At 31.7% G+C, this 69,127-nt stretch overlaps 2 protein-coding genes across 3 annotated transcripts; one reads left to right on the forward strand and one right to left on the reverse strand.

The window, feature by feature from the left end:
- Nucleotides 1-2,873: 2,873 nt before the first annotated feature.
- LOC133187442 (dynein regulatory complex protein 11-like) lies at nt 2,874-28,390 on the reverse strand. Its single transcript, XM_061322817.1, has 16 exons — nt 28,291-28,390; nt 27,479-27,715; nt 27,029-27,148; nt 24,814-25,005; nt 24,503-24,574; nt 21,446-21,654; nt 20,849-20,957; nt 20,583-20,699; nt 19,841-20,065; nt 19,588-19,715; nt 19,065-19,255; nt 9,882-10,081; nt 6,531-6,614; nt 6,070-6,247; nt 4,203-4,441; nt 2,874-3,218 (listed from the first exon to the last, which is right to left on the reverse strand). The coding sequence occupies exons 1-16, from the start codon at nt 28,339-28,341 to the stop codon at nt 3,075-3,077; spliced, it is 2,496 nt and encodes an 831-aa protein (XP_061178801.1). The 5' UTR covers nt 28,342-28,390; the 3' UTR covers nt 2,874-3,074.
- Nucleotides 28,391-29,761: 1,371 nt separating this feature from the next.
- LOC133187444 (B-cell receptor-associated protein 31-like) lies at nt 29,762-40,908 on the forward strand. Of its 2 annotated transcripts, none has more exons than XM_061322821.1 (8): nt 29,762-29,936; nt 30,893-30,986; nt 31,400-31,500; nt 32,053-32,200; nt 32,653-32,797; nt 33,359-33,449; nt 38,481-38,581; nt 39,781-40,908. In XM_061322821.1, exons 2-8 carry the CDS (start codon nt 30,895-30,897, stop codon nt 39,817-39,819), a joined length of 717 nt encoding a protein of 238 aa, XP_061178805.1. In that variant the 5' UTR covers nt 29,762-29,936; nt 30,893-30,894; the 3' UTR covers nt 39,820-40,908. The 2 variants fall into 2 exon arrangements, with proteins under 2 accessions (XP_061178805.1, XP_061178804.1); XM_061322820.1 differs by having other exon boundaries at nt 29,762-29,877.
- Nucleotides 40,909-69,127: the final 28,219 nt, after the last annotated feature.

The raw sequence follows: 69,127 nt of genomic DNA on the forward strand, positions 1-69,127 counted from the left end.
AAATGGAAGATATGCTTATACACTTCTTGCTTTCTGATAATATATATATATCCATAAAATGGCTTTATATGTTATGTAAATCCTTAGATCATTATATAAGTTATGTTTCGGAAAATTTTATCCATATTACTGAGTATATGTATATGGCAATACAGATTTGCCTTAATGTAATGTTTTCATTATTTAGAATTGTGGTACGTAAATCATTTTGGATACCTTTGAGAGAACTTCTTTTCTATTACATTTTTACAGTATCATTTCTAAATTGTATTCTATTTCAAGGACTATCTAGAGTGTAAATTTAATTTAAGACCCTTTTTTTAAAAATAAAGAAATTAAGATTTCTGTGAAACAGTTACACAATGTCAGTAATTAATGCAAATTAAGAAGTCATATGAATTGAGATAAACCTGCAAGATATCATGTATCGATATTATCTTTGATATAACAGTGCAAAAGGACTAATATATATAGTTCATAAATTGATATTTTTAACAGTGATAATTACATGTAAGAAAATGAGCCTTACTTCTTTATGAAAAAAGAACAAGAAAATGAGAGTAAATGCCAATTCAATTAATGTTTTTGTCTGATCCAACTTTCAACATACACACGTGATATATAATGATGTTTATAAATAGATAAAAGACCGCAAACAGTAATATGGGGATAAGACATGAAGATAATAGATTGGCAGATTTGAATTATTAGGAAAACGTGAATATTTCTTTTAATAAATTCATTTTAGGATCCGGGGGGGGGGGGTGCCCCCAATAAATTTACCGATATATAGAATACTATAGAAAACATAGCTACTGCATGTTTGTGCACCCTCAATAATAACATAATAACGTCTGATAACCTTTTTTTTTGCTTTTTGGTAGTTGATAGTGTCCCCCCCCCCAACTGAAAATGTATGGTTGTCCCCCCCCCCCTCCCCACTGAAATTGCTTCCTACGGGCCTGCACTCAATGAAATATATGAATACAACGAATTGGAGAGAAAACTGGTATTATCCTTAAGCGATATCTGGAATCAAGAGCAACTTTCTGTAGAATCTGAAAAATAAAACAGTCATTTAGGCGTGATATATTAAACGTTGTCTACCTGTTACATGTATGTGTTCTGCACCTAAATATGTATGGCGTCGCAGGCCCGTAGGAAGCAATTTCAGTTTTTTTTGGGGGGAGGGGGGGGGGCACAACCAAACATTTAAAAATTCCTTGACAAGGGAAAAAAAGGTCATCGGACGTTATTATTGAGGGGGCACAAGGTTTTCTAGAGTATTCTGTATATATCGGCAAAATTATTTGGGGCGGGACGCGTCTATATATATTTTTTTATGAAAGATTTGTTTGTACACTTCTTGATTACAATATATATCCATAAAAGGGCTTGCATATGTATTATAATAATGTTTCCTCACAAAGAATGGTGTTGGTGAAACACACCGATTTTAGAAACGCTAAGATAATCATTCCTAGACAGTATTCCAATAGGCAGAATATAGTGTATATTTAATTTACAACTCTTAGTTATTTGAAATTAAAGAAATTACAAAGACACACTACAAAATGAAATGATGAATTTAGACATACCTGCAAGGCATCATGTATTATCTGAGATATAGTACAATCTAACGCAGTCTTGTTCAAAAGATGTTGATAATTGAGATTTTCTACAGTGTTTACAACAAAATTGTGCCTTCTATTTAGGGCTGCGCAATAATATCGATATTCCGGTATGTTGTGATTCGTTAACAAAAAGTATCGTATTGCGGTACGTTTTTCCAATACCGATATACCGGCAAAATGACTGGGCTTTAGATTTTTAAAGTAAAATATGAAATTTAATATGTCAAAAACGTTTTCAATCGTGCCAAACAGTACCAAAACGGTAAAGGTTTCTGTTGTATGGTTGCATTTCGTTGCCAAACTGAAGTAAAATCAACTAGAACTTTTTTTTTACAACGAATTTATAAAAGTTTTTTACACTCTGCTTATAAATGGAGGTTAATGAAAAAGGAAAAGAGCATTTTAACTGTTATTATAAATATTGCAATACATATTGCAATACAGTTCCAAATATCGCAATACGAAATTACATGTACCAACAGATACCCAGCCCTACTTCTATTTATTAACAAAAATCAAAGTAAATGCCAATTCAATTGATGTTTTTGTCTGATTGAACTTTGAATATGATATTTAATTATCTTGTTATTTGATAAAGAAATTCATCGTAATGTATGGTGATAAGTGGTATTATACAGACTGACAGTTGTGATATTATATAACATTTAAATCAGTCGTGATATTATATAGCATTTAAATCAGTTGTGATATCATATAGCATTTAAATCAGTTGTGATATTATATAGCATTTAAATCATTTGGAGGACGTGACTTTTTCTTTGTGAAAGTATTACACAAGTGAATGCATGAAAATAATTTTTGAATGACCTTCAGATATCTAATTAATTGAAATCCACTCAACCAATAAGTGTGTAAATCATTGGTAGTTTTATAAGTTGTAGACGTTATATTACCTCTTGTGGTTAGCATTTTAGTTAAAACCATATCTCTTTTTTCTCACAAGATGTTTCATTTCCCCTTATTGTGAATTTCTTCACCAGATTTACTGACATTTTAATTCACATTTCACTCCACTTCTACGCTAATGGCTTGTCTAATCTCAAAGAAAGATTCCAAATATTCCTGGGAGATACTCAGCAAGCCTTAAGTATGTTAAAATAAAAAAGTATTCTAACTTTAGTGCTGGTTTTGTTAAAACCAGTGATTATAATATCAATGAAAAAATCATAATTTACAATTATCTCAACATTTTGTACATATATTTCTCAAGAAAGATACTTTTAATTTTTTAAATTATTTATCATAAACAATACATTATACACATATATAAACAAAAATCTTCATTCCGTCATCCATTTTTTTTAACATTCCTCTATTACAAATATTTAATCTGGTTTTGTGTTTCACTCATTTCAAATGTCTTGACAAAAACATATATCACAGTCATCTGATAATAAACTTCCCATCAAGCTTTACAGTTTATTTCTTCTTTTTCTTCCCTCCCTTCTTCTTTCCTTTTTTGCCCTTGCCTCCTTTCCCGCCTTTACCTCCCCCACCATCATCTTCATCAGCCTGGGCCGCCTTGGCACGTTTCTTCCCAAGTGGTGTCTTGGCATACCACCCCTACAAAAAAAAGTTAATTAATTTGAAAACTTGGGAACTCTATGAAGAATTAAAACCCTAGGATTATTTCAACATAAGTAATGTGAAATACATTTAAGAAAGGAAATGGTTCAAAGGTTTGGATTCAGATATTTTAATTTTTCATCAGTTTGTCAAGCTTCTTCTAACCTCTTTTCATGCATATAAATATTTGCTTTAGTAATATTTTTCAAAAGACATCTAATTATAATTAAAAAGCACAAAAACTTTCAGAATACATTGCAGGGCAAAAATTTAATATAAATTGTATTTTAACCTGACTGCCGTAAAAAGGAATGATAGTCTTTTATCTTGGTGAGAGTTATCTCTCTTACCAGAGGGTCAATAAACTTAAGCTTGGAAATTCCTAAATATGCTCTAGTTCTGTAGCTAGTTGTCGTATAACATGTAGTTGCATGAACACAAGATGTTGGATTGATCTTGACTGAGCTACAGTTTTATATACCATGTGAGTACCAGCAACTGGATGTTATAGCATAAACTTAAGAAAATTTTCATTACATCCATTTCCCAATCAAATGAAGAATTATTTTCCACAGTAAAAAGAACTGCTAGGTGTTAAATGGATCATTAAATTGTTCAACAATATAGCAATCTCAGGGCATCATAATCAAAGTCTATGAAAGGGACTTTAATTTTTTCAAAATTGTAAATAAAATATTTTTTTAGCAAATATGTGTGAATTGCATACACATTTTTTTTCCATCTCTCTCTCTTCATTTTGGGTGGGGGTGGGGTGGGGGTTAATATTAGCATTTCAAATATTTTGAAGTTATAAAACTACATAAAATATGTTTGTTTTGACTGACTTTATTAATATGAACCTTTCTTATATTTTGTCATATTTTTTTTCTCATTATAAATTCACCAATATATAATCCTCCTATACTGTATTCCCCCTTTTTAAAGAAATCACTAATTCTCCATCCTGTTAGAATTACACACCTTAAATGCCTCTTCCTCCTCTTTGTAGATAGGGTCAATCCGAGCGAGAGGAGCTATAAATTCCACCGACTGTAAAGGTTTCTTGGACAATGTTTGGATCCTCCTCTCTGTTAGGACCTGGGTGATGGCCGTCAACATGTGACCTGGTGTGTAGCCATCAGTGACTTTGGACAGGGAGCTAACATCCAGTATGTTGGTGATGACTCCATTGTTCTTTAAGATCAGCCTCCTCCATAGCACTGTCAAAAGTTTATTTATTTATTAATAAGTATGGTAAGTATTTTAGAAAAGGCAATCATGTCAGTAAAGACATTTTACAAAATATTTATTCAAAGTTAATTCGATGTGTATGAAGTACAGGTATATACTGTAAGACAGAAATATTTTTGGGGTTTAATTTTTTTGTTCATTTTGTTGATAACACTTACCCAAGAAATTGAATCCCTAACCAAATTTTCACATGGTTTTATATCTAATATGGTTATTTTTGTAACAATGAAATTAAGTCCCCACAACATCCTTTTAGATCATAATCAATAAATAATATAATCTCCACAAAAATTTCTGCTTCTACGTCAGTATATGTGTCTTCAAATAGAAAACTAATAAAGTAACTGTTGAACTTCAGTATCTCGAACATGGATATCTCGAATACCATGGATATGTGGAAGTGATTTGGGAATCCTAACCATAGATTTCTTAAGTATTTTACCCTCGATATCTCGAACCCTCAGATATTTTGAAGTTTTTTTTCGGTCCCATCAAGTTCGAGATAACAAGGTTTAACTGTACATGAAGGGAAAGTTATATACTGTATTAATTCATATACTTAAATTACATTTCATTCATGATACTTGTCTACTGCTTTTCATTCATATTTTGAAAACAGCCTTTTCCATCTATTTTGGGAAGAATTTTACATTGATATAGATCTTGAAGACAATTGGTAAAATGTAAACTTATTGAAAAAATGGCCACATTTTTCGGGGAAATTGCCTCTATTATGTTGTAATTTGGGGTCATCAAAAACACTGTGAAAAATTTAATTTTGAGTAATTTTACAAGACCTGCTTGAAGAGAAGATAAAGTTCTCAAAGCAAACATTGTATTTCAGTATCTAACTAATAAATAAAATGCTGTCTTGCAAAAATAAAGTTAAGTAAAATACAAGTAATTCATGATTATCTGCTCAAGGGCTTTTCTGAACAAAGTTTCTCTGTTGTCTTTCTGTCTATTAATTGTCTGTTATTTGTTGAGTGCACACTTTTATAACTTCTCCAGAACCACTGGGATAATTTCAACCAAATATGGCATTAAGATCTTTGGGTAAAGTGGATTCAAAATTTGTTCAAATGAAGGGCCATGCCCCCTTTCAGGGGGAGGGGTGGGGGTTGTTAATTAATCAAAAATAGAATGGTCAGTTCTTAAACAACTTTTTAAATATATAATCACTGAATCAGAAAAGAATATTACTTGATCAAATCATTGCCACAGCAAATAGATCAGAGTTATATGAGTATATATATAGGTAAACATCTATCAAAATATTTACAAAAGGAACAGGCAACACAGTTAGTAAAATTAATAAGTAAGCATCCCTCTAAAGTGTAAAGTGTTGGCTAGAGAGATTTATTTGTTGGTATCCCCATGTACTGTACCTTAAATTTAAGTTCAGATCAGGACAGCAAAGGATAGGGTTGAGCCAGAAAATGGAGGGAGGTGCATGTCAAATTTATGCCTGTTCATTTCTTAAATGTTTATGTTTTTGGAGGGAAAGGGAGGGGTTGCAAGTATATTGAAAAGTATCTTTCTTTTATATATTTAGCTAAATCTTCACATATATGGTTTTGCTAATACATATTCTTACAGTGTCTAGAGGCATAATCTGGTCGTGGAATGAGAATAATTCTCTGGTATAAACTGCACAACGGCTTCATCTCCCCATCAAAAGGACACCGAGAGGTTCCCACCAACAACAGACGATCATCTGACTTCACTCCTTTCATGGCCTTTGGCAGCTCTTTCTTAAGCCTTTTTGGATCAGTCTGTAATAAGCAAGAATGAAAGGTGTTTACTTCACTTGTACATAGGTAAATCTTCACACAGAGATTAAATCAACTTTTATAACAACTGCATGAAGTTTACAGTAATTAAAAAAATGTCACAATCAATATTTTACAGCTACAGCTGCATGGATACTTTTGGGGAAGGAAGATGATATTATTAATACTTTTATGTTGCTTGTAGGTTTTAATCTCTTTTAATAGAAAAAAAAAATTTTTTTCGTGCTCAACCTTCCAACTAGTACAGTAACTCTTATAGACTTACTGGATCAGTTTTTGGGATCTTCTTTTTAAACATCCTTTCACAGTCTCCTATATAAATCACAGAGGGCTGCAACTCTCTACCAACCTGAAATCAAAGGATACACGGTGTGAAACAAACAATAATTAGATGTGTTGTTATCGCCATGAATACCCCCACAAGCAGCCAAAATTTCAAATGCAATATTTAGTTTTAAAGAACAATTTAAGGTTCGCTTAGTGCCTTTGTTGGCCCTGTGAATTTCAGAAAAACTGAAACTGCTTGGTTTTAGTTGACAATGCATTAAATATCATTTAGACCTTTGATGACTGCGTATCTATCAAAAATGACTTAGTTTTCTGACTAGTCAATGCATTATGACATCATGAAATGTGTCATTTTCCTCATATCCTGAAAAATTCTACAAAAACAGCCAATTTTTAAAGCTATTTTTCGATATTTAATATAGAGCGCAACCTCTTATCTAAAATATGCAACTTTTAAATGATAGAACTATTTCTGAGGATTACAAAACATGTTCTATTTTTTAGATCAGAGGGTGCACTCATATTATTTCTCTTCTGTGAAAGTACTCAAATATACCTGTTTTCCTTAAAATTCAAGACCAATGCAATTCTATGAACCCTGTTTTCCAATACCTTGGCTTTAAGGAGAAAATTTTTAATAGGAAATGAAAGCACTAAGTCTCTACTTTATCTTGATGTATACTGAAACGCAAAGAAATGCAACATTCTATTTTTTTGGAAAAGTATTATATATAGGATACAATTTTGTATCTAAAAAATAAGGACATCTTCAACTTTGTAAATATCGGTAATTTAACAGTTAAATGAATTTCATACCATTACCAGAAGTTAAGTTTGGGTCTGCTTAACAGAAATCAAGAATTGCATGTTTAACAAAATATTTGGCAATAATTAATATGGGGTTTTAAGGATTTGTATCTGTTCATCATAAGTAATGCAGCAATGTTTCGAAAAATAAATTCTCCTTTCTTTTCCATAAAAGATGCCAAGGCTTCCTAAAAATGACTTAAGTGCGCATTTCTTTTGCTCTAGCTGGAAAATCTCAAAATAAAGGTGAGTTGCAGATGCAAATATGCACCCCATCACGCCTCAATAGACTCTTACGTATCGCTAGCATAAATGACAGTCCTTGGACTGGAAGTCCAAGGGTTTCTACACTGCACTTGGATAGAGAAAATTCGACCTCATCATCTGAAAAACAGGCATTTAAAAATGGCAAAGAATATTTCTTTCGCTGAGATCTCGAGATTGATGAACCTATTGCATCGTAGAAATCAAGATGCAACTGTTGCACATGGAAGTCTTGCACGCTGTAATTGAATGGCCGGGGTGGGGGTGTTTTAACATTCATGTGTTACTTTCTAAAGTTAAAAGATAATAATTTAACATTTTTATCAAATCTCTGATGTTTTTAAATTGAGTTTAAACCCACTGTATTCATTTTTGAAAATCATTAGATAAAAAATTAAAATATTTGTATATTACTGCTTGTTGCATATAACTTTTGATTGGTTAAAGCTATGACTTTCATATTTCAGATGTGTATTTCTTGTGGCAAAACCTTTCTTTGGGTACCATCATATTTGACCTTTTGACCTTGGAGTTTGACCCAGTTTTGCAAAACGTAAACCAACTCTAACCTTGGTCATAACTTTTGAATGCTTGGTGCTAGGGCTTTTATACTTCACATGTGTAATCTTTGTGACAAGACCTTCCTTTGGATACCAACAACTTTGACCTTGACCTTGGAGTTTGACCTACTTTTGAAAAACTTTAACCTTGGCCATAACTTTTGAACAGTTGGTGCTAGGGCTTTCACACTTTACTTGTGTAATTCTTGTGACAAGACCTTCCTTTGGATACCAACTATTTTGACCCTTTGACCTTGACCTTGGAGCTTGACCTACTTTTGGAAAACTTTAATCTTGGCCATAACTTTTGAATAGTTGGTACTAGGGCTTTCATATTTCACATGTGTATTTCTTGTGACAAAACCTTCCTTTGGATACCAATAATTGTAGCCCATTGACCTAGGAGTTTGACCTACTTTTGAAAAACTTTAACCTTGGCCATAACTTTTGAATGGTTGATGCTAGGGCTTTCATATTTCACAGGTATATTCCAGGTGTATTTCTTGTAAGAAGTCCTTTTCTTGGGCACCATTAATTTTGACCATTTGACTTTGACCTTGATGTTTGACTTACTTTCGAAAAACTTCAATCTTTTCCATATCTATTTAATGGTTGCTGCTATGGCTTTCATATTTTCACAGATATATTCCTCGAGACAAGACCTTACTTTGGGTACCAACATATTTGATTTGCATTTGAGAAAGTTTCACCTTCACAGTTGCCATAAGGGGACATCAGTGTTTCACAGGCACATCTTGTTTCCTAAGTTCAAGATGGATAACTCTGTCAAAAATCATCGGACCACGACTAAATTCAAACTTGACCTGCGTATTCCTAAGACGTATCCAAATGTCACATTTGAGTTGAATGTGTGCAACTGTTGCAGAGATAATGAATGGAAACTGAATGATGACAGAATGATGGAACAGGGCAACACTATATGCTCCGGCCATTTTATTCGGGGGCATAAAAAGTTACTATAGTACAGCTGCATAAGGCTGTATCCTATATTTCTGTTGGGTGTTAAATACCCTTTGTGATTGTTATTTTAGAAAAAAATGCTTCAGCAATTCCATAAATAAAAACCAAGAGATCTTTGGGCTATAATGCTCTCCTGAGTGAACTTGCGACCCTCTGTTTTTCAGAAGAATCAAAACAACATGGGAATACTTCTGTTACATTATAACTAGTATAACTTTCCTGTTCTGGAGAGGATTTTTTTTCTTCTTGATATACGATCAGAAACCTCTGGTTAAGTTGAGCTAATGATTAATAACATGGAAAGAAAAATCATTTTTAGAGCTATATACCTATTTTCACACTAAACAAAAAACTCTTGAGATAAATTAATTTGCTAGATTGTTTACATTTTATTTTTCAATGTATTTTGAAATCAGTAGTTTTTTATTATGACAATTAAGAATCTTGATGAAATTTCATAGTTTTTGTGTTACAATTGTGTTACAATTACTGATCACTTATTGCTGACTTTTTGTCAAATTGTTTAACTGACAATAATGAACTCATGCAGATGATTAATGTGACCAACATGTTTTGATATACGTGTACAGCCTGTGTGCTATCTTTTGAAAATTAATGATTTTTGGACGTTGATCCATTAATAAATAAAAAAATCAATCTATGTACAACTGCACGTAAACAATATTTTCTCTCTCAATCAATAAATTTAAAAATACCTTGAATACAAGATGTATGAGCATTTTAAGACCGTCTTTTCCAGGGTATTTGCCAGCTATATTTGCTGCTGTCAAGTCAAACATGTTGGCTCCAACCTCATTACAGATAGCCTGGACTAGCATTTTCTTCCCTGTACCCCTTGGGCCAGCGAGGAGGACAGACTTTGTAAGTGGGGCCTGTTCATGAACTGCTTGGGACCCTGGAAAAGAGATGTTACATGTACAGCAAATATTTACCTGTTCAGTACATCCTTGCAGGTATGAGACATATAATAGTGAAAAATATTTAAAAATTAATACAATTTTTAAATGATCGAAACATCTAATCCTCAAAAATATTTAACAATGGATTAGTAAAGTCTTCTTAAACTTCCTACATGAGTGTCTGCTGAATAAGTGTTAACATGACAGTATACTGTTAAATTTGACTTATACATGTAGTTTTTCTTTATGATTGTCAATTTATTGAAATTTAATCATATTTTTACAAATAATATAACTATTTAAGTCCTTTAGGCCTATATCTTAATTTACATGCATTCTATATTCTTCATTCATGGTACTTTTAAAGACATTCAAGCTTAAATTGACTTGCTAAAATATTTAAAGTTCCTGTGTCAAGTTTAAAACTCTGTACACCTATTAATATCCTATGCAAAATTACATTCTGAAATTATTGATCACCCAGTCACTGTGACAATTAGTACATATTGTGTTCAAAACCTGACATTGAAAAATATATAGTTTAGAACTGCATGCGTTTATGTTAACAATATCTTTCAATGACATCATTATTTTTTACCAATTTTTCAAGGACACAACACAATTTTCTACATATTGTAATAAAATTTATAAAATACTTTCAATTTAGTAAATGTTTATTGTAAAAGACAAGACATGACATGTTCGTTGATTTAAAATCCAAAATGGAAATCCATATTTGTTCGAAACAACAAGCCGCGAATTGATAAACATAATATTACACACTGCGCAGGCGTTAAACAGACGTCGCCTTTCTTCCTCCACGTGCTTGTATAGTGATTCCGCAATTTTGATCAAAGTTTTTGAGGTAATTAAAGCACTAAATTAGGTGTAATTTCCAAATAAATATCTGCAGATTCCTCATTTAATGTCGGACTCCCCAGATGATGCATATTTAACAAATAATAAATATGCAACAACTGTATACATATGTATTATACAGGAATATGCATAGGACAATGACATGGACAATAAGAAAATGTATCATATCAATTTCTAAGTTCCCTATGATATGTTGCTCCTTTGATACTGTTAGCGACCTGTTCCGATTTTATAAATTCATTGTGCCAACTGTGTTTTAGTTAATTGGTTATTAAGGCATCTGCACTCTGATATATAGTGGCCAGAGTAAAAGCTCTGAGCCTAGTGCAAAATTTCAATGCAACTTTTATAAGACACAACTAATAAAAATAGAATAAATGAAATTTGAAGGAACACATTTTAAGTGTGACCAAATATTGTTGATTCCTATAGAGGTATTTCCTGTGCAGCATGCCAGACACATATATAAGAATCAATTCCCCTGTTTTCTGTGTGGGAGGGGTCACAGTTTTATCTGTTCTCTCCAGAAGAAGTAACACGTACTTAATCCATGTCTGTCTGTGAGGAGTGACACTTATATACATGTATTCAAATGATGATTTTATGTTTATTCTGTTAGATGTCACACTATTATAATGTTTGTCTGCATGAGGATCATGCAGTCAAATTTTTACAAAAAGACACATGCAAATGAGACATTTTCTAGACACACTAAAAGTGAAAGAAGTCAAAGATAAAATGGATGTTTTTGATGTTACTGATTCAGTATTTTCATATAATATTTCTGATCAAATATTTTGCAGAAAATGGCTGACAATGGCCTGAATTATGTAGGGTTGCCAAAGCCCAAAATAGATTCCACCAATGAAACCACGAATGGTGCCAGTGAAATAGGAAAAATGCTGTTTTTTGAAATAGCAGTTCTAATTATATGCATGCTGTTAGTCATCAAAGTTTTTAAAAGGTCAGACTTGAAAAACTTAAGTAAGGTTTAGTGTTTAATTTTAATCCTTTTTTAATGCATTTGCAAATACCAGTATACAGTGGCGCCGCATTTATCTGGACGCCATTTATCCGGACGCTTCACCATCTGGACGATATTTTTTGGGAACCGATTTTTTCCACGTTATTTTGTCTCATTAATCCAGAAATTCGCGTTCCGTATCCGGAAGATCTATTTCTACTACAAAACATAATAGTTCATTGAAAAATGACTTGTTTATCCTGACGGTAATTTTTCAAGAAACAACTTTTTCACACTTTTCTTGCAGTAGTGTTAATTGTTGTACAAACATTGACCATGCTGTAAAATCTTTCTTTTTAATGTACCTCTGTCTATAAACGTACATTACTTTAGAAAAGAAATATAAAACTGGCGTTACGTATAGAAGTTGATTGCGTTTTTCAAGGTATTATTTAATGATCGAAATTCAAACTTACGTCTGTAGAATAAAATATTGATAATCATGAAGATGATTTTGTTTTTAATACTTTCATTGATTGCGTGTGTTTGGGTTAGCTTGGAGCATTCAGGTAATTTTATAGTAACCCTGTGTAATGAATATACGGGGACTGTATGGGGTTAGTTTATATCTAAACATTTTCAATGATGATGCTGAAGTCACATGCCAAAGAGAAGGCGATTAAATTCACTGTGTTTAAAAAGGAGGTCTCAGCAGAAAATTGCCTATCCATTTTTTATTGTATAAATTACATTTTAATATATTTTTTCTTTAATTAAATATTTCTTTTAAAACTAAAATAAAAACAATAAACCAAATATTAATGTTTTTTCTTTGCCGTCACATTTAATACAAGGATGTGCATATATACATGCTTGGAGAGTGTTTTTTGAGGAGTGATTCAATTATCTGGACGATTCATTTATCCAGACGATTTCATTTGGGACAGAGGTGTCCGGATAAACATGGCGCCACTGTACACATGTCAAAATATCTAAGTATTAATATATATTAGTACTTGAAAGATACATGAATTACCCAAAATGGGTTGAAAATTTTTTATTGGCAGACAAATTTAAGGAGTCAAGATTAACTAGAATATAAAAATCAACAGGGATTGACATTAACGGTTGTCCGATTGCCCGGGACAAGTAAATTCTCAGTTCGGGCAAGTGAAATTGTCAACATACTTGTCCGATTGGGCAAGTGAATTTTTCTGATACAAATGTACATATTTATTTAGTTTACATTAATTTATAAATAAAACAATAAATTGAACACTTGATTTACGCCACACACTTGACTGACAATGTTTTGCATTTGAAATTCCTTGGTAGCATTCTGGATTATACCGTTCATTTAAAAATCGAGTTTGTTGTTTTCTTTCGTAGGAAATACACTCTACGTCTAACAAAATTTTGTTAACTTCTTATTAGGAAATTAGATTATTCAAGCACAGAATATAAGTACAGTGTAACATGTTGTATCCTGATCAAGGTAAGATGTATGTTTCGTAGCAACTATCTTCCTTAAGCATTGCTTCACAGTTATCGCTGAAAATCACGAATTACAAAATGATCCTACCGCAAATAATTTTCAAAAATATGATATTTAAAAAGGAAATGGAGGGTTATTGCTGCATGGCAGTGTGTGTTAACAGGTTACATTTACAAGTACATTTACAAGTGGTATACATTTATGTACAAATGCAGGATCAAAATTTTTTCAGGTACCAGGTAGCTCAACTTGCCAAATTGACAGTAGTGTATTTCGTCACATTTTTTCTTTTCATAATGTTTGCAGTAATTAATAATTTTCGTCTTAAGTTCCATCCTAATTTTGGGCAACCAACTTTTGCATTCGGACAAGTCAAAGTTTGAGATCACTTGCCCAAAGGGCAAGTGAATCTGAAAGTTAATGTCTATCCCTGATCAAATTAAAAGAATGTGAATACTGATAAAATTAAATTTTTATTTAGTACTTGAATATATCTTTAAAACTGATATTTGACATCTTTTTTCTCTTCTAGGTGCTGATACTAAAGACAAGGGGGAGCTGCAAGCTTTCATTGATGTATGAATTGAATAAATAATTAAATGAAAATTAGATCTCTTTGTGAAGATTCAAACAATAAAATGCTTTCTTTAGTTGAACAATAAAATTCTTCCTTTATACTTGTTAGTATGGGAATTAAAGTTGCCACTATTGCCTGTACATGTTATGTAATTTTTTTTCAACACTGGCCTTTGTAACATTGAGCTTTGTAACTTTGTCATTTGACTTAAAATGAAACATTACATATAAATCTGGCATTTTGATTGCCCAAGGATGGGGCTATAGCTTTACCCATACATTGAAGAAAAAAATTTAAAAAGCAGTGAATTTGTCAGAGCCTGCTCAAGTGTTAAGTACTTCCTTATTGACCTTTTGGTTGACCCTGCAAAAGGAAACAACTTTTGCAAAGTGTGGATTGGACTATTGATACACAATCTTAGTTTTTATAAGAAATAAAGGAGATAAATTCAGTAGAATATGTAAATATGACACTATATGGTTCATGTGATCCAAATTTAGAAAAAGGCTTTGTTCCTTGAAGTACATAACACATAATATTGCAAATAACAAGGGCATTTGGAATAAATATGAATTTTACGTTGAACTTTGGTATCTCAAACACTAATATCTGAAGTACCATGGGTATGTCAAAGTGATTTGGATGTCTTAACCACTTATCTTTCAGAGTATTACCCTCAATATCTTGAATTCTTTGGCTATCTCACTTTTTTGGGTCCCATAAGTTAGAGATAACAAGTTTGACTGTATTCCCACTTAATAATTGTGCTCTGAATTGTCCACTTAAAATTATTGTCCTCAAATGTAAAGTAATTTTGAAAAAATATTAATGCAGCACAGGGTAAAAAATGAGGTTAATCATCACTATGGAAATAAAAAATATGTAATTACTGTGAGGGAGAAGAAAAGAAAGCTGACGAACAAAACTTCTTGGTATACATTATGCAAATAATGTATGTATATTAAATGTAAGTATGCCTAGGTATGAATCTGTACATTTAGGTTTAAAGGAGCTTCCTTTGTTTTCTTCATTAAATGTTATTACTGTTTTACTTTCTTAATTTACAGCATGTTCAAGTTTGGTACATATATATATTATTGGTTATATATTCTAAAATAAAGATCTAAATATCAATGTTAAGGATAGTGGACATATTCATATCAAGGAGTATAAATTTATAAACACTTAGGTTTATTGCAACAAGCTTCAGTTTTAAAAAAATGCTTACCGGTATATTACATGTATTGGTATATATAAGCTTTCTCCTGAATATATCACATATTTTCCTATTTTACACTAAAAATTAAAAATGTTTTTACTTCGGTTAATTTGTTTAACCACAATTAAGTAGTCCATCATTTTGAATACCTGTATGAATTGATTTTTGTTTAATTTGATTATATACAGTACAGCTCACGAGTTTCTTCCACCCCACCGTGGAAAACACACGGTGGAAAATACCCCGTGTTACACCGTGTACACGGAGTTCCACCGTGTGCGTATATTGCGATTACACCAAAAATGCACCGTGTCACACCGTGGACATTACCATTTCATCGGGTGACCCTCAGTGTTCCACCGTGCAAGAAAATTACGGAAGAAAATGGTTTGTTTATAAAAATAAATTTTAGAATTGAAATCATAGGTATGTTGGTTTAATTGCTAGAAAGAAATAGTATTAAAATGAAAAATTATTTAATTCAAACAGCTCACTATCATACATGTGAGGTCGTGACATAACACCGGCGTTCAGTGTAGACTTTGGTTCACCGTTGACGGTATACATGTATATATCAATTGAATAAATTTATTTTGATTTCTGTTGAATTCATATTTCATATTCATTTGAAAACAAAAACAACTACATGTTGATTGTGCAAATTAATACATTTCTGACGTATGCTATAAATGCGCAGGTACAAATCCAAGTACATTGTCTTTGAACTTAATAATTATTCAATGCAAAACATAGATACGGATCGATAATTTTAGTTGTTATTTTCTCTGCGAAATAATATGGTAGTAAAGGTATTGACAGTAAAGGCATTTACAAATAATACCTATGATATCAGATAACTAATTTAGCATCATCTGATTACTACATCTTAAATAATAATAGTGAAAAAAAAATGTCGAGTCAGTATATTATGATATTCATATGGTATATGAATTAAGTCTTATTTTGCAGAAATAAAATAAAAAAAGTAGACCACTTATCAATGAAGATACTAAGTTGCTACATGTGAGGAAGAAAAAGTATAAGTACATGCAAAAAAAAAAAGCAAAACACGTAGCATTCACTACAAAATCTTATAATACGCAGTTTGGTAGTCGTACAATCGACAAATTCACATGAAAATCAAGCAGTTGTATGCATCCATTGATTCAACTTGACATTAAGAGACATAAATGTAAAAAAAAAATCAATGTTTGAACGTTTATTTCTGTCGAATATGTAAAGTGTCAGTATTTCTATCTGGATATTCTTTTTTATTACTACTTAATCTTCTACGATTAGTACGAAAAGTAAAAAAAAAAATCGCTTGAACTGCCAATGCAGCATTCTAAAAATTCTTTTACAAATTATATACTATTCACTTTTTTCGTAATAATTAAAAATTATTTTGAATTCCATATTTTATAATGTTAAAATACGAGAGAGAGAGAGAGAGAGAGAGAGAGAGAGAGAGAGAGAGAGAGAGAGAGAGATATTTTACTTTCAGGTTCATCCTTCTGTTCTTTTTTTTTTCTCATATACATATAATGTATCTCTCTCTTTTTTTTTAAGAAATCATAGTTCACCTCCAGTTTTTATTAATCGAAACGAAATAGAATTGGTGCAATTTAGGTACAAGTTCAACGCATCACACACGGAATCCAAGTGCTCTACCTGTCAATCAAATACCGGATATCGATGAATTGCAGAAACTTCTCGTGTATGTATGGAGTCGCTCCTTGGCTAATATATTTCACACCTGTTCAGAAGAAAAATATATTGGGACATTCAGTTGCTGTGGCCCTTGGGACATTATTCACTCTAGGCGAGTGTATACTATACACCTCGACTGGCTTCGAAACTTACACGTGTCGGGAAGTTAATTGGAACTTGAAAAATAAACAACTATTTATTTAATTGTTTAGAGAATTTTTAGTACAGCAACTTATTCAAAAAAAAAAAAAAAACAAGTTACAGTTACAAACGAATATTATTCGAATATTATTCAACTGGTTATATACTGTAACATAACTTACCGGTGAAATGAAGAAAAAAAATCATAACTCTCCATGTCGTAAAATTGTCTCTCTTTCGTTGATTTTATTTATCATTAAAATGTTATTTTTGAAAAGGATTAGAATAAATCCTTAAAAAGGACAGGTAATACAATAAATAGACATATGTAAATATTGTTCTTTTTTTAACATGTCCGTGTAGAAATTACCCATAAAACTCATTATGGAAAGGGGGGGCTGTTATTACATGTAGGGAGAGCACATATACAGTATGCTTGCTTTTATTAAATGGTTTGAAAAATCTCCGCTAGGTACTAGTAAAACATAAAATCTTCAATCTAGTTTTTCATATCTCCTATGCATATGCTTAGTCAGGCAGTGAACCTATTAACAATTAAAGCAGACTTTTTTTTTCCATACACGTTATACGGAAGAAAACTGTTTGGCTTTTTAGTTTTTACATCATTGTTTAACATAGAACATATTGCAGAAATATCATTTTTATTGAATAGTATCATTGGAATTTTTTTTCCATTATCGACGTCATTGACAATTGTTGAGCATAATTATTAATAACGTTTTACATCTTATCGTTTACATATTGTGATTATTCTTGGCGACAAGTTTTGTTGAAAATGTTGTGCCCATAATGCTTCGATCTGTACACAAAATGCAAGTTAAATATTAAGGTTTATACTTTACATATAATTCTGAACAATTACAGACACAGATGAAAAAGTGGGGCATCTTCAATACCTGGATATCAACATTTCATATTTTCTGATGGGCTGGGCAGAGATTTACTCATTACACAGAGACTACATCGGGTCTCATCTCAATATGGGTTCCATTACGGGACGGAAATTTAAGTCAATCTTTTTTTTCATCCGATTCAAATTAAATTAAATAATATATTTTCTGTGTCGTATTTTGATGTAGTAATTATTTACATATACACCAGTTTCTACAGTAATTTATAATTTTAAAAAAGTACGTCGGATAAGATAATCAATTGACACTTCCACATGGATTTCCTGAGCACAGTACAAATGCAGAATATTCCTTTCTTATTTTTTTTTTAAATTTAGATTTAGCTTTTGTTTTACAAACAAAATAATTTTTAAGAAGATATCTTCCAAATAACACAAGATTGCTGACTACATTGTAAAATTCCGTCCTTGTTAAATTCATTGACACGTCAGTACAATATCGAAAGTAGCAAAATGCACGCTGCGGATGATATGCATTTCAATGCTTTTTATTTTAAAATCTTCAATGAATTATTTTAAAGTCATTTCATACCACTTAACGTTGATTAACCAGCACGTAGTTCCACGGAGCAAACGCACCGTGTCCCACCGTGTACACACCGTGTCGCACCGTGTGCCAGCTTAGCGTTTAAAACGAAACATCAAAGACACCGACATTTTTCAAAGTCCACGCAAAAGCGTGGACCAAGGGTCCACCGTGGCCGGTGTTTTCCGGAAGATACTCGTGAGCTGTACTGTAAACAAATATGCTAAAGAAAAGAACAAATCTATACTTATACAAACAAACTATAATATTATAATTATTTAAATTGATAAGCATGCATCCTCCCAAGTAGTGCAGATTGAAATTTTGTTTGAGACAATGGCATCCAGAATAGAAAATTGTCCTCTATTTTATGATTAAAGGTGTAATTTCATATATTTGTATGACTTTTATGGTTTATTGCAACAACTACAGACATATGTAGGATCTCTACAAAAAGTCCTACATAAATAATTATACTGGTAAAAATATCAATTTTTTGTCTTGCACAAAAGAAGTAAATTAATACTTATAACTTACCCAGTGGTAATATCCCAAATTCAGTCACCAATCTTCTGACATCACTGAGGGAGGGCATGGGTTCAATATTAGCCTGTCTGAGTGTGGTACCAAGATAACTGTACTCGCCCTCAAACTCGGACAGACGAATCTGAGGACACCTCACTATGATCCCCTCCTTGACTAGCTCCTCATAGAGGGACTCTATTGTCCTAGAATAAGCATTGCAGTGTGTTAGCTTCAGTATATAATCACTATATGTTAAATTATTTTGTTCAGTCTGAATACTTGTCATTAATTAATGCCTAACAATCAGAGAATTATCCAATTTCTATCTCAGAAAACATCAAAAGAATTTGACTGTTAACTTAACAGAAAAGAAATTAAATATAAATGACTTCAAGGACATATAGTGTTTTGGATATCTCTCAAAAAAGATTTTTAAAAAATGAATGTGCCCGCATGTATATTAAACTTAACATGCATGTATTGCTTAGGCAAAATCATACTTTGAGTTTAGCTGAAGAATATAAAGTTTTCTCACCTGTCTGGAGTCAAATCCTTTTCCTTCTTCTTCTTTTTTCCTTTCTTTCCACTCTTCTTTCCCTTCTTCTTCTTCTTTTTCCCAGATTTCTTTCCTTTTCCTTTCTTTCCCTTATCTCTATCAACAGCCTAAAATCCAAACACAATTAACAAAATTAAGGAACATTATACATGTACCTTCCCTAGTATATAAATACTATAAGGACGATTGATTTGGAGTTTTCCGGGTATTTGTTAGAGGGATAATAACTTACAGCTTTCAGATTTTTCAGCTCCGCCCTCATCAGTTCATCCACCTGTATACGGATTTCTTCTTCCACTTCTTTCCGTTTTTCTTCTTTGATGAGTTCAGCATCATGTTTCTGGGAAAAGTTGTCCTTTTCATCCCGAGTCATCCACACAGATTTAAATTTTTCTGTTCCCTCATTGATAGATGGAACAAAGCTAGACTCTGCCATTTTCCAGCCCTCTTCCTCTTCCTGAAACAAGAATCTAATTTTTATTCAATGTTCACATGGTTATTGGGATGTACTGACCTGATTAAATAATTAATATAAACAAAATGAAAATTAGGCTGAAAAAATTTGAAGCTGAGGTTAGTGTATGTCAATATTTTGATGAATTTAAATTTATTTTTGCCATTTTGTGTCAAAATGACACTGAATGAATAGTTAAGGATAGCCAAAAAAAAAAAAAAAAAAACCATCAGTTTATTTCCAAATATTGGGTCAAAATCAGATTCTACTTATAAATTAGAGCTAATTCAAAAGTGGTACCATCCTAATATACTACATGTTTAAAGCAAACAACAAATTCAGTGTTTCCTTTCAAATACCTATATAATTGCCTTTAAATATAGTCTGAACAAGGATTCAATCATTGAAAGTAACAGTACTAGGTATATACAACACAAGGTTGGCCTTGTATACATCGTAGATCTAAGTTTTAGTAATTTTTAACCAACAGATCTGATCTCTTATCCTAACGTTAAAATACCTCATCATCTCCTCCTTTTTTCTTTCCTTTTTTATCCTTCTTTCCTTTTTTGTCCTTTTTCTTGTCCTTTTTGTCCTTCTTTCCTTTTTTGTCTTTCTTTCCTTTCTTGTCTCCATCCTGCAATAACAGGGATGTACTATCAATGTTTCTAAGGAGGTTAATCAGGCGGAGTTAAGATTTTGACATTGAAATATAAATACATGTACATGAAGATACATGTATATTGAGATCCCTATTCTCCAGAACATGTTGTAGATTTGACTGACCTTGTCATTCAGTTCAGCCTCCAGCTCCTCTGGACTTTTTTCCTTGAAGATCAGAGCTGATCCCCCATCATCCTCATCTGGGTATTCTGGAAACTTTCCTTGTGCATCTCTGTAATAAGAATGTTACACATTATTCCTATGTTTGATTTTATACACATCTTCATTTATTCATTTATATACACATGACGATTTAATTTTTGACTGTCTCTTAATCATCATATATATACATACACTGATGTAATTTTATTTCATGATTTGAAACTCAAATGGGACCCTAGTGTTTAAAATGAAACAGGATTCCACTCAGATTTGAAACCATACATGTATTTGCTATTTTATTGTTGATTTTTCTAACTGCACTCAATTAACCATTGCCTGAATGGTTCAAGGTATAGCTTGAGCTTTCAATATGGGACCCTTTATTTCCTTGATTTGCTCCTTGTTGACTTACCTGCACATGATGAACCCTAGTCTGAATTCATCTTCATCCTGATTATCTACCACTTGATAAACCATATTGGTTCATGGTCTAGCTAGCTTAAGTTTTTAAATGATGTTTAATGCTAAGTTTCTTTGATCTTCTCCTTGATGACCTACCTGCACTCAATGAACCACTGTCTGATTTGGTCCATCATGGTCTCTTTAATGTCAGGACCCTCTGTTTCCTTGATTTTCTCCTTGATGGTACCCAGGGCTTGCTGGTATTCATTTTCATGATTAGACTGAGTGATCCGTCGTGTAGCTTCAGTTTTCAGAGCCAAGGCCTGGGGAGTGTTCTTGATACTTGTGGGTAAAGGCGGGGGTGCCTAAAAATAACCAAATATTACATTAAAAATGCAGGAGGTACTATTCAGAGTCTCTGTCAAATTTTATTCAAACTTTAAGTTGTGAAAGTGTCATTAAAAATTTGGCATGATATATCCTATATGTGCATTTGTTGACTTGTTTTAGAAAAACCAATACAAATACTAACCATGCTAACTAGAAGATAAGGTTCAATTAATGAATGAAACTGACACAGTCAATTTATATTGAAGGTTGATGGGTGAATTAAAAAAAAATGACCACCAAACTGAATTTTTTTGGCAAAATTCAACTACTTATAACATATTTTTCACGTTATATCATCATATTGCAAATGCATTCTAGTTTATAATCCTGAAGTGGCAATAGAATAGACAATTGGATTAAAAAGTTTCAGAATTTTCATTAGTAAAATTTCTTTTGAAAAAAGAAAATATCATTAAACCTTGAAAGACTTTTTAAAATACATAATCACAAGAAATTATAGTTTTTTATGCTTCAAAATGGTAAAAGGGGTATAAATGATTAAATCTAGACCTTGAATGAGTATCTTCTCTTGTACATGTGACAAAAAATTGGCTTTTTGATTGTTACTTTACATAATTTTTTTCAATTCTGGTTTGAAAAGTTTTAATGTGAGAAAAATATGAAGCAATAAAATTCCCCAAAATTCACTTTTTTGTCCGTTTAAGTCAATTCTTCAAATCTAAGCCAAAAAAGAATTGTTATTTACGACTTCTCTTACAAAAAATACTAGATTTTGAAGTGACCCTATGTTACATTATTGTGTTGCACTCCTGACATCTGATATGTATTTTATTTAACATTGTTTTAAAAATTATAACACACAATAACCCATTCTTACTTTGTAAATTAATTTGTCATGCTGGTATTTTTCATTGTTTACAGCAGGTTTTTTATATTTTGAAGACCTTAAAACATGATTATTTGCAAAGTGTAATATATATAAATTGTATTTAAAATATATGTGAAATGATGAAAACTATTCCCTGAATTGACCGTAAAATTTCTGTAATTTGTTGATAGACATAGCATTTTGAACATCAAATAGTATCAAGCATCTTTTTTTCAACTTATTTTTTTATTATAGATAGTTAAAAAGCATCGGTAATTATGAAGCAGTTTTGTTGCACTCCTGACTGCAGTAAAGTTTAAAATTAAAACCATAGAACACAAAAATTCATAAAGATCGAGTTGGCATCATCAAGTGGTAATGAAATTGTGCAATACTTATAGTCCAATACTTCATAATTAAAACAGATGAAAGTATTTAAAATTCGCATTTTATCTGGAATAATTATTATACCCTATTTTATGCCAAAAAACTAGCTTAAATGTATATTTAGAAGATAAAATATATTTTAAAGCGTATTTTCCTTCAGAAGACAAACACAGTAACCCACCAGAAAAATTCTACTCATCATTTTTTCTTTATTTTTATTCTTATTGGATGATTTATAATTCTAACATATTTGTTGCACTCCTGACCAAAAGCATTGGGGCCTTTAAAGTAGAATTGTGAAGTGAAAATTACATAAGAACTTGTTCTGTTGTTTCAGTGAAGTTGAGGAGGAATTACTTGAATTTTACGACAATGTTTTAGTGTGTTTATTTTCGTTCATTAAAAAAATTCACAAAAAAGATAAGAACATATCTGAATTGATAAAATTGAAAAAGGAAGGATTTTAATAATAAAACTGTCAATAATTTAGTATTAAATTATACAAAAAGATCATTATTAATTAATGAATACTTCTAAGCATGAATAGAAGTGTTTTCGTCACACAACTTGAATCTTTAAAAAAAATGTGTTGCACTTCTGACCATAGAAATATGGATCTGAGACACAGACAGATCCTGTAATTGATAAATCTATTTGGTAAAAATGTTCTTTGTGTCTTTATTTTCTAAAATAAAAATCAGAAAATCATATAATGATAATAGTTTTTTCATGCTTGGGAGCAAAACATCAAATGTTGCACTCCTGAAATTTTTGGGTATGCACATATACTTGACTCTCATTAATGCTGCTTGTGATTTATATAACATTTTTAAGTTTTAAAATGTATATCAGTTATTGTTTTACACTTCGAAAATTCTTTTTTGTCTTAACTTTCTCTCAGAATTTTACAATTGATGTTTTTTTGGCAACACTACATTTTTTCTGTTGCACTCTTTTGTATTTTGTTTGATAAATGTATTAATGGTATAACATTTTTTTTAAACATCTGCCATGACCATAACTTGATTAAACAAAAGTTATGACAGTCCACATTTAAAGCTCAATACTTTGAATATTATCAGGAAAGTCTTTATTTTCAGCATGAAGCATTATTTTTTATTTCACAGATCTCCAAAAAATATTGAAATTTCAAAATGTCACAAAAAGGTGTTGCACTCCTGACAATTTTAGCATCATTTTTGGGCATAACTTTTTTGTTAATTGAGATATCAACGAGATATTTGGCAGGTATTTAGACACTATCTAAAGACATATGCTGAGACATAGGAATCTATTTTCATTGCCTGTATTTTTAGTGTGGGTTGATAAATATGCGTTTGGTCATTTTTTTTTAATTCACCCTGATCCATCTTATCAGGTCAATATCTTATTAAACTAAAAAGGTCTTTATTACATGTATTTTTTAAGAAATGGTTAGTGTTTCAAAAATTATTACGTTAACAGACTCAGTTCAACTACTATCAAATTCAGTGGAATTAATCCACTACATATTGCATATATAATTTGTGCTCATAGAAAACATCTTATGTCCAAGCATGCAGCTTCAAAATGTTTGTACTTTTAACAAAAAAAGGAGATCAAATTACCATGCCAATGAATATCATTTCTTCATCCCTTTCTTTTTTTGTTCTTCTTCTTTGTGCAAAACCTTTCCACACCTTCAAACAAAAACAGTTTTACATATTTTAATATATTGGCTTTAGGAAATTATCCTATAATTATAAGGATTTATAATTATGACAAATATTTTCCCCTATGTTCAGAAATTCAGCCCAATCTTCATAAAGCTAAACATGTGTATTTATGTAAATTTCTTTTTCATTTTTAAAGAATAGTTTAAATCCAAGCAAAAAACATTTACAAATACAGAGTACGTAATATGATAATTTTTAGCTACCTTCTGAATTCGACTAGCTGCTACATCAGGGTCGAGGGTAGGGGCACCCTGAGTCTGAGCTTTCCTGTCTCGTTCCTCTTGCTCTCGAATTTCCTTCATAAATTTGGCTCTGAGTCTTCCCTGACGGGCTCGCTCATGAACTTGAATCAGCTTAATGGCATCTTCCAAGGACATTTTAAGTTCCTCTTTTTGCTGCAGGAAATAATAAAAACATTTAAAAGTTTCTGTAATGGTTATTTAATTTTTTCTGGGAAAAAAATAAAGGAATCACCTACAAAAGAAAGCATTATATCTTTATTCGTAAAAGATTCATTAAACCTCTGCCTTATAATGAAAAATATATACAGAATTTGTGTATTCTTACAGTGTATCAAACATTGCAAATAAAACCTAAATTAAGACAAGAGGCCCCTGGGCCACAACACTCATCTGAGTAACCAGCCCTCCTGTTCTTCAGAATTTTTCACCTATTTATTCCCATGAAAAATATTAACCACATAATGTGATCCCTGATCCTAATCCAAGGGATTTGCATTGATGAAACTTTAATATGTCATAGCATGAGTATTCCTCAATATCAACATGACTATCATGGCCTTCCTGTTCTGCAGATTAATTTTTCTCTGAATACACACATTATGTAGAATTTTATCCCTGAAATTGACCCCAAGGTCTTTTACTTGAACAAAACAAATCTTCATTCATACAACTTAAAAATTCGCTATGATTAAAAGAAATTTCAAATCTATCTACTCAATTCATTACGAAGCTTTCACAAAAAATTTGTCTTTTCTTAAATTGCCCAGTGGTTCTTGAGAAAAAGATATTTTTAAAAGATGTCTGGACCACTAACATTTCTTATTTATCTCCCCTTGAATGAGGATGTGCCCCTTCCTATGAACAAGTTTAAATTCTCTTTAATCAATGAAGCTTTGTGGCAAGTTTGATTGGAGGAAAAGTTAAAAATGTCTGTGAAAACTTAACAGACAACATGTATGACAGAAAGATGGACACGAAGCACTCTTTGATCAGAAAAGTAAAAACAATGAATCTCAAAATCTGATCACATGTATGCATGTACATGTTTATGGGTCACTACTGACTAGAATTTTAATTATACCTTTGAATTTAAAAATGGAAGCAAATTCAACTATGGTATACATGCATGCATACAACAAAGTTTGTGTTATCAGAATGTTTCAGAATTTCAATGGTACTCTTTTTCTCTCTCATTCTTGACATGCAGTTAGATCATTCTATGTACAATGTAATTTATAACAATCCTACAATTAAATCATTCATTCAGAATTAAGTGAATATCATAGGCTCTATGGCAATTTTAGTATAACTGACTTTTTATTTTCAATGAAGCGCACTACAAGAGCAATTAATATAATGTACAAACAAGCAAAATGCAGTATAATACATGCCCTAATAAATGTAAAAAGTCTTTTCAGATAGAGTTTATGTCTTTTTAAATATTAAACACATTATGCTTAATATGTATAAGCATCACTGGAGTTATACTAATTTCAAAATATTTAACAATAGACTAAAACAAAGAAAGTTTTCTTAATGCTGTGAGCTGATTATAAGTGTGTCAGGCAGAGAGCTGTTACAAACTTTTGCTCAATCTCTATTAAATGTAAAGATTCTTCAGTAGCATATAAAGCACTTGATAAACACAGTCTTTGAATACATATTGTATGCATTAACACTTACAAATGCTAAACGCTGGAGTAAGAAAGATAATTCAAAATGAAGTCACAGTGAATCAAGTAATGCAAAATCTCATTTCATGTGTCTCATAATAGATATAGTCATGTACATCTGATGTAACATTGTGAAAGCAGCATTTGTTTTCATACAAAAACTATCAATGTATTTGCATTATATAATATGTGATAAATTTATAAATAATCCTACTTAGTAGTGTAGTATTTCATCCCTTTAAGTGCATGGTAAATGAATTAACTGCTCAAAACTTTACTGTGTTAGAATTTAAATAGAAACAAAGTAATATATTTCTTGAATATATATGGAAAATGTTGTATGTGACATTTGGCTTTTCAACTTAAGCTTGTGTTGCACATAAAGATTTCAAAAAAGAAAAAAAAACATGAGCAATATTTTTTAAAACAATTTGACAATATTGTTCATAATAAATCAAAATAAAAGTCGTAAATATGAATGCAATGTAAAAAGTTATACTTACATCTTCTTTTTCTTGGGGCCCAATCTTGGCCAGTATTTTACCCAACAATTTTTCTCTTTCTTTTAAGACATCATATCTCTCATTGATAAAGAATTTTGGAATAGGGATTTCAACATCATTCTGAAACAAACAATATCAATGCAGATACCAAGTAGGAAGAATTACTGTAAAATACTAGTATTAAAGATGATCTCTTCTCAACTGCAAAGTAAATTCCATGATTTAAATTTCATTTATTTCTGAACATTAATATAATACAATTGTTGATTATTATTAAAAAAAATGATTCGTCTAAAATCAAAATTCAGCAAAACATAATTCATGACATATACACACATTTAAAAAATATGCAAATTGCATTCTGAATCTAGAAATCAATTTTTAACTCTTATGATTTCCCCAACCCTGATCGATGTATCTGAATTTTTTTCTAAATATAAATGAATTTACCGGAGTTAATTTCAAATCAGACAAAACATCATCAAAGTAGTGATACTCTGAGAACTCAAGGTTGACCATTTCATGCTTCAGTTCTAATATTCTTCCCATGGTTCCATCCAAGACATGACGTAATACTCTTCTCTTCTGCGGATGAACAATCTGGTCATAACACTGCTCCAGCTTTCTGAAGATTTGGATGTATTTTATGTACATGGTAGCCAGCAACTGGAATGCAGCCAGTCGGTCCTACACAAAGAATACATTTGAAAATCATATATAAATAAAGTGATTGATTAACAAAATGTATGTGTATGCATGTGTTTTATCAATTTTTTTCTTTAAAAAAAATGAGGATAGAATAGGCATAATTCTTTCAAAGCTAATAATTATTATTTTCAAATGACATTCCAGTTCTTTAATATTTAAAAGGTCCATTATGCATGCCTTTCTGAATAACAGTATAGCCTTCTTGACATATTTAACTGTAAAATGTGTACTTAGTACGTCAAATTGTGTACTTGAGATATAGTCACATTTATGGAACATTTCTACTAAAATACAGGATAAGATTCATGATGGTATATTGCATGCATGCTAATAGGCATACACAATGTATATGCCCAATTTCATAAAATGTCTTAATATGCAGTCTCAGGCATATTTAACGCCAGTATGTTTTCTTTAAAAAAAAATACTGACTTAATTATTCATTCAACTAACTACTGTGTAGACATTTAAGGATAAGGATTATATGAATAGGTCTATGAGGACCTAAAAGTCTTGGTGAATTACATCCTGTTGTATATCAAATTACTCCATACCTTTTCTGGTTTTGGAGGCTGCTCTGGTATCTCCTGTTGAAGGAGATCCATGAGGGAGGACTGAGCCTCCTGCCATTGTTTGTTGTACGTGCTACAAAAGATAAACACTTATACATTTTCTTTTTATAAAAAAAAAATGAAATGCATTAAAGATTTTTGTAATATCAATTTGATTGTGTATTAAACAAAATATTAGCATAATGGATGGGCATCCTTTTAAACTTTATCGTTTTTGACTTCTTATATCGTTCTTTATAAGGGTTAAATGTATAACTATAGATTTTATTAGAAAACAATTCTATAAAAAGGATAACTTAAATACGCTGGTAATATATTTAAAAAAGTACTTTTCTTACCTATGAGACATTTTGATTATTGCAATCTTTTCGCCATATTGTTTACATGGCAACAAATCGGAATATCTCGGGAATTTAGTCAACCCATACAAGTAAAGCCCGAGAAGTTACGATTTATAATACTGGTTCTCTGTCCTTGATTTTCAGTCGCTCGGAGCCCCTCGCGTGGCTCGCTAACGTTTGTATGGAGTCAGTAGCACTGGTTCTCTGCCCTTGATTCCAGTCGCTGCCGCTAGGAATTACAAGGACAGGTAACCACCGCCGCCATGACAGTGGAAAATCTCACTGCTTTGTCGCGCATAGCAATTGCGCATTCTAAAAATAAATAGCATCCATGCTTGCGGAGAAGAATGTTAGGTGGATCCAGTGATCTAAATAACAGAGATAACGTAGCATATCTAAATTGAAGAATAAAACAATGAAAAACGTGGGAAATATTTAAATAACATGACAGTGACTGTATTGACTGAGTATATAGTTTACAAATGTCACAATGAACCCGAGAATGTTCCAATAGTGTTAACATTGCGATCCTGACGCATAAACACATTAATATACAGTGATTTATGGAGTATGGAGCGGCGAGTTAAACGCTATCATTCCGTAACTTGAAAACATAAAATAAATGATGGTAAAGTACATCTTGTGACGTAGTGGAATCAATGATTTACCATACCAATGGGTGAATGGCAAATATGCAAGTTAATAATCACAGATTTGAGTTATTTAAATAAGGCCTATGATGTCGCTTGCCAATGATTTTTAAGGCAGCACTTCGTAACGGTTTTAGATGGTTAAAATCCGTCTACTTTCTTTGTTAACAGCAGTGTGGAGTGCAGAAAGAAGGTTTGTTTATAACAAGCACTATGGATTTACGCTAGTTTAAATATAGATTTTTATCATCATTGTTGTTTCCTGTGACGCGATAAAATGGCAGTGGTTACCTGTCGTTGGTTTTTCAGGGCGCTTGCGCCCGTTAACCAATGTCAGGGTACCAGTCTATGGAGTCAGCAGAGGATTGCCACGATCGTTAACTAATGTCAGGGAACCAATCAGTTCTTCCGGTTTTATACGTTGTAGAGGGCCGAGGGTGTCATATTCATAAGTAAATAATACAACCCGTTTCTTTCGTCATTTATTTTGACAGCATGACGTGTTGAATTACTCTTAATATTTTTCTGATTGCACCGTCTTAATCTCTGACAGGTTTATTATTTTGCCAATAGCGGAGGTGAGTAGATTGCTGATTTAGAAACTGCAGAGTGGGTAAGCAGAGAGATATAATAGAGGGTAAGCAAGGATTCATCTGCTTCGGAAGCAGAGTTAACATTTCTAGCACAATGATTTGGAAACAGACAACGCTAGTATATAGTTATATCTTATATATATTCCAGATTTGTACTTAAAAAATATTGCTTTTGATTGGCGTGTTGAAAAAGAAAATAGGCTTATATCTTAGAGGATTTTTTAATAATGCTTCTACCACATATACAAGGGTCTCGGTTTATAAATGTGTATGCACTTATTAATATGTAAAAAAGTACTTTTTAACGTATCAGTAGGTACATGCATATTAAACCAAGACACAAGTACCTGTGGCTTCTGTAAGTAACATCTAATAATATGTTGACGGTGCGACAGTTAGGGCGAGCGCAGATACCATTCAGTTTTTATTTAGATCGGGCTTGTCAAACCGCACGTGATATTTTGCTGCTTCTAGACTCTGACGTCATATGACGTCATATGTATGTTGCATTACCAAAACGGAGTCTGATCAGTGCTAATTTTTATCAAGAATATTTAATCTACAATTTATCTGCAATATCCATAAAATCAAGGTGATTTTATTTTTTGTTGAATTTTTGTTGCTACCGCGTGAATGTAATTTGCTACGAGATGCAATTAGCTAAGCATTATGGGACCACAGGTAACTGTGGAAAAAAATCATATGGATCAATGTGCAAAGTCCGAATTTTCTGTTCGCCCAGGCGTTGCTTTAAGAGCTCGCAGTGAGGAGCTGCGCTTCGCCGCTTGCTGCGCTCACTATTATGAAATGAAATCAACAATGTCACCCTGAAATTGTAATATTAAAGGTATATTACACAGAAAAGTGCCTGTTTTCCTTTTTTTTTTTTTTTTTTTTTTTTTTTTTACATTTTTGTTAGGTTATGATGTGAATATATGTTTTTTTCCTATGTTAAGGTAGTACATGTAATAATGTATATGATTTTAAAATTATATTACAGACATGGCACTTCAGTGGACGTTTGTGGCTACTTTCATGTACATTGAGATCGGAGTAGTTATTGTGCTGCTTCTACCATTTGTTTCTCCAAGCAGGTGTGTATGCTTGTGTGTGGTATAATGGTCAAATTGTACTGTACATCAAATAAAATACAAGAAATCCTTAATGAGGGAAAGTGGTAGCAACAGCTAGCTGTGTATCATTTTGTGGTTGATATCTGATTAGAAATAATTATAAAATACTACAGTCTTTGTGAAAAGTTTTTCCATCCACAAGCTCAGGAGGCTGTAGAATGCATGCAAATTTTACCAGGCTGAGCCCCTTCAAAAATTATGAAAATTATCAATGAAAAACAAAACAATTATGGGATCTTGGACATATCCTTTTCACACAAAGTATCAATGCTAAAATAAAAAAAGAAATGCAGCATAAATGGCATATGTATAAGAATACTATGCGTGTAATAATATTTGTTTTCAGTTGATGAAAATTTGTCTTTTTTCTGTAGGTGGCAGAAGATTTTCAAATCACGGATTGTCTCCAGTGCATCCTCATATTCCTACATCTACTTCAATGTGTTCATTGCAATACTTTTGCTTCTGTTTGTGGGTAAGAATTACCTGTCAGTCATACTGAATTGTATTTTGGGTGTCTCAGATGAGACACATTTATGCGTAAAATAACTTTGATACAGAATGTATGCAAGAAATGTATGTTACAGTAGGTTATTAGCTCACCTGAGCTGAAAGATTGTATTGATATTGTAAGGTGTTTTAAAATGTAAATTTAGTCTATAATTCAGTTATACCCTATAAAATTGAATTAAATGTTATGAAAGTGCCACTCATACATAAATTTTTGCTGATCAAATTCATTGGAGACCAGTGTTGGATGATTTCATGGGTCACACCCACAAGTTTACATCCTCTGTGAATGATATCTTAAGTTAATATCTTAAGTTCATTGAACCTTTTATTTATACAAGTTACCAACAAACCAGTAAAATATTTTGCCCCAAAGTCATTGACCTTCACAAGTTAAAATGATTCCACAGAATATATTGCCTGAATGAAGAACAGCTCAAATTTGTAATGTAATAATGAAAAAAGAGCGCCTTTGATAGCCAGAGCATTTTTTGTATATTCAAGCCTTTTCTTTAAGATTCTATACGAGAAGTTCACAAGTACACAGAACCCACAGAAACCGTTGATTTAAAACACAATCCTGACTCTGTCAACGTGGGCCTGATGAAATTGTTCCGTGCTCAGAGAAATTTCTACATCTCCGGATTTGCTTTGTTTCTTTGGTTGTAAGTTACACTTATTTTTGCTAACAGTTCATACCTAAGTTTCAAACTTGCTTGAATATGTAATTCTCTTCAAAAAAGGTTTGAGTAATAAAAATAAAATATGTTTGTAAGGCTATCTTTAAAAAATTATTTGCTTGCCCTCTCCCGACAGACTGGCTAAAAATGGTCTGACTCAAAACTTTTTTAACCTCCAGGAAGCAATTATTTTTTTTTTATATATTCTGGACAATAAAGTTTAAAAATTTAGCATTGGAATTGAAATTTTCTTAGCAAAAAATTGTCTTACCTACCTACTTACTCAATTTTTTCATCCTGAGTCGGAAGAGGGCAAACAAACATTATTTTAAAGTTAGCCTAAGATATACATGCAGTATGCTTCTCTTCCTAATCCCTATTATTGAACATTAACTTTTAAATATGTACTTTGTGATTATTTGACTCTTTTGCTCTAGCATCATCCGACGTCTGTTGACCTTGCTTAATGAAGAAGCCAAGCTCGGAGCCCAGTGTGAGGCTTACAAGAAGCAGGCAGAGAGTGCTACTGCAGCTGCCAAACGTCTGATGGAAGAGAAGGACAACACTGCTAATTTTAATAAGGTAGGATAGAAACTAACAGGTGAATCAGGTATCTTCAACATCTATGTATCAAATACCAAGGGTATATCTAAGTGAGTCGGCAGCCCTGACTTATTGTTCAATGGAGTTTCAACTTTGACATCTCAAACTTTCTAATGTCTTGAAGTTTTCTACAGTCCTGTTTTTATGAAATATTGACTGATAACAAAAGAATTTTATAGATTTATATACAGTAGAAGTCAATCAGTTAACATGGATTGAACCATTTAGTGACAGACTTTACAAATGCTTTACTTCAATTACTGATTCTGGATCCTGCTGCTTGAAAGATAATGTACATGACCCTTATCTTTTTGTTAACAGGATGTTATATATAGAAGTTGATGTTAATATTATAATGGAAGTTAAGGGTAAATTTATGATTACAGTTGGTTATGTTTTGAATATTTGGTCAACGTGGGTCACTGGTTTATGATCCTTCATCCTGTGTAGTAAATTGCGTAGGAATCGCAGAATTAAGACTCAAACTGAAATCTGTAATTTTGTAAAGAAAACTGACTTTGTCTTATGTTGGCAATTCAGAGTAAAGAATACGAAGACCTAGATCCAGAAGAGAAAAGCCTTGCTATGAAGTTGGACCAGACAAAAGAGGCTTTAGTCAAGACTAAAGAAGGTATATATATTATTGTCAATAAAATTCCCATTGAAGTCACTAAAAAGAAAGAAATATATTTCAAATATATTTTTAATGAATCAAATATATATATTTACATTTCCCATAAATTCCCCATGATTCTTTATAAAATAGAATACAGTTCATTTTCTCATGAACTACCATGGATGAGCATGAATATCTCCATTGTTACATCATAATACCGTACTTGACGTCAAAACTTTAGTGCAAACTGTTTTGCTTTAAAAATGACAGTTGAATGGCGTAATTTGTAGTAACTCATCAGAAAGTAATGTAAATATAAGAAATGAATTTAATTTTTGAAGATTCATGAGGTACATGAACTACAACGCTTCACGCTGGCATATTTATCATGAAGCGCTAACGCGCTTCATGAAATATGCCAGCATGAAGCGTCGTAGTTCATGTTGTCATGAATCTTGAAAAATTAAATTCATTTCTTATATATATATATATATATATATATATATATATATATATATATATATATATATATATATATATATACATTTCCAAATATTTTTCCTTAAGATTCTTTGCAAATTAGAAGGCTGTTCATTTTCTCATGAACTACCAAGGATGAGCATGAATATCTCCATTGTTACGTCATAATACCGTACTTGACGTCAAAACTATAGTGCAAACTTTTTTGCTTTAAAAATGACAGTTGAATGGCGTAATTTGTGGTAACTCATCAAGAAATATTGTAAATATAAGAAATAAAATTAATTTGATTTTTGAAGATTCATGAGGTACATGAGGTACATGAACTACAACGCTTCACACCGGCATATTTATCATGAAGCGCTAACGCGCTTCATGAAATATGCCGGCGTGAAGCGTCGTAGTTCATGTCCTCATGAATCTTCAAAAATTAAATTCATTTCTTAAATATATATATATATATATATATATATATATATATATATATATATATATATATATATATACATATTTATATATATATATATATATATATATATATATATATATATATATATATATATATATATATACAGTCCCTGAAACATTCTACTTTCCCACTTAAACGGTGAGCGAACGCTGAACGAATGCAGAGCGAACGGTGTGTGAACGCTGAACGCAACTTGGTTAACGGTAGGTGAACGGAGCGTGAACGCGAGTGCAAAGTGAACGGTGAACTATTTATTCGGAATGCCTCTGATCTTTTTCTTGCATTGTATCTATTCTATTGTATTGTAATGTCAGGTGTAAAATAAATAAATAAATATTCCAAAGTTGAAATTAAGTTTCTTACAATATTTTCTGCACATATGTATGATGTTTAAATTCAGCTGTTTAATCGCACGATTTTTATCGCTGTAAAACATTGTAATTGTTACCCAACGCTGTAGTTTGAAAGATAAAATTATTCTATTTATATATATGTTTATTCTTATTTGATATATAAAACCATTACAAATAATGATTTTGGAAGAGGAAATTACTGACTTGGAGAATGAATTACAACGGTTTTAACAACCACACATGTATTTCCGGGCCAAAGCGATTCCGTGTAAAATAATGAGAAATAAAATTGAAGATATTTTACAAAGGTCTGTGGACATATTGCGTAAATACACTCGTATTTTAAAAATTTAATGCAATAATATATTTATTCGTCTATTTTTTTATGATGATTTGTTAAGCAGACTTCTACATGTATCTGTAGACAATTCCCCGTGATTATACTTCAGATAAGAGAACTTGATATTTAAGTAATATGCTGTCATAGTTTTGATTAAATGGACAAACGAGAGAGAGAGAGATTCCATTTTAGCGAATCCGGGATGTTTCGCGCTGATTCTGTTTCGCACTGAGATGGTTCGCGCCTGGATGATTCGCGCCGATTAAGGTGCGAAACATCTCACGATTTATTTTAAATATTCCATGAAATTATTATCCATTTTAAAAAATTGTTTATCAATTATTTATCAATTATAAGATATACATATATAGATGTTGTGTGTTCAAATGCATGACTTAATAATACATGTATGCACTGCCAAAGATTCATCAAATATTCCATGAGGATTTAATTGTATAATTAGTTGTAGATCGAAAGGTGAGAATTTATTAATTGACGTGTTGGTAGTCAAACCAGCAATAATTACTTAATTAGATGGCGGTATTATAATTAGCATGGTGTTAAAATAATACATAATTATATGCTATGTATACTTCAAACACAGTTCAAACACAATTATGTCTCTGCTACAAATATAATCTCCTTGAATTAAAAAAAATGTTTCAAAAAATATCAAAAAACCATATAACATGTTTAAAATCTAAAAATCTAAAATTTTGTTAAACGAACTTCAGTAGGCTAGCACATATTTGTACAACAATTTGGGGCGAACCATCTCAGCGCGAAACGGAATTGGTGCGAAACATCGCAGCGCGAACCATGCTTAGGTGCGAAACATCCCGTTACCCATTTGAGCCCCCCCCCCCCTTTCCCCAAATTGCATGTACAGGTACCTGCATCACACAAAAATTCTTAAATTTTTTCTAAATATATCAGGCAGTGAAAGTAACCTTTTTTTTATCAACAAATTCATTGTTTCACAGTTATAATCGGTTTTTATTTTCTTGCTTCAAGTTCACACGAAGTCCAGTGCTTGTGCTGTCAATCAAAGTCATTCGACACTGTGCAGGTGTGAAAGTCTCGTCACACCAAAGGCGAAGTGTTACTCTGTAGCATTTTCAAGAAGTTTTAACATTTTTTATCATTTCTAGATCTGATTCCAACATTTCAAAAAATAAAAAATTATAAATAAATAATTTAAATAAAAAACACTTGGAATGAATTTGAAACATACTCCCTGCCAATTTAAAATACCACCGCTGGCACGTGTACAGGGTGTCCCAGAATATATAATACCATTTCAAGATTCTGTAAACCCTAATCAATGTAATGAATATTGGATTACAACAAATGCATTTTAAACATTGCATATACTATCCAATTTTATTCACATAATTTGACAGTCATTAAAAAGAAAACAACAAAATGAGTTCACTTTGAAACATGCTATGCTTTTTACATGATGCCCTCTAAATGACATTCTATTTGTGTAATGATAATGTCTAGACATTGCGCAAAGTTCCTTAACTTGAGACAACATGCCTGTATCGGTAGTTACTTCTGGATTTTCATCAGAGGTAAACCTTTTGTATATGTTAAGGATTCTGGTTTGGGTTTTAGCAGCAGTAACCTAAGTCTAGGATTGATAATTACAGTTTCAAAATGAAGGTAGCTAGCTCTATTGATAATCCATTTTGATTAAAATTGCAGTTTTTTGCAAAAGTTTGATGTAAATTTGATATGTTGTAATTTCATATGTGTGAGAATTTTTTTGGAATATTTTGTTGCTAAAAAATTATACTTCTTCAAATATTGTTAGAGACATATATCAAAAAATTGCCCGAGGGATGTGTTTGTGGCAGGTATTTCAAATGGTATCATATATTTTGGGACACCCTGTATATTTTGAGCTAATATTGTTTAATGACTTTTTAAGATGCATATTTGTTTTGAGACTGAAATTTTTGTGGTACAAAACGCATTGACTTCTTTTTAAATATTAATTACAATATACTGGAAATACTGACTAATTAACTGATTTAGGTGGAAAAGGGGGGGGGGGGGGGGTCTTATCGAATGGCAAACATATAAAGTAAGGATGAAGGAAGGACGAAATTTTTTCTCTTTAATCATAGACTTTATATATGTAAAGTAGAAAAAAATAGTAGTGTATTACATTTAAATAAATATTTTTTAACCACACTATCAATTTAATTTGCTCCAAAGATATTTGATTAACTGGATTTCCGCAGTACTATTTATAATTCTCAGAACTAGTTCTAATATGTATTTCTAAATTAATTGAAAAAAAAATGTGTTAGAAATAAATATTTTCGTAATTTTGCTGCAGTTGGTAAATTAATTGACAAGGATTATTATCTATTTCTCCATTAACGATTTGTTGTCTTTAATATAACAACAAAATGTTGCAGTGCTTGAAGTATCCGTACATTGCCCATATTTAAATTTAATTCTTCAGCATCGTTCTACATAGGTACATACTTGTAACAACATTTATTTTCCAGAGTAATTTAATAAATAACCTAACAGCTAAGTTAGAATAATGATGAAACACATTGTAGATCATTTTTTCCCATGAATTAATGATCCTTTAAATACGATATGTTAGTTATTAAATTTCAAAACCTGTAAATCCTTAGTTACAAAAAGATAAGTCCCTTCACTTCGGAGTTCCTAATGACAGTGAAGACTGAATGATAAGTGAACGCTGAACGCAAGGTGAACGCAAAGTGAATGAATGGAGAGCGAATGGTGAAAGCTTTGTGAACGGTGATTGCGAGCGCAAGGTGAACACTGAACGCAAAACTGTGAACGGAGAACGAACGGTAAACGCACGCTGAACGAATGGTGAGCGAACGGAAAAATGGGAAAGTAGAACGTTTCAGGGACTGTAATATATATATATATATATAAATAATATATATATATATATATATATATATATATATATATATATATATATATATATATATATATATATATATATATATATATATTGATGTTTAAGGATTACAATTTGATACTGTATTTAACTATATATTCAAGGTAACTGACATCATTTCAATATGAAAATTCACTGCAGAATTTATATAAAATAATACAAGAAAGGTTTATTGGTATAATCATCGGGAAGGAGTATCAAAATCAGTAGAAGTAGGGTCACCAAGTATTTATAAAAAGTTTTGAAAATCTGTTTAGGAACAAAAGAAATTTCATGAAAGTAGTGAAATGGAATATTTAGAAACCTTCATTATGATTTAAAGCATTCCAAATTATACTTATAAACAGTATTATATATTTACATGTACATGTAGTTTTATTATGCTTTGAATACCAGTTTTAAAAAGTGCATGTAGAATGGAATTTCTTCATTTTTTTTTCAGAATTGAAGAAAACAAAAGTAGATCTAGAAACACTGAAGTCTCAAGCTACTAGCACAAACAATGAATATGACAGATTGCTAAAGGAGCATGAAAAACTACAGGTAAAACCTTGTGTGGAATTAACTTCAAATTCTATGTCACAACAATAAATTATGGCCAAATACATTGTCCTCCTAGCAATTTTCGGTCATTTTCTCTAGCATTTTAGATTTTTTCCCCATTAATTTGATATCACGTAGAACAGTTTTTATCAACTAAATTACTTAAATTATACTTCTTCAGTTCATATCATTTGTAAGTAAGAATCAGACAGGCAGTGATAGAAATTTGAATATTTCAGATTGGGCCTGCCCAATATATTTATTTTTTTTTTATCTGGATACGTGATTCATTAGTAGTCTAAATATAATTTTTCTCAAGAGGCACAAAGAGGACATCATATGTTACCTTATACATGTGTACATATACTGCAACATTGAACATTAGGGGACTAAATGTCATTCAAAAAGACATAAAGTTTCGTCTTCAAATGACAAGTTGCTGTGTTATGATATGGCAAGAAATTTTAGATACCATAAATACTATGGTTTTAAAACAATCTTTAAATATTAAATAGTTTATATTAATGATATTTGATATTAAAATAATATTAAATCAATATCATTCACAGTAACAAATATGCAAATAATATACATACATATGTTATGCTTTACTTTTAAACATATTAAATATGGAAAAACTAAAGCAATTAAGCATAATTAAATTAAGTTTTTCAGTTTAAAAAGAGTGGAAAAATCAAAAAATCAACACAAAAACTTTAATTCTAGAAAATATATTATGAAAAGTCTTTTTTCGCTTAGTCAGATGAATTTTACATTTTTAAATATTAAAATTGAGGAAAGACTTGCTATTGTTTGTCAAACTTTCATTGTATGACTTCACTATATATGTTTTATATACAGAGTTTGACTCCGCTTGTCTAATAGACAATAATTTGATAATATTTCACTAATAATACTTCAATGACCTTCATTCTTACAATACATAGTGAAAATGAAAGTGATGAAGGAATAAGAACAGGAAGCTCTTAAATTATATTAATGTAAACATGGTTTAAATTAAATACTTGTTATTTACCAGTGCTCTTCAACAAGGATGAGAAAGTTGATGAGTGGAAACTTTGATGATTATTATTTATTCATCAATTTTCTCAACATTTTCAAATCATCAAAGTTTTTATGTATATATTATATACAAATATTTAAAAAATTAACTTGTGAAATTAAATTTTGATTTTCAGGAAAAAGTCGAAAAAGATGGCTCAAAGAAAGACAACTAGCTTTGATGATTAACCTCTACACAACAGTCAAAAGAAAATCAAAGTCTGTTGTAAGAACTGCATTAGAAATGAGACTTACATGTCTTTTCAAAGCTATACCAATGCTGCTTGGTATTTTTGTATTCCCCAGTCACTGTGTAAATGACAGGAAGCTAATTCTGTAGAAATAATGTTATTTTATTGGCTGTTATTTATAAAACTAGTATTTTGTATCAAATCTTGTGTATATATTTTCTTTAGTTTTATTAGAAAAGATTGTGGAAATCGTTGTCTTGATGATTTTTTGGACACATTTTTGCATGTTTCAAACATTTAAACCTGTATTCACTTGAAAGGGATTCCTATGTTCAAAACTAATATTAAAATGATATGGTCTATAATTTTGTATTTTTACCAATGTGATTTGATATATATTTTATCTTTGTTTAAATTACTTCCTCATTAAAATTCTCATTAATTTCACCTTTACATCAAATTAAATACTTAGGTGGTTCTTCTCTGATGGAATATATGAAAAGACACTGGTCATTTCATTCTTACATCTTTTGGAGAGCCTTGACTTCAAAAATTGTTTGTGCAATGAATAGTGTCCTTGGAGTATAGATGTGATTAGATGTTGCCCTTGTGTGTATACATGTAATATGCTTTAAAAATGCAATATTAAATGAATTTGAAGTTAAAGTATGTATTTTTGATTTAACATACGTAGCTAAAATTTTCTCCGTATTTTTGTGCATGTGCATAAACTGTGTGCTAAATCTGCGTTTGTTTTATTGTTAGAGAACCAGATGTTTGGTTTTAAAGTAACAGCACTGTTCATGGACATAATTCATATGTTTAAACTTGCTAAAAAAAACAAGTGTTTTCTTTGCTGAATGTGTATTATAAAAAAAAATATTTGACTTTCAAATTAGAGTAAAAAAATGCATTGGAAATCTTTGTATAATTTTATTTTTTTTTTTTTTACTGATGGGAAACAACATACATAAATACTCATACACATACATGTATTTTTTTTTAACTCGCTGAATTTTGGGATCTTATAGAAAGCTCCTTGTAGATTTGGTTAATAAATAGCTTTTGAATGTGTCTTGAATCTTGAAATTCATTCACTTATCAAATCATGCATTTGTATGTGGGAACATGCCAGATAATTTGTGCAATGAATGTAATAAGGATACAATTTTCTTATTTTCAAAATCATTCCACAGATATCGGTTTTAAATAAGAAACAAATGCATGTCACTTTTGTACTAGAAATAATCAAAAAATTCTTGTAAGTTATTAAATTTATTCAAAATAAATGAGTAGAATAATTGAACGAGAACTAGTGACCTTGACAGTACATGCATATATGAACCTTCAGTGACAAGGAAAGAACTTGCAGGTGCTCTTTCGCTATAAGCCTTATTTTACCTTTTGGTTCACAAGTTTCAGATTCTTTATTCCTGTGTTTATCCTAACAATAAAATTTAGTATGTTTCAGGAAACGGGCATAAATTTTGTACATATTCATTTTGTATGTCGTCCAGAGGAAGAAAGGGTAGTAGGGTAGATTTTTATTAAAGGAATTAAGGAGAGAAACTTGAAATTTGATGGAAAAAACCATAGTCTGAAAGCTGTATGTCTCTTATTAAATTGAGATTATCTAAGTGATGTTCGCACTCTGAATGATTTTTTTATAATTAAGCACGGTTTGTGAAAGGAAGCAACCAGTTAACATTTTCCATATAAATTAAGCCCTTATATAGAACGTTAATGTCAGGGTACCAGTCTTCAACACGCAGACAAAACAAGAATGAGATTATGATTATTAGCTCTTCTGAGCCAAAGACTCATAGAGCTAATGCTATGGCCATTTGTGTGGTGTGCATAAACTTTTTGGAAAAAGGGCCATATCTTAAGAACCCCTTAGTCATTTTTTCAAATTTGTAACAGAGTATCTTTGGCACAAGGGATTTTATTTATACTAAAACTAGGAATGTGTCCCTTAAGCGTGGGGGAGATGATAAGGGAAATAAAAGCAAAAGTAGTGGTTGCTAAAAAATCTTCTCAAGAACCACTAGGCAGATCATCACCAAACTTACAGACGAGGATAAGGATATGTTGTAGATTAAAAATTGTTCAAGTCATCACTCTTGGGCAAAGGGCGTGGTGTCAAGGTCACTTCAAAGTTGACAAAAAATTATGTTTTGTTAAAACTTTGATAGTCTTACCACTATAAAGCCTAGGATCATCAAATCTTGTCAGTTGATGCATCTTAGGAACTCAGATCATGTTGACTCAAAAATAGGTCGTGGTGGTCTACTTTTTGAATTTTGCAGGTATTCATTTTCAGTTTGATTTTGACGGATACTTTGGATACTTTGAAGTCTATGATCATCAAAACTTGTCAGTTTATGCATCATGGGACCTTGAAGTGTGTCGAACAAAAAGTAGGTCACCATGACCCACTTTCTGAATTTTATGGCTAATCGTTTCCTAATCATTAAATTACGTCGTTAAAATTCACTCTGATTCTACACAAAAGTACTTTGACATTGATTTAAAACGATGCTGGAGTTCCTCATTGACATTTACGAGGGTCGTTCAATAAATAATGCAACAAACAGTATATCATAGTAAATGGAGATCTGTTTAATTTTATTTTTTCACAGTTGAAACGTTCAATTAAAGAGTTCCCAATCACAGAAAAATCCATGATTTTTCCTATTGTCCTTGCAAAGAAATTCACTCTTAAAGTAAGCATGGTCACTATACACTGAGCTGAAAAACTGTTTAAAATGATCTCCGCCAAGAAGATGAAAATGAGAGCGTATGTGCAAACTGCTTCTTTGCATTAATCGCCGAAGAACTCAAATTAAAGGTATGATATTTATATGTGGAAAGAATATAGTCTTTAGCGCTGTATAGTTTTCAGATTGATTCAGAAATTCAAAAGTAAAAAAGGAGAGTAAAATATAACGGTCAAACTGGTCGATTGAAATTTGTAGGGACACCAAAAATTATCGATGCTATGTGCAACATGATATCTTAAAATGTCAGATTTACATCGAAAGACATTGCTAAAACACTAAGCATTAATTTTCATCATCAAAACATTTTATAGAATTCTGACAAGGGAAATGAATATGTTAATATTTCTATCAGATGGGTGCCTTATTATTTTTTTTTTTTTAGATTGCCTAAGAGAAAATACGCATTAAATGTGCCAGCGGTCTATATTTAAAAAACAAAATATTTTAACAAAATAAAAGATTTGTTAAATTTGCGTGATGGATATCGAAATATTGGTTCACTTTTCTAAGCTAAAATGTAACATCAATAATAAAATGTGGAATCAAAGAAAAAATTATCGTTCTTATTATTGTAAAGAGAAACAAGGCTCCAAGCATGTTTTATTAGTTTTCATTTTTTTTCAAGAGGTCCAGTAAAACATGTACATACAACCAAAGGAAGGATAATCAATGGTAAATTTTGTTTAAATTGCACTGAGGAAAGGTTATCAGATTTCCTGCAAAGGAAGTCCAAATACCGCCCAAAGGGTAATTTTCTTGCACCTGGCAACGTATGGCACACCGATTGCTTCAAAATTATTTTCTGCACAACGATCACGATTTTATACACGAGCTTGATAAAAAATATACACGAGTAAAATAAAAATGCACGTATCGGTAAAAATTGTACATAGTTTGAAAGATTTTAACACAAACATAACGAAAAATACACGAATCCGAAATTTTTTACACGATTAAGGGGTATAAAATGCACAAACCTAAAATCAAAAACTGCACGAGCAGAGGAAACTAAAAATTACACAAACAATTTTACTGCGCATACAGCTGCGCATATCATTATTATGCATATAGAATATTCATTGTGTTCTTGGTTTTCTGTACTCTTTATCTCTTCATGAATGTTGGGTGTAATCGAGAGAAAATGGCGTTGACGATGATATGCATGTTTGTTTGCTTCTTTATTTCTTTGCTAAAACTCGATCCGATTTTTAGCTAATGCCAATCGAACGAATGAAATGTTTTCTTGTGAACTGTGTGAAAAAATTTAAGTTGTTCGGAGATATTATATTTTTCTTATATTGACCGAGATCCTAGCCAAAATATGGAGGTATTATATGATGCCGGTCATAAATTGTGACAAGAAAGGAATTGCATGTTTGTGTTATAATGCGGGGAAAAAAAGTACCATTGCATATGATGCACTCGACTCCGAATTAAAAGTAATACGCTCTATGGTCTTTTAAAATTCTCTAACTTATAGATACAACTTTAACGGAAAGTACTTGTATAAAATAAAATTAACACATGCGTAATAAAACAATTAATAACGTGGATTCTTCATGAAAATGATGGCAGAATTATTGCTGATTATAATTATAAAATTGTAGAATTTATTTTGGTACTTCTCATTTGTACTAATTATGAATTCATTTGGGCAGATTTTTTTCATTTAGGAATAGGAAATTATTCTGTTGGCTGGATATATTTTTTATTTTCAAAAAGATTAAAAAGTGGGAATTACCTGACCTTAGATATACACAGTATGTTTTTAAAGTCAAACATAAAAAATATTTTATTTTTAATTATACATGTATCCTTACTTATAAAATATGAGAATATCAATTTTGGTTGGACATATGTAGCCTACACTGTTATGAATTCCTTCCATGATATCGCATATTTTCAGTCATAAACTACTCAATAAAATAGAAGACATTCCTAAGGGTAAGCGTTATCCTCATTCGTAATGGCGATTACTTGATAAATGTTTTCACTTTTAATAAATAGGACCAGATCTAGATAAAGGGAAAGTATATATACTCTATGTGCTTTAGTACATGCGTGTTTTGTGTTTTGTTACTTAAAATTTGTCCAAATGAAATAACAAAACTCTACTCAAATGATCCTGGCACCGGTAAAACATATCATCAGTGGCGGATCTGGTTCGTGGATTGATAGAGTAGCAACATCTGAATCTATGTATTTATTAAAGCTTCAAATCGTTGGACAATAATGACACATCAGAAATTTTAAAACATAGTGAATTACTAAATACATCTACGTACAATGTTACAAATAAGAAAATGGGAATGGATATTATAATAAATAGAAAGAACAAAGAATGTGTTGTATCACTCTTAAATAATGCAAATAAATCATGTTCTTTATGGAGCTCGAGGTTTGACAAATATTTTCCAAGACAACAATTTCTCTTTACATTTCGAATTCGTATGCATAAAATTTTAATTATTTTCCGAAAACTAAGTTTTTGTAATAGGCTAACACTTTTTTACCCAAATCTATAGTCATTATAAAAAGAACATGACTGTATATAATTATAAAATGAAAATAATCTTCAATAACATTCAAGGAACATATTTGATACAAGATTCACTTTTTAAAAGACTATTCATTGCATATCTAACGTTTTTGAAAAATCAGATTATGAGTTAAAAAGCCTAATCTATGCAATTTGTATTTTGTACGTATACATGTACAAATAATTAAAAAGATTGCTTTATAGCAATATTGTACATGTGTATCAATGGCATCAACCAGGTCTTGTTTTACTTCGAGCATGACTACGAATAAATATAAGAAAACATATGATGAATATAAACCTCAAGAAATCTTTGTTTTATTACCGTGTGTCTATTATTGTCAAAATCTGCATTGAAAATAAATGTGCATGTGTAGCCAAGTCCCAGCTAATTAAGTTCATCTTGTATGTCTTCTTGAATTTGGTCTTACAATATCGTTACAGTTCAGTTGAATTGCAATCCTGATTTCGATAGACTATTTTATGTACCCTTAAATTCTTAGAAAATATTTCAGGCACGTAGCATCAGGAGGGGTCTGCCCCCCTCCCCCCCCCCACTTTTTTCCCAAACATAACCTACTTCTATTGTTAATTTCCATTGAAAAGCTGGTTGCCTCTTCCCTTTGTTGTAGGATAGTTTAAATCAAAGAAATTTGGTATTATAATGTGTTTCGAAAATACTTGTTTTGTTTTTTCAGGTAGGTTGTCAAAAAAAAAAAAAAATAAAAATCTGACCACCACCCCCTCGCTTTCAAAAACGATACTACTTGCCTGTTTTTTATTATTTTAAATTTTCTTAACTCCTTTATATGCATTTTAACTATTCAAAATAGACTACCGCCGATACATTAAAAACAACATAAATTAAATTTTAATTTACATAAGTAAAACGACTGTATTTTTTTTTCTACATTTTCATGGAGTTTTAATGAAATCACCACACGTTGCTCAAAAGTTAAGACTACATGTACTACATGTACTTTGTTACATACATATACCAAAAAGTGAGATATGCGTTTCAATATTAAAATTTAAGTTGCACAATTAATATTTGCTCCATTTTCTTTACTGTTGACTTCCAAAAAGTTTTCGGTCAAATTCCACAACCTAATTGATCGCAACATTGCTTCATGAATTTTATGAATTGCTAGTAATATAATCTTTAATCAAAAGGTATTATTGGTGTGTCAAATAGCTATAAATCGATTAGCGTACATGTGTCTTTCGTTCCAGAACCAGCAGGGAAGGATCTCTGTATGAAAAGGTCACGCATGTACATCCTTCATTATTACCAAAAGTACACACAGTAGGTGGTGGAGGAGAAGAGTTTGATTTGTTGTTAACTCTCCTGTATTATATCACATGTTTTTATTTATTTTTATTTAGGCCTATATGTCATTGTTTTAAACTGTCAAAAGAAATTGCTATATAGAGGAATGACATACTTTAAAAAATCCAACAATAAAACACACAACTGGTAATATGCATCCCCCTTTTTTACGTTATCTATACAAGTATTCTGTGAAGAATGTTTTTTATTTGGGGTTGTTCATATACTACAAGTTTAAGATTGTGTGCCTGTCAATTTATCTACATGTATGATATACGTTGTACATATATTCCTGAGAGTCTAGCGGAATTTTAAAAGAATCTTTTTTAAAAAGATTACCTACACGTTACTCCTCCTTTTGTAAAAATTTTATAGTATGTTTCAAGCATCCAAACCACATTGAACTGTTCTCTAATGAATATTAATGAAATGTGCGCAATGAGGATGCGTAGCATATTATGTCGATGTTGTATTCTCACTCGTGCAGTTTTCGTTTTTACGTTTGTGTAATTTCCTCACTATATCGTGTAAATATTTTGTTGATTGTGCAGTTTTTCTATAGTTTGTGTAAATTTCAATAGCTTCGTGTATATTTTCCTCACTTTGTGTAAGTTTTTACTTACTTGTGTAATTTTTGTTTTAGGTCGTGCAGAAAATAATTTTGAAGCAATCGGCGTGCCATAGCAACGCTGCTTCAAATAAGCTCTGCGAAATAAATGAAATTCTGAAGAAAAGAAAGTTTATAGAGCTTTTCCATCCCCCAAATATGCTAGATGTCAGCCATTGTGAGATTTTTTTTATTCCAAAAACGCTTGAAAACAATCAAAAGAAGATTGTACAATATTAGATGTGTCATGGGAAGTGATATTCATCAGTGTCTTTGGGGCATCCCTAAAGATGGGTATGCTGAGGTTTTCTGGTCATGGTACAAAGACTTTAGAATGTGTTAAGGGTAACAGGGAATGTTTGAGGGATTGAAAATGTTTAGAATATGTATTATGTATACTTCTCTTACAGTTAGATGACCTATTGCATTATTTATTGAACGACCCTCGTATGTGGTCTTCGGAGACCAGGTCTTCTAACATACTGCTGGAATTGCGATGGGCACTGTAACTGTGGTTCTTTATTAGCCGACTTGTTTATATTTTTATGAAGCAGAATCTATTTAAAAAAAAAAAAAACACTTCTACATGAGAAGAAAACTTGCTGTGGCTTTCAACTAAACATTCTGATACGGCAACGTTTTATCAATGAACAATATTTACTTCCATTCAAAAATATGTCGTCACTCGATATATCCCAGTGAACTTTATTTAAGATACCACAATTTAAAGTCTGCCACGTCTGTTTCATATTTATATATTTTACTAACTATAGATGATAAGAACCAACTACATGTAACAACTATTTTATGATAAACGAGATGACTTCAGATTTTCCATCTTCAAATTTTCCTTATTAATGTAGTAATACATGTCTTTACATCGACTGAATATCTTCTTTATTTCTTAAGAAAACCATTGCTATATATCGGTCAGTAAACAGTAAATAACATATCATCTTTAAAGACTTCTTGAGCAGTGGCCTTTCCATCAATGAAACGTACAATGAGGTACATATCAATAATAAAATATTTCATCTACTTAATCCTACTTTAGATGATTATTTGTACAGATATAATTATAAACTATAAAATGTCTTCCTTTGTTTGTTAGTATGGGAATTAACGTTGCAGCTTTTGCAGGAAAAAAAATACATAACCCGCTTATTCGGGTTGTGCATTTTTTCTGCAACAGCTGCAACATTAATTCCTATACTACTAACCAAAGAAAGCATTTTATTGTTTAAATATTCCGCTGTTACATGCATATTGTGTTTACATCTCCCAGCTTATTCGATACTCAAGAGCACGATCTGAGTATGAACATGTTTTTAAACCGAGGCAAGCTACTGACAGGTAAGTTGATGTTAAAGGGATTTCGACAAATTCGTTTAAAGTAAGAATTTTGTAAGTTCTATGGCCGTTATAATGACCTTGTTAACATATATATCCTATCAGTTGATCGTATTATGGCTGACGTGATTCATACCAATTGTTAGGCATTTGTTTTTATTATACTTAATTTGACTACGGAATGTTCCGTCTACCAGATCAACACATAGGGCTAACGGCGGGTGTGATCGGTCGACAGGGGATGCTTACACCCCCCTAGGCACCTGATCACACCTATTAAATTTCCGAGGGCCCGTGCTTTATACCCTGCTCACAGATTTGTATTGTTTGTGTAAAGACGAATAATGATTCCGTCGAATAATGACCGGGGGTCATTTTCGACGACGAAAAATGACTTCTGTCATCATTCGATATCGAAAAATGACCTGTTCATTATTCGAGGTCAAAATATGACCCTTTTCCCTGTAGAAAAAGTGGTATCACCCTTAAAATCTGCATACTCTACGTGAAGAAAAATGACCCCCGTAGAATTATGACCCCTTTTAGATTTTATTAGGGATGTATATTTCTCATTGGATAAAAAATTAAGAAAAAATCAAGAGGCCCATAGATCAAAATGCTCACCGTGGCCTGAGATGAATTGAAGAAACAACGATTATCTGTTGTTTCATTAAATCTTTCAAATGTCTTTTATGATAAATTGACAACTTTAATCGACATCAACGTAGCTATGTGAAAATTGCTTTCATACTGATTTGACTAATGTATCAATGTTTTAAATAAGATTTCTTTTTATTTTCGCTCGTATTATCCAGAGAGAGAAAGAGAGAGAAATTCAGAGAGCGAGAGAGAGAGAGAGAATTGTTTACAATGTCTATGTACCGGTTAATTAAGTTGCATGCGTCGGAGTACCTACTTTTTAAGGCAATGATTTAAACAGTGTACATACATGTAATGTAAAAGTTCCTTACAATTTGAATAAAAAGAATTACGTGTCGTTTTAGAAAGTACATCCTGTTTGTTAATTAGCCATAAACATATACATATACATGTATAATCAGTAAAATATCGAAAAATGAAACAAATGACAAATAATGATTGACTAAAATGTATGCAATTGCAAGTAATAGTATGAGGGGCTGTTTTGGTATTTACCGCCATTAAGTGATACCCCTATTCGAATAGGTGATATTAATGAGGCGCCGTTTTGGTATTTATTGCCTTTAAGTGATATCACCTATTCGAATTGAGACACAAACCTTGGCAATAATCTCTTTTCAACTTTGTATCACTCTGTTTGGATTGGGGTCATTTTCCAACGGGGATCAAATTCCTAACTGACCCCTAGGGTTCTTTTTCTACAAAAAATTACATTTTTCTACGACTAGAGGGTCTTTTTTTTAAAGAGGGTAATTATTCGTCTTTACAGTTTGTTAATATTTTGAAATTAATCACTTCTTTATTTTCATCTTTTTTCATTTTATTACCGTGCAAACAAAGGTCATTATGTCTATTCAAATAAAGAAATTTGTTTGGACAATTTCAAAAAGACGTGTTTAAAGCTTTCTAGAAAACTTAATTAACATTTAATGGTACTCAATAAATTCTGAGGTATTGATACCATTATATATTTATGACTTGATGAGGATTCTGGTGGCTTTTAAAGGACAGTTCCATCCCGTTGCGCACATCCAACGCATCACAGACTTTGTTTTCTCATTTCCAAACAATCCATTTACATTCCCACAGGTACACTCACGAAACCACCAGCCTGCCTGCAAACCGTTTGAACAACTTCCTGACCATTTGTCGTTGTCTATATCTATCGTGCTGAATTTCATGCCATTTAAGGCTGTCCATTGGTGAACTGTGTTTGTCATACAATCTAAAAAATTATGAGAGGTCAGTCTGATACATTTAAATGTGTAAGTTCATGAACATAATAATAAGGATAAACTAGAGGAGCTTGTTGCAAAGCAACAAATACGTCTTCCGTATAAATTTCAAGGAGATGAGATCGAGATCGAGGGACATCTACGGTCATATGTGCAAAAATGAGTCATATACAATTACTTCCGACGTGACCAGAAGTGACGTCATTCTGACGACTTAGCTCCTACTTGTCATTTTGAACAACGTTGCTTCTATGATGCTATACAAATTCTCAATACTTCTGAGATATCAGGAAAACACTTTTGGCCCCTCTAGCTCCCTAATGTTAGGGGCTAATCCCTTATTGTTGATATCCTTTGAAAGATCGTAACGTTCTTCACAACTGTTGTTCTTTATGTTTTAACAAAATATTTTAGGTAAAAAGATATTGAAGAAAAAGTGTTAGAATTTTTAACGTTCTGAATAGGACTTTTTTCGGGCCACGGCGAGCATCGGCGTGCGGCACTACCGGGGAAAAAAGAAATGTGTTTGTCACATCTACACAAGTTGCTCTATCATCGCTGAGATTATGTTTCTGTCTAGAAGCACTTTTGAGAAAAGTGCTGGACAAAATTACCCTCCGAAAATCACTAAATCGCGAAAAGCCCGGAACCAGAAGTGACGTCATCAAAACAAAAAATAAATCTTTAGAATTTGATGTTCTAGCAGACCTGAAAGTTTCATGAAAATCGAACCAGCCGTTTCCGAGAACTCGCGTGAATTAAAAAAAAAACAATAATAACTAGAGCAAATCTCGTTGCAAAGCAATGAGTAGGTTTTCCGTCCTGTTTTGACCGGAAGTGACATCAATAAAAGAAACGAAACAGTTAAGACTTCTCCAGTGACTTTAAAATTTCAATTTTGCATCAAAACCTGCAAATAAGCTATTTCTGGCTACTTCCGGCCAGCCCTACAACTCCTTAATGGGGAGATTTAGCAAAAATTGAAAGGTTACATATTGTTCAGAACATTATTGTGAACATCTTTTATTCAATATTGCTTATCAAAATATTTCCCACTTTCGAGATATAAAGTATCAAAGACTTTGCATTCTGACCCCTTACGACCCCTAATTATGTAACATATGATATGAATATCATAATAAATAGTTGTAAATTGTTGTGATAAACATTTCTGCTTCAGTTATATATTACAAAATATTGATCGTTAAAGAGTTATTGATTAAACACTTTCGACACCTATCGGCCCTTAATTTGATGAGCCAGCCCCTTTTTCTTTATATCATCATAAAGCTCTCAGGATTTTGAATACCTTTTGTTCAACAACTATTAAAAAATTCTTTTTCGTTTCCGGGATATATGCAAAAGAAATATTTGGGGGCCGGCCCTTCAACTCCTTAATGGGGACGTTTAGCAAAAATTGAAAGATTGCATATTGTTCAGAACAATATTTTGAACATCTTTTGTTCAATATTGCTCATCAAAATATGTCCCACTTTCGAGATATAAAGCGCCAAAATTTAGCAATCTGGCCCCTTATGGCCCGTAGTTATATGACGTAAATAAAAAATATAGTGTTGGATTATTAAGATAAAAATTTCTGCTTCAGTAATGTATAACAAAATATCGATCGTTAAAGAGTTATGGATTTAAGACCTTTGGCCCCTCTTGGCCCCTAATATGATTAGTCAGCCCTTTTTCTTGATATTATATAAAAGATACTGTAATTCTACACAATTTCTGTTAAATATACTTTAAGAAAATATTCATAGTTTTGAAGATATAAAAAAAAATCTCGAAAATTTACTCATGATTCATGTCCTAAATTTCGAGCCCTACCGAGCTTCCATACTAGGCGCTTCCGGAAAATTTGAAAACCGAGGTGCGCAACTACAACATGTCATCTATCATCACTGAAAAGTTCAGCACTTTAGCTTTTGTCGTTTTTTGAGTTTTTGTGCAGATAAATTGGTCACTAAAAATTCGATTAAAGGGCGATAACTTCCGACCGGAAGTTAATTTCCAAAAATTAAAGAAAACGAATCAGGTTTTGATCATCATCCCTGAAAATCTCAGGTAAATCCGTCCAAGCATCTCTGAAAAATCGTCTGCACAAAATTTAGAGAGAAAATATAATAATAATAGTGAAAAAGAAACAATAGAATAATAGAAGGATCTTCCGTTGGAGACGAAACACCCTAATAAAAACAGTGGAAAAGAAACCTAAGAATAACAAGAAGGTCTTCCGCTTCAGACGTAAGACCTTAATAAAAACTGTGGAAAAGAAACCTAAGAATAACAGTTAGGTCTTCCGCTGAAGACGAAAGACCTTAAATGGTGGAAAAGAAACCTAAGAATAACAGTAAGGCCCTACGCTGAAGACGAAAGACCTTAATAATAACAAAAAATAGTGGGAAAACCCCCTAAGAATAACAAGAAGGTCTTCCGCTGAAGAAGAAAGACCTTAATAACACAAACTTATTCAGAAATCAGTTATATATCTAATAGATTTATGCTTATATAGATTACGAATACAATGTTTGCCCGGGTAAGTGTGGAGATTTAGTATGATTTTGTAGGCCTAGTAATGTTTACAACTGTGTGCAATGTGGCAACGCACTTTGAAAAAATTACGCACATTGAAAATGTTTTTCAAAGTGCGTTAATATTGGGACAAAATCAACGCACTTTGAAAATTTTTTCGCACTTAACGCACTTTGAAAAAATAGGTATTATATAACAACAATTCTGGACCTAGATTTAAGTAATGGACAGCATTATTTTGCATTATTTCTTTCGAAAAACTGATGAATTGATCTCCCCTCATCGAGAACGAGGAGAAGACAGGTAGAAGGTCTCTCAGCCCAACTCTTTATTTTTCATACCAAAATATGTGTTTACATAACTGGTATGACATTGATATACTTTCTCTCAAGAAATTTGAGTTATCGTAAAATAGATGAAAAAATTGAGATTAGCTTTCCTGAACAAAAAAATTATATATATATATTAAAGAAATTAACTTAAAGAGAGGTTCAGGGCCATATCGCTGTTTTACGTAACAATAGCCAATTTACAATGTACAAAATCAACTTGTATAAAATGCATAAATAATTTTTCATATATAACTATAAAAAAAAACCCATCACATTTTGCTGGAATACACAATTTTTTTTTATCTTCCAATACTTATCAAATAACTATAAAAATACGTACCATCATATTGTGCAGGAAAAATTATTTTCAATGGAAAAATCATAATTGATCCCTTTTCCTTAAGAAAAATGCGATGATTTAAGTCATAAATCGACCCCTACATCTACCGAACTTATAGACTGCATAGAATAAAAAAGAAACGAAATTGTGCTCTTAAACAATCATTCCTCCATTATTTCTAAAAGACCATTTCCCTTTGATAACATTTACGAGAGCCTTTGGGAACAAGATTAACCTTAAAAATCTATAAAACGTCTATATCTCAGATCCTGAAGTGACGTCATCACCGAAAAGTTATCCAACCAGGTTCAAATAATTACCTATCATACCTAAAACTTGTAAGAATTTTGACCAAGCCGTGCACATTTTTTTTTCAAAGTGCGTTAATATGGTCGATATTAATGCACTTTGAAAAGATATATCTTTATTTCAAAGTGCGTTAACTTGGTCCAAAATTTAACGCACTTTGAACAAAAATTTTCAAAGTGCGTAATTTTTCAAAGCACGTTGTAACAGTGCAGTGTTTGATATAGATTTATACAGGAAATGACAGAAAAATGGCATATTTCAGCATCGTAGAAAACCTACGATATCCTTATTACCGGTATATTCTAGGGACTTACTATTTATGCCATTTCTATTCAAAATCAGTCAAAAGACTAATCTGCGCATCAAATTTTTATTTGTGTTACTTATCCTTAACTATATTTTTGTGGACCTGATGACTCGCTTTAATGGTTATATTTTTTTATTCATCTAGAATCTGTCATTAATTTTTAACAGATAAATGTCATTTAAATAAAATAATAAAATGTCATTGTAATAGAACAATATCAGGTAAGGTGGCTAGAGAGTTAACCAGCTAGACGATTAATTTGTCACAATCATGCTAAATTTCCTTTAAAAAACAATTAAACCTTTGAATATAATACATGTATTGTTCAGTTTGGTTTTTTTTTTTGGGGGGGGGGGTGTTGTTTTTTTTGAAAGTAGAAAAACTCGGAAGACAAAAGTAATTGTACTATTTCCTCTGTTCTATTTTGTTCCTGAATAGCTAAAGCAAAAAAAAAAAAAAAAAAAAAAAAAAAAGTAATGATCACTTGTTGTCCATAAACAATTGAATATTTCTTTAAAATGATTTTCAGTTGAAAAATGTCTGTCATTGGTCATCTGCAAACTTATCTAAAAACATTTTGATTCTACATACATTCAAGTACTCCAAGGTTATCTTTACCTTTCATGCATGATAAAGCGCAAAAACTATTCATCAGGGGCATATAATTCTATCTCGTATTTCAAGCCTAAAAATCAAAGTATTTAATTATGATAATTCTATTACATCTATTTTATTTAAGACCAGTATAAACATTCAATCGTGCATATACTTTTGAAAACACCTAAAGTCACTTGCCTTTGTTAGTTTTCCTTCTACCAACCTGGTTAAAGATTACTGAGTTACTGCTCAACTTTCCCGCTATAAAATCATGAATATTTTCTCTATATCTTAATGAATAGAGAGTGGTACATTTTTACTTCTTTTTCATTTGTACACATTACACGTAGCTGGAAAACTCTTTTAGGTTGATTATATTAATAAGATATATTCTTACACATGTATACGACAATTTATTAAAATTTTTCAATACCATCCCGTATCTATATATTGTGTAATCACTATATTCTGTTGGGGTTTATTTTCGTTGTTTTCGAGACCCGAGAATTCGTACTCCATGAAATATAAGTTTTTAAATATATAAAACAACTCAGCACTTAGTCGAAAACGAAATCAAATCCTCAGATATAATTTTTTCCCCTCAGTTAAACCAGATGAAGTGTTTCAGTTCATGCATGAGGAATTAAAATATTTATCCTGTAGCAAAATATTTTGCTAAGACATATTGATTCTTAACGTTTGTCAGTGCATTTTTTTTAACTTCATTGGGTGTAGGTACGTAATTCATTTTTTTTACGAAATGAATTATACTCACCATATATCCCTTCGAATCCACTGATCTTTAAGCTGTATTGACTACTTTCATCGCCAACTAAGAATTGTGTGTATTCTGCTTCTACTAGCTCGTTGTCTGTCGTCAGCAACTCAAACTTCAGGTGATTAAAACCATTTTTCGTCATTATGTGAATTACATCATTTCCTTTCCAAAATTAAATATCAATATGCAATATAAAAATGTTTTTAAAAAAATCATCAAGCAGCTATAGTACTAGAAAAGGTGTATATACTTTTGTTTAATCAATTTAATTCATTTACAAAAGAAGAATCGTTTCCTTTTATTTAATCATACCCATGAATATTATATATTCATGTGCAGTTATTTCAGTCTTAAATTTTATGTGTGCCGTAAATATAAAGTTGCCTTTACAATGATTGACTCATTAATTGATTGTTGTTTTAGGTCTCTTGTCAGAATTTTTCACTCATATGAGGCGTCACCACGTACTGCTTAAGGGCTTCAAATTCAGACCTCTACTCGGTACTCATGGCTATAAGCAGTGAGGGTTTCTATCGTGTCAAAACCTAACGTGACGCGAGACCTCGGCTTTTTAGGTCTCATTCAAAAGACCCTAGTGCCGCGTGCTTGGCAAAGGAACAGTCACTACCTATTTTATCGTCTTAGGTTTGTCGCGGCACGGCGAACGAGAATCGAATCCGATTCCTTCAGATCACCAAGCGTACGCCTTATCAGTAGGCTACCGCAACCTGTGTTTACTCAAGAACATTGATATATATATCTTTTCTTCGTTTGTTTCATAAATTGTCTTTCATATTCCAAAATAATATTTTTATTTTCCTTTTTTCAATAACATTATATGCGGTTAAAAGTAGACAAGTGAACTGTGCTGTCTATATTATGATAAAATTATATAAATGTTATTTATTACTGGAATTATTTTCTTACCTACACTGAAAACCACATACTAGAATGGAGATGATTACTGTAGATTCCTTATTTTACGCGAGTACTTATTATCGCGAAATGACCCAAGGGCGTCAAATCGCGAGAATAATAATTCGCGAATGGTTGATTTATCTAGAGATTTTACATACATTAAAGCACCATAAAAATAAAAGCGAGTAATTTTATTTCGCGAGCGGTGCTTCTCGCGTAATTACGCGATAATTTATTCCTCGCGTATATTTAGGAATCTACAGTACTTGCGAACTTGAATAAATAGGAAAGATTCCATAAGATTTCATATTTTATTCATCTCATTAATAAAGTGATTAATGTTGTTGCTCTTTGATAAACACTGCGTCATTTAGGAATATATCAACAAAGGACTTACCGATCCAAAAATCTGATTTCTTTTTGAAGTTACCGAAACCAGCTTTATAGTCGGACCAACGTCTAAAAAAATCTGTGTTGTTAAAGCATCTTCTTTGGATGACCTAATCAATGTCAAAACACATGTATATGAATAAAGCGACGTTATTACGTCTAAGAGGTGCGCGGATCCATGTTCAACGCTACCCATATCATAATTTCTTGTTATTTGTCCCCATTTGATCAACAGCTCTCTCTCTCTCTCTCTCTCTCAATATGATACGCAGCGTATGTACCAATTTGAATCCTCGCCTTCTCAAAGGGGCCAGGACACTGTTGCATTGATTATATTTTAAATCCCTATATTTAAAAAAAACTTTAATGAATTAAACTTACATGAATATTCTTAGAAATCAAAGACAACGACATTCTTCTCTACATCACGTCAAACATCTGTGTTTGTAAACAGGACACCTGCTCTGTTATTGTTCATGTTTATGTTTTACCAGGTGTGTTAAATTTGTTTATTCGATCTACACTCATCGCTGAGCAGGAACTGACTATACTAGTATACTGGTGAGTTGATTTTGCTTTCTCACATTTCTATTCTGAATTTTCGGCATGGATTATAGTTTTTATTTTTTCATAAATACAAAACAAAATTTCCTTTTTTTTCTTAAGTATTAAGGATAAAGTTTGCCAGGATTTGAGTCAATCAAACGCTTTCCGAAACTCGTAGTTTTAACAGAAGTTTCTAGATACGCTTTTATTATATTTCGGCGTGCAATGCTCTGGCAATATATATGTAATAATATTATACTCATAATTTAAGAGAATATAAACTCAAAATCTGTGTTTAAGCCCCTTTAATTGCGAGAGGAATCTTAATGCAGTCAAGATCTACCAGTGAAATCCCAGATATTTTTGGGAAAAGCATTTCAATTTGTTGTTATTGAACGCTTTATAGGCAAATTAAACTATAAAGGTTTTACAAATAAAGATGCACATTGTAACCTGTATTATTTCAAATCAAAATACAGATCTGAAATATGTGAGGTATTTCTTAAATATAAAATGCTAACTTGATTAACTGACTTACGGCCCACTTTTGTCCCTTTGAGTAAACGTGTGGTACCTCAATCTCTATACTATTTATATGCAGAGTTTCAATCGACGTCAAATCAGTTGCAAATGACACCATATCTTAAATTTAAAAAAAAGAGTATTGAAAATAAATATAAAGTAAAACTTAAGACGACAACGACAAAACAAGATTGCACTTGGCGATAAATGCGAATAAAATAACACGTTGTGAATACCTTTTCAGTGAAATCTTCAGGCAAATATTTATTATAATTAGATTTATTCTATTTAGTAATCTTGTGGATATTGATGTGGGGGATACTACATAATAAATAAAGCTATTATCATCAAAGACTTTTGATCGGATTATATATATATATATATATATATATATATATATATATATATATATATATATATATATATATATATATATATATATATATATATATATATATATATATATATACAGAAGGGAAAAAGAATCGCAGGGTAATATAATATGCAATAATATTAATTGGTGGGTGGATACCGTCATATGAGTTTTTAGCTGCAGAACTGTAGCTCTCTGATTGAGAAAATTCGGACAGACAAACCAGAGAGCTACAGATCCAAGCATTGTAAAAACCTTCGATTTACGGCGACGCTTTTATGGGTATTATTTTTTGTAAGTATTATACGTATTCTCCGGCCTAAGGTCTGACGACACGTTCCTCAAATATCTGTTTTGTATACCTAGCTATTACACCAAAAATTATTCATAATTGTCACTCTGTTGTGATTTCCAAACTGTTTTCAATATGTTTTAAAAAATATTAGTACACCAAAAATTGTTACATTGGTAATTCAAAAGATTACCATAAGGATTTTATAAGAAATATCACCCTCTGGTATCTTGCCCAAATGCGTGTTATGGTACCTCAATTTTTGGTGAGGAAACTTCTTTCATTAGCAATACTTCAATGACAAATTTTTGGAAAAAGTCATATATTTTCGAGGAACGTGTCTGACCTTAAGCATTGTTTCCGTTTATCAACGAAATATTTTATTCCCAATCTTGTTACTTTATTTACCATTCTACGGAAGCCCAATAGTGCAAACCAAAAATAAATAAAGAAAAACGAAATTATTAAATAAAGAAAACGAAATTATTAAATAAAGAAAACGAAATTATTAAATAAAAAACTGAAACTAAATACGGAATTTATAGATGTGCATGGTAAGGGCCTGAACCCATGAATCATTCCATAAAGCGCACGTGTTCTATGACCTGATTTTGTTTCGACATTAAATTTGCATTTACATTCAGCTATTCCCATATCGATAACATAACCAGCTGGAGTAGACAATCACAATAGATGAATAGGGGAGAATTTTACCTTTGGTTATCCAATATGCTTAGATCTTTTTATCTTACATTAACATGATTAATATGAACTTTGACCAGTCTGATGAATTGGCAATTGATGACAAGTTTACCTTAACGTTAGCTTTCTTAAACCCTCAGCTCAGAAGGTCTAATTATCAGCAAACAATGAATCTGGACATGAAACATCAAAGAGATTATGCTAGTAAATTGCACAAATATTTAAGATATACATGTCTGTTAAGATTCCGTTGTTTACAAATGCTGAACTTTATAACATTTAGTAAATTCCCATGGCTATACATCATTTTTCAATTATCGCACAGTACAAAAATGCTGTAAAATGATACGTTACCGATCTGATTTTGCGGGTTTGTTTGACATTACAAAAAATTGTTTTAAGAGAGCAAGTGCAAAAATTTAACAAGTCAAAGTTGTTACAATGAGTAGATTTTAATGATCGCTTACTTTATTAAAAATTAAGTAAAACACTTCTAATTTCCTGGTCATTTTATCAAAGCATAATTAGAAGTGATGCACTAACTATTTGTTCTCACATATTCTAAATGACAAATTCTCAATCTGTATTTGTAAGTCAGTGATAGTTGTGAACAAACAATACACACACTTGCATAACAAATCCCATAAAATATTCGTATCATTCTCTTTATTGTTTCAACAACCTAAGATTTATGGGTACACAGATAGGGCGCTAGGTATTCAGCAATATACGATACGCAAGGTCTTGACCTTCCAGCGATTCATGAGCTCTTTTGGAATGTCATTAATTTCATGTAAGCAGAAACAGCCATCCTCCCTACGTCCAGGCTTACAGGCTCAAACTTTGACGTTGCGGGGATGCGACACAGCATCAAAACAAAATTGAACAGTTATGAATCATTTACTTCAAAAATGCGAATTACAGGCTGTGGGCACATAATGTATTTCTACGTTTGTCAATTTGACATAGATCTAAGTTTTTTTTACTTTTCATTCCCCCACACTTGTTTTTAATGTCGAAATTAAAATCAGGTCTATAGAATTATTAAGTGATGCTTTATAATACGTGCGCTTTATGGAATGATTTATGGGTTCAGGCCCTTACCATGCACATCTATAAATTCCGTATTTAGTTTCAGTTTTTTTTTTAATTAATTTCGTTTTCTTTATTTAACAATTTCGTTTGTTTTTTATTTAATAATTTCGTTTTCTTTATATAATAATTTCGTTTTCTTTATTTAATAATTTCGTTTTCTTTATTTAATAATTTCGTTTTCTTTATTTAATAATCTCGTTATCTTTATTTAATAATTTCGTTTTCTATTTTTTTTTTTTTTTTTTTTTTTTTTTGGTTTGCACTATTGGGCTTCCGTACCATTCCACCATTCTAACAGCCATTTGTGGCCTTGAGATGTCGGCATTCCAAATGTGTGATTTTCATATTTGCTTTATTCAGCAAGTTGAAATGGTGCATTATCGCGAAGCTTGCCGAGAAAATATGCACCATTTCAACGAGTTGGATAAACATCACTTTAAGTTTATGATGTCAATTGTCAAATACTTTCCATTTAAAATGAAGTTCATGAATTTCAAGAGATCTCTCTTTCAGAATTAGGTATTTATCTTGCCAATTTAAATATTAAGTGTTCGGACAGAAGTTCGGACAAAAGCTGTCGAGAAGTCTAAGCCCGCATCATTGAGAAATTTGGTTTCAAGATCCGACGTCTTTGCTAGAGAGTAGGCATCATACAGTTGTCGCTAATAAATTGTCAGCATATACATGTATATACAAATTCTAAGAGGAAAATAAGCTTGGGCGTAAATAAAATTGAAATCAAAGTGAGCACCTTAATTCCATTCTATTTATGTCCGAATGATAGCTCTGTGAAGTTGTTTGTTTTATGTGTTTCTCGTTTAACTCCTGATTATTGAGTCGTTTAAGATAAACGAGTATTTGTAATTGTTCTTGCTAATCGAGTCTTTTAGATTTTTATTTTTAATAATAAAGTAATAAGAAACCGTTGTAGAATTTAAGAAAAGTCTATTCTACTTCAATTTTGAACAGACATAGTAATGCCTTGCAAGTCCTACATTAAAATACCTTTTATCACAATTTTTGAACAAAACTGCATTTGGTTATCTAGAAAAAAATATGAATGGGTGTCCTTATATGCACAGTCTCAAAATATAGTGAAAAACAAAACATTTCGAGATAGAACAGCATCTATAATTGTTTGATTTTATATTTGCAAAGTTCAACTCGTTGAGATATTGTACATCATATATATATACCACATGGGGTGTTTTGAGGATGTGTCCAATTTCCATCAGAACCACAGATAACTTTCTGTCTGTACTTCTTCTCATAAGGCCATGGGTAGCAATGAAATATTCTGAGGGAACCAATCCCTATAGTTGGAAACTGTTCTTTTGATTTTATTTCCCGAGCGTTTTGAAAGATAGGTAGAGGTCCAGAATCTGTTATTGAAAACATATATATTACATATCTTAAAAGCGTGTCCTCTAATACAGATCTTAAAATAATAAATATCAAAATTCAAATACATGTATTTATGTATTTTTATATTCATTTACACGAAAAGAAACATAACATACATAACTTTGAATTTATTCCGAAGAATGCATGTACTGATTTGAATGATAAATTATGACTTATCAGTGCTCTTCAAAATGTACAAAGATGTATGAACGCTGAACGCAATATGAGTAATGGTTAAGGAAGAGTGAACATTGAGCAAACGCTCACGGTGAGCGATCAATTAAGGCACTTTGAACGATTTATTCGGAATGCTTTGCTTTGTACTTGTGATGTTTTGTGCCTTGGATATCAGCCTGGGTAGCTCAGTCGGTAGTGCACCTGACTAGAGATGCAGATGTCCCGGGTTCGATTCCCGGTCCAGCCATATATTTTCTCCTTTCCTGTCTCGGTTTAAAATTGATCGTACTCAGAGCATGCTCTTGAGTATCGATGGGAGATGTAAACACCATATGCAGTGAAAGCGGAATACTACTACTAAAATAAGGAAAGTTGTCGATGGAAAAGCAGGAGTCATCTCGTTTGTCATACAATTTAGTTGTTAGTTGTTCCTTATCGTCTATAGTCAGTAATGAAAAAAGGTGAAGATACAGAACAGTGATCGATCTAAAAAAAAAAATCAGTAAACAATACAAATATGTAAAGAGGGCATAAAATGCGGACCCCTGGAAATTCCCGAGGTGGAATCAGCTGCCTAGTGGGAGTAAGCATTACATCTGCCGAGAGCCCTATGTATTGTTCAGGTAGAAAGGACAATTCCGTGGTCAAATTCAGTATAAAAAACGACGGCTTAACAATTGGTATGAAAGACGCCAGCCAAAATATGACCCAATGAAAGGTTAAGTTTGCTAACAAAGTCAATATAATGAACATAGCATATACGAAATGCAAAACATTCAAATATGAAACAGATGGGGTAGACTCTGTAGTGTCTTTCATTTCATGTTCACTGGGGTATATCGAGTCAACATATGAATGGAAGTATCTATTGTTCATTGATAATACGTCGTCGATGTATCTAAATGTCGAATTGAAGGCCATATCACGTGTTTTCTTCTTCACATGTAGAAGTTTTTGAATACATTCTGCTTCTAAGGAATATAAACCAGGTCGGTTTATAACGGATCACAATTTGTGTCCATCAAAATTTCGACAATTTGTTGGAAGATCTGGTCTCCGAAGAGTACATAAATGTTGTCATTGAGGGATTCCAGCATCCTTTTAATATCAGAATACTTCTATGAAGAATCAGGGTGATTTTAAAGAAAGTAAATTTGTTGATGACCAATCACAAAATACGAAAATTTCAGACTTCCATTTTTACTGAAGAAGCAGTTCTCTGTGATATCAAAAAGCCTACTTTTTAATTTATTGTGATGAATGGTTGTATAAAGTGTAGAAAAGTTGATGGTATTGACTTTTGGAACAAAAATTGGTGATTTTAAATTATCTAAAAGACTCTTAGAAGTTTTTGATAATCCACATCTGATTCTCACCACTTCCAGAATATGCTGTAGCACAGTATCTCTCACGTTTCTCCTTTACAGCAGTTAATATGTTTGTAAGGAGTAAAGATAGGGACTTGGTGAAGCATATGCTGGACCCGGCTACGCATCTTTGTTTTGTAAGGACTTTTAATATGAAGTTTAGGAATCCAGTATAGGTATGGTAATTCAAATTCATTTTGAGTAGATCGAACTCACCTTGGCTGACCTGAATTTTTAAAGTATCAAACTCTGAAATGTGATTTTGAAGAATGTCGTGCTTAAAAAATGAACTGTGAGTATAAGTTAGATTTCCAGACGTAGAATTGAAAGCAAGTTCTTCTAAAATTCAGTTATAATAATGAGCCTTACATGCAAAGACGATAATGTTACAAGCATATTGTTCGTGTAGTCTTTCTAACTCTTTTATCACCTCCGATTTAGTGAAAACGGAAGGTTAGATAATTCGCATATTTATCTTTCTAATATGATTCTTTAATGTTTTTCTGAAACACTTAATCCATTCTGACAAAGTGTTCAGTTCTTCTCTTTCATATTTAGACCAACGTCTTGCATAATCTTCGACAGAATTCGTAATAGAAATAGATAATTCAACAAATCGTATAGCATGTTCCACGAAATTATAATTCCTTTTCATTTTGCTGTCGACAGAGTTTTTCACGACAATGAAGAAACAAAGATTAAAATGATTGAACGCAAGGCGAACCATAGTAAGCAAATGGTGAACGAGCGGTTTGCGAACGAAAATGGGAAAATAGAACTTTGCAGGGACTGTGCAACTGTATTACCAAACTTAAAGATAGTGGTATTTTTCTAGTATATTTTCTCATCTTGTACACAACTCTGATCCCAAATATTTCTACATAGACATTACCTGAAATATCACACTTCTGGGTGCCGAGAGGACCTGGTACACATTTCATGTTTATTGCACATTGATGTCCTTTACAACTTCCAATGAATTTCTAGATAAAGTGAAAAGTCCAAACTAAAACATGAAAAGTACAGATATTCGAATCTTTGACTGTGCATAACTTTTCTACCCCACCCACACCACCACCATCTATTTTCAATTTCCAATTCAGAGCAGTTATGAACAAACTCCTTACAATAACTTAGTTGGGTATAATATAAGATTGTCTTATTGACATCGATAACTAGTACTTTAAAATAATTCTTAACATAAAGCCTCGAAATATGACTACTATTTCCTTACAAAAAAATTGTTTTTTGGTCTCCATAATGCAATTTCAACACTAAATCTTATAGATGGCCTTTGATTGATTCAAAAATCCATATCAATGGTATCATATTTATCTTCAATTTTTGCTCGTGGAATTATCATGCATGGTATATGCAGATACTTTTTGTAGCACATCTGCTATTCTAAATCCATGATTAATTTAAGAGGCGGACTTTGGTCAAAACTGCAATAGAAAAACTCTTAATTATTTTTTTTAATACCGGTTGAAGCTTACATTGACTTCCACAAATTGCAGAGTTTCAGGAAAAATATGAAGACCATTTCAAAATGCAGGTACATTAACTGTATAATTATGTACGGAGGTGTTATTTTTCGCCTTTTAAATCAAATAATAATGAACTTTTTCTAAACTTATATTATATATATTACATTACAAAAACAAATTACTATTATCTGGTTCTCAAAAGGGGGCATCTCAAATTTGCAATATTATCCTAATTCTAAAGCGTGATACAAAGGAAAAGATAAAGAAGGATTCATAAATAAATAACATAGAAATTACTATGAGATGTGCATAATATATTTCTCAGCTTAAAGTCTCAAAATCCTTGCCTTTATTTTTTTTTCCTTCATATAAATTATTATGACCTCCTCCTAAAGAGTGTCAGTTCATCATAATGCCAAAGATACACAGAGACAGCGTCAATCTATAGTAAAATTTCAACTGAAGAATTGTTCAAACATTTTTTTAAATATATATTTCTTTTATTTTCCGCTATTACTTCTTAATTCTGTTAAATTTGTTTGAAAAATATTTTTTAACAAAGTAAATGCACTGTATTTCACTACACTGCGCAAAATAATGCGCAATGAAAACTCAACTAAGTGTCTTTAAAGAATTGAAAAGAAAAATTGATGTGGCATTTCAATATCAATTTATCCTTGGCGGTTTAATGGTAAAGTCGTGTCTTACCTGTTCCCATAACAAAATGTTCGAAAACACCGTTCTGGGATCGTCTGTGAGTGAATGTGACGATGTGTTCACACTGTTCAACTCACACAGCAGTTCACCTCTCCAGTAATTTACAGACAGACATCTTATCCGACTGATACACTCTTCAGTACACTCTATAAAACTGACTCCTTGAACGATATCAATTAAAGCGTTTAACATTCTCTTACCGAAACGAACATTCTTTTTCATATTTTGGCCCTCAAAACACAATATTAATGCTACAATAAATACGACAACTTTTGTGAAGTGTAATCTCATTATGATAGCGAAGATAGTAATAGAATTGCATGCCATGAAAGATTCAACTTGGAAAAATTCATTTATATATCTTTCACAGTCAACTGAACAAATTTTCTTGTTGTGAATAATACATTGATATCTCTTCACGGCTCATAATTATTTATGGAAAAAATGTTTGCAGTAGCATCAATTCCTAAAATGCAACAAAAATTATAAAATCTGTTTGATTGAATTAAAATATAATTTTTTAATACTAAGCTCTGTTAGTTCACTTAATTTGGTTTGAATATCCTCATAAGTTATTCTAAATATTCACATACAGTGTATATTGATTTTCATTATAGGAATGCGACATGAATTACCTTTGTGTATTTAAGAGATGAATTTAATTTTTGAGAATTCATGAGGTCATGAACGATGACGGTTCACGCCTGCATATTTCAGATAAATATGCATGCGTGAAGCATTGTAGTTCATGTACCTCATGAATTCTCAAAAATTAAATTCATATCTTATATTTACATTATTTTTCTGATGACTTGCCACGTATTTTTGTCATTCAACGATCATTTTTGAAGAAAAAATGTTTGCACTATTTTTTGACTTCAATTACATCACAATAGAAATATTCTTACTCATCCCACGGTAGTTCATGAGAACATAAACTTTTTCTAATTTGCAAAGAATCTAAAAGAAAAATATTTGGAAATGTTAATATTTCGTGGTGAAAGGAATGGAATTTGGCACACATATAGGACTTTGTTTTTAAACACATCTTTATATTGGACCAAGACAGAAAACAGCCTTGAGAGAAGAGGATGCAATTTTGACAAAATAGATGCCAATTATCAATTATTTTGTTATCATATGACACATGAATTAATGTTTATTAGTATTTGGCTTCTTTATATCAACGATAAATTTGCAAAACGAACTGAATAATTCAAAACTTTAAAAAAAAAAGCTCAATCAAATTAAGTCTGTCTACCTTTATATTTCAACAATTTATGAATTTTTTCATGCTTCTTCATCTAACAAAATCGAAGTAACATGTATGGCTACATCAAATGGTATTCATTTAAATATCAATGGAAACTTTCAAAAATAATTCAATTTTATTGTAAAAATTAAAAAGGTATAATGAGCAATATCATTGCTGTTACATGTAGGACACACTGTTTTAATATTTTTCTGTTACTGCTTGAAGAGGCATGAGATTATATCATTTCTGGAAAATTTCTGAAGTATACTTTCAGCCATTTTTATTCAAAAGTAATTTACGCACAGTTCTTCCCTTACACAAATCTGAGCATCACAATCATTTAGCGACTTAAAACAGGCGTTTTTCATTATCTGAAAGCCACTGGTACATTGTAGAGTATGTTGTCTTTTTTTTCTAAATTACATTAAAAAGAAACCAAATACTCAAAAGATCAGAGATCAACGAAAAAAGCATTAATTAGCTACAAAAGCCTAAGTGGTCAGAATTAAGAATACATCCGTTAAATAGAGAATAAAGGTCGGGACAAAGACAGAAGTATGTTTAATAATCTTGTATATACACTGTCAAAAAAGTGCACTTCAACATTTCCTCTCAAGTTCATTAGAGAGATAACAGTTTTCTGAATCATTTATTGTAGGAAGATAAATGCCTAGACAGTTTTAATGAGTTTACTTTTCTAGTAATTAACAGACAGACATTGTCTCCGACTGATATGCTCTTCAGTACACTTAATCAAACTGACTTCGCGAACGACGAAATATGGAGATAACGAAACAATACAAATAGGAAGTAGAGCAAACATTAGAGGAAGGATCAGGAGGAGTAAGCATCCCCTGTCGACCGGTCACAGGGTCGACCTTGTCATGATTGGGCAAAGGAAATATCCATTGACAATTCAGTGTAAATAATGGCCTAACAATCAGTATGAAAAACGTCAGTAAGTATTAAACTTCATATAATAGATTGTATTTGCTGACATGGTCATTGTATCGATCATAGAACTTGCAAATCGATGACTTAAAACGAGATTATTGATATTCTTGTTTCATCAACTTGTTTGTCAATAGCTTGCCTCGTTTTATAAATTGTTAGTTCGTATAGCATGCTCTTGCGTAGCGAATCAACCGAAAGACATAAACCCCATATGCAGGTGATAAGGGTATATTGGTACATGAAATGTATGGAGATAACGAACAGTATTCAAGCTCAAAAAGTCCTCTAAAACATCAGAGGTAGGATCAGGTGCCATGGAGGAGTGAGCATCCCCTGCTGACCGGTCACACCCGCCGTGTGCTCCTTGTAATGATCGGGTAATAACGGAAAAATCCGTCGACAATTCAGTGTGTAAATAATGGCCTAACAATTAGTATGAAAAACGTCAGTCAGCATTTGACTTAATGATAAATTGTATTTGCTGACAAGGTCATTGTATCGATCATAGAACTTACGAAATGACTTTTAACGAGACTGCTGATATTCTTGTTTCATCAACTTGTTTGTCAATAACTTACGTCGTTTTAGAAATCGTTCATACGCAGAGCATGCTCTTGCGTATCGAATCAACTGAGAGATATAAACCCCATATGCAGGTGATAAGGGTAGAATGCTGCATAAGTTAGAGATGACGATTGAAAAGTTAAAGTCATCACGTTTATCATAAAGCTTGGTTGTTAGATTACCATTAACGTCTTTTTCTAGTAAAATATCCAAATATGAAACAGATGTGTGAAACTCTGTGGTATCTTTTATTTCAACCTCACTGGTGCACATAGGAATGGAAGTAATCACTATTGTTAATTGATAATACATCTTCGATATATCTAAATGTAGAGTTGAAAGCCACAGTAATTTTTCCTTCTTCTCAGGTATATGTTTTTGAATAAGTTCTGCTTTGTATGAATACAAAAATAGGTCTGCTTATAACGGGGCGTAATTGGCACCCACTACATACCGGTAGGCTGTTGTCAATCAGAAACTCAAGCAGCTTTTTAATGAAATATATTGAGATAACGAACAGTATTCAATATAAACTTGAGAGTACTTATATGAACGTGAGAGTACTTGTATGAATAATCAGAATGTTTTTAAAAATAATTTTGGAAATGACCAATGACAAGGTAAGTAATCTACGACTACCATTCTTATTGAAAAAGCAGTTGTCAATTACGCAGTACAGTTAAGGTGCCAGATGGAAATATCGGCGAATTTTTTAGACAGAAAATACATTATTTACAAGGATGGACGATTCTTTTTAGGCCTTTACTATTATCGGACAAATGTAATGTGGCTGAAAACTACATGTTGAGGACGTTAATATTT

The sequence above is a fragment of the Saccostrea echinata genome, unplaced genomic scaffold (assembly GCF_033153115.1).
Source record: "Saccostrea echinata isolate AGI-Se365-2 ecotype Australia unplaced genomic scaffold, CSIRO_AGI_Sech_v1 ptg000015l, whole genome shotgun sequence".
NCBI classification, from domain to species: domain Eukaryota; kingdom Metazoa; phylum Mollusca; class Bivalvia; order Ostreida; family Ostreidae; genus Saccostrea; species Saccostrea echinata.

Bases quoted from the DNA above. Each gene is read 5' to 3' on its own strand.
- LOC133187442 (XM_061322817.1), bottom strand. From the start codon at position 28,341: ATGGATCTCCTTCAACAGGAGATACCAGAGCAGCCTCCAAAACCAGAA. The intron at 19,256-19,587 runs GTGAGAAAACTT...TGCTTATTCTAG, and splicing joins AAGGATTTGACTCCAGACAG to GACAATAGAGTCCCTCTATG. The intron at 6,615-9,881 runs GTATTTTTAAAT...CTTTGATTTCAG, and splicing joins TCATACATCTTGTATTCAAG to GTTGGTAGAGAGTTGCAGCC.
- LOC133187444 (XM_061322821.1), top strand. From the start codon at position 30,895: ATGGCACTTCAGTGGACGTTTGTGGCTACTTTCATGTACATTGAGATC. The intron at 33,450-38,480 runs GTATATATATTA...TTTTTTTTTCAG, and splicing joins TTTAGTCAAGACTAAAGAAG to AATTGAAGAAAACAAAAGTA. The intron at 38,582-39,780 runs GTAAAACCTTGT...TTTGATTTTCAG, and splicing joins AGGAGCATGAAAAACTACAG to GAAAAAGTCGAAAAAGATGG.